The sequence below is a fragment of the Hydra vulgaris genome, chromosome 11, assembly GCF_038396675.1.
Source record: "Hydra vulgaris chromosome 11, alternate assembly HydraT2T_AEP".
Taxonomy (NCBI): Eukaryota; Metazoa; Cnidaria; class Hydrozoa; order Anthoathecata; family Hydridae; genus Hydra; species Hydra vulgaris.
The window spans coordinates 410,195-482,283 of NC_088930.1; the positions used below are offsets into that span (position 1 = coordinate 410,195).

The 72,089-nt window shown below is 27.5% G+C and overlaps 2 protein-coding genes and 1 long non-coding RNA gene across 5 annotated transcripts; 2 read left to right on the forward strand and 1 right to left on the reverse strand.

Annotated features, from left to right (window-relative positions):
* The first annotated feature begins 19,547 nt into the window (after positions 1-19,547).
* On the forward strand, positions 19,548-22,201 carry LOC136087322 (uncharacterized). 2 transcript variants are annotated; one of them, XM_065809748.1, is made up of 6 exons: positions 19,548-19,682; positions 19,866-19,985; positions 20,084-20,247; positions 20,405-20,515; positions 20,651-20,799; positions 22,060-22,201. In XM_065809748.1, the coding sequence occupies exons 1-6, from the start codon at positions 19,601-19,603 to the stop codon at positions 22,082-22,084; spliced, it is 651 nt and encodes a 216-aa protein (XP_065665820.1). In that variant the 5' UTR covers positions 19,548-19,600; the 3' UTR covers positions 22,085-22,201. The 2 variants fall into 2 exon arrangements, with proteins under 2 accessions (XP_065665820.1, XP_065665821.1); XM_065809749.1 differs by lacking the exon at positions 20,405-20,515.
* LOC136087321 (uncharacterized) lies at positions 22,060-29,047 on the forward strand. The gene is made up of 5 exons (XM_065809747.1): positions 22,060-22,387; positions 22,797-23,186; positions 23,671-23,918; positions 25,052-25,227; positions 25,508-29,047. Exons 1-5 carry the CDS (start codon positions 22,144-22,146, stop codon positions 25,947-25,949), a joined length of 1,500 nt encoding a protein of 499 aa, XP_065665819.1. The 5' UTR covers positions 22,060-22,143; the 3' UTR covers positions 25,950-29,047.
* Positions 29,048-31,742: 2,695 nt separating this feature from the next.
* LOC136087323 (uncharacterized) lies at positions 31,743-37,356 on the reverse strand. 2 transcript variants are annotated; one of them, XR_010641719.1, is made up of 5 exons: positions 37,155-37,356; positions 37,031-37,081; positions 33,084-33,652; positions 32,370-32,537; positions 31,743-32,142 (listed from the first exon to the last, which is right to left on the reverse strand). It is a non-coding gene; the product is annotated as an uncharacterized LOC136087323 (long non-coding RNA). The 2 variants fall into 2 exon arrangements; XR_010641718.1 differs by lacking the exon at positions 37,031-37,081 and having other exon boundaries at positions 31,746-32,142; positions 37,155-37,354.
* Positions 37,357-72,089: the final 34,733 nt, after the last annotated feature.

The following is a 72,089-nucleotide window of genomic DNA, read 5'->3' on the forward strand; positions in this document are numbered from 1 at the left end:
TGCAAAACTACAAAATTTTGAATAAAAATAGATTTTTTATATAGGTTTAATGACCATGTTTCCTCATGACTGGGGGTTTGGACAGGGGTCAACAATGTCATTTTTTATGTTAGATGACATGGATTCGCTAAATTTATTTTTTTACAACTCAATCCTTGTTTCAGGCATTAACCAGTTTTGCAGTCTATGATTTTTGAACATTATACTACCATCAAGAAATGAAAAAATAAAAAAGAAGAGTTTAAGAGGAGATTTGATCACATTTTTAACTTTTTAAAGGATAATAGAGGATTTTAATGGAGGACTTTAGAGGAGCTGTGGCCACCCTGTATCAAATCAAATGTATTCTGAAATAGATTTTACATTTCGTGGAATTTTTATATATAGTACAAGTACTAATTTTAAGTAAACAACATAATAAAAAACCTAATTATAAGTTAACACCATATAAAAAAAAACAAAAACAAAAAAAACAACAAGAACATAAAACAGTACAATACTTGAACGAAAAACTTTATGGAATAATAATTAAGTAAGAAATTTGATAAATTTAGGATAAAATTTAATTTACTTTTATAAATCTATATAGAATAAAAAATGTTGGGAGAGATTTCAACTGAATATTCTATGTATTCGATATAAAGATTTAAAGATTTGGAAAAAGGTTTAAATGCACTTAAAGCTATATTTTTAATTGCTAATTCACTTGCTTACTTAATATATGCTGTAGTAGAGCTAAATCCAAAATTATTATTTTTAATTTGAAATTTACATAAATGTAATATGTAATTTACAAACTAATTGTTGATTTTGCAATTGCAATATGATATCGCTTTATCATAATACAATACTGCATAGAGATGAATCACCTTGGATGAGATGATACCTTATAAAGATTCATATTTTAATAGACCCTGATTTTTGACATTTAAAAAAACAAAGCATTTCTAGGAAAGAGAACAAGGACAATGTGCAAATGAATTTTTTTACTCGCAATTCTTATTACTCGAGTTTCACGCGCTGACTTCGGGTGCTTTCGGAATAGGTAGTACGTGAGGTCAGTATATTTTACCTGGAAGGCTTACTTTTTAGCGATTTCATAAAAAAAATCAAATTTTTTTTATTTTATTTTTTTTTATTTAAGTTTACAATGTTAGTCGTGTTACATAATTCATAAGCCGTTATACATAAACATAAGTCGTAATACAATTACGCAAATAATACATTCAGCGTACTAACAATATAAAGCTAGGTTTCCAAAAGAAGATCATAAGGATCTTATCATCGGAACCTTAAAAAGTAATATTTATAACGTATATATATAAAATAAAATATATACACACATACACATACATATGTATATATATATGTAAAACATATATATATATATATATATAATATATATATATATATATATATATATATATATATATATATATATATATATATATATATATATATATATATATTATATATATATACATATATATACACACACACACACACACACACACACACACACACACACCACACACACACACACATATATATATATAAATATATATATATATATACATATATATATACACACACACACATATATATATATATATATATATATATATATATATATATATATATATATATATTTATATATATATATATATATATATATATATATATATATCTATATATATATATATATATATATATATATATATATATATATATATATATATATATATATATATATATATATATATATATATATATATATATATATATATATATATATATACATATAAGATTTAACGTATTTACATTATGCAAAGACACAACACATTTTAATATATAATAAGCTGAAGATTTAACAAATACAATTTACATTTATTTTTAGTAGAATTTTAGAATGTTGTCCATAGAGAGAATTAATTTTTTTAACTGAATTTTAAAAACAGGAAGAGTAATAGAAGGATCAAAGTTTGGTAATACTATTTTATTCCAAAGATGGGGTGCACGATATGAAATACAAAATTGATTGAACTTAGTTCTACAAAAAGATTCACTTAAAAAACTAAAATTTCCTAATGTGTATTTATTTATTGGTTTTAAAAAAAAAAGGTCGTTAAAAACAAATAAAGATAAATCGTTTTTCCATCTAAAAGTAAAACATAAAACATTAAATACGTTCAGTTTATAAACATCTAAAACCTTCATATAATCAAAAAAATATTTTGAATGTGAAAAGCGATCCGCATAATTAACTACGCGGATTGCATGTTTCTGACGGCGATAAAGATGTTGTAATTTACTTTTATCCGTACTTCCCCAGGCGATGATTGCATAATTTATATAATTGTGTATAAATGAATAATAGAGTTGGGTTAGGTTTTTTTTGTTTAGATAATTTCGGGCTATGTATAAAATACCAATGTTTTTAGAAATTTTTGTGCTTATGATCAATATGTTTTCTCCAAGTAATATTCTCATCAAGATAAACACCTAAGAATTTTATAACGGTATCTCTTTTTATTATCGTTTCATCAATATAAATTTGAGGCATATTACTTGGTAAAAAACGTTTTTTTGCGCAGGAGTGAAAGATAATCCATTTTGTTTTGTTAATATTTAAAGTTAATTTATTAGCTTTGAACCAATTAGAAATGAGATTGAGTTCTTTGTTTGTAGTTAAAAAGAGTTCATAAACATCAGTATGGAATAAGAAAAGATTAGTATCATCAGCGAACATTATATTTTTCAATTTGGAAGCATTGTTTAAGTCGTTTACATAGATTAAAAATAGTAGTGGTCCGAGAATAGAACCTTGTGGAACACCACAGGTTATGCTCAGGGGTTCACTTTGCTGACCATCATTACTATACACAAGTTGTTTTCGATTTGTTAAATAGCTTTTAAACCATTTTAAAATTTTATTGTTTAAACCATAATGTTTAATTTTTTTGATTAAAATGCGGTGATTGACCGTATCAAAAGCTTTTGATAGGTCAATAAAAACACCTAGTGTATATTGAGATTTTTCAAAAGATTCAGAGATGTTATGTATAAATTGAATAATGGCATGTTCAGTTGAACTTCTTTTTCTGAAACCATACTGATTGTCATGAAATAAGTTGTTGTAATTAAAATAATTGTATACTCTGTTGAAGATAATTCTTTCTAAAATTTTAGAAAATATAGAAAGAACAGAGATAGGACGATAGTTACTGATATTGGATCTGTCGCCTTCTTTATGGATAGGAGTTACCCTGGCAAGTTATAAACGTTCAGGAAAAATACCTTGATGAATTGATGCTCTGAAAATTTTAAAAAGAACATTTTTTAATTGTTCATAGCAATCAATAACAATATTCCCGTTTATTTCATCTGCACCAGGTGCTTTATTTTTTTTTAAGGATTTGAAAGCTTTTTCAAACTCATCAAATGAGAGTTCGGCAGATAATTCTTCAGAGCAAATATCTTTATCAATAGGTACCAAAAAATCATAAAATGAGGTTTGGGTATTTGGTATTTTTCTTGACAGAGTTTATCCAATTTCAGTGAAATATTTATTGAATTCATGAGCTATTATTTGTGGTTCATACAAGCTATTGTTATCGACTTTCAGCATTTGTGGCAAATAGCTTGAGCATTTTTTTGTTTTCTAGTAATTTCTTTTAATACTTTCCAAGTGCTTTTTGAGTCATTTTTAACTTTATTAATTAATTTTGAATAGTAAGTTTTTTTTTAATTTTTTCGAAAAGATTTTTGTAATCTTTGTAAATTTTTTCACTAGCTGGTGTTTTTGTTTTCAGATAATTAATGTATAGCTTTTGTTTTGTTTTCGATGATTTTTTGAATCCTTTGGTAATCCAGGGATTATTAAAGTGTTTTGTTTTTAATGAAACTGTAACAATTGGGAAATTAGATTCGTAAATAGAGGTGAATGTTTCAAAGAACTTTTCAAAAAGGTTGTTTGCGTTTTTATTAGAGTTTAAGTGTTTCCAATGTAATAATGAGAGCTGATTTTTGAAAGACTCAATATTTGATGGTTTAAAAAAACGTTTTTTTATAACTTTATTTAATTTTTTTTGTGGTTGGTTAGTGTTTATGGTTAGAAAAATAGGAAAGTGGTCTGAAATATCTGTTTTTAAGATGCCCAATTTTATATCACTGTTGAACAAGTCTATTGAAATAATATTATCCAGCAATGTTGCTGAATTTTTTGTTACTCTAGTTGGACGATTTATTAAAGGAATTGCTCCAGATTCAAAAATTGCATCATAAAAATTTCTAACTTTGTTATCGTCATTGTAGTCAAAACAATTCATATTAAAATCACCAATTAGAAAGTTTTTTTTTTTTTCGTTGTTACCTTTCGCAATAACTGATGCAATAACTAAAAATTGCTCTACATTCGCAATAATAATTCGCAATAATAATTCGCAAATAATTCGCAATAACTAAAAATTGCTCTCTCATGTGAATACAATTAGATGAATACTTTTTTTTTGCTAAATAAGGTTGGTTGAAAGAAAAATCTCTTAGGAACGGAAAAGATACCGGATCTTTTGGAAATTCAAATTGTTGAATATATATTCTTTATAATTAGGTTTTATCATTCGGAATAGGTAGTGCGTGAGGTCAGTATATTTTATCTCGATAACTTTTTAACGATTTCATAAAAAAAATCAAATTGCACTCTCATTCATGTGAATACAATTAGATAAACTACTTTTTTTTTGCTAAATAAGGTTGGTTAAAAGAAAAATCTCTTAGGAATGGAAAAGATGCCCGATCTTTTGGAAATTCAAATTGTTGAATATATATTCTTTATAATTAGGTTTTACCATAGTTATAAGAAAGATTAATTCAAAGGCGCAGTATGAAAAAGTACTAAACTTTTATTAATTAATGATTTATTACAATGGTTTATCATTTTTGACGAACATTTCGGTGTAAAACATTGAAATTAAACTTGTTCTCAAAAAAATTTAACATCGACAGATGTCCTACTATATAGCAATAAAGTAATATATTGTTATATAGTAGGCCATGGATAGATATATTGTCAAAGACGGTTTGAGGATCCTCTAATAAAATTTATTTTGAGTATATAAATTTGTTAAAATTAACTAGCTGTCTTGAGTTTTCAATTCACTAGACTTGATAATTTTTGAAAATTTTAAAGGTGTAATTCCATATGTTTTATTTTATTTATAAATTTTTTTTTTTTAATAATTTTGTATTAATAATGTAGATACAAAAATACTTCTTGGAGTTCTTCTAGGCAAAAACCATCCTGGAAACATCAAATCATTAATTAAGCAGCCGTGGCGCAGTGGTAGCGCACTTGCCTCAGAAACAAAGCATCAGTGGTTCAAACCCACCTATGGGCAAGTTTTGCGACGTCGGTTAGGAAGGAGGCGTGAACTTCCAATTAAATGCTCACACGCGGTGCTCTGTGACAAGACCGTAAGGACTTCTTGGGGCACCTAAATAAATTAAAAAAAAAAAAAAAAATAAATAAATAAAAAAATTAATAAAAAAATCGGTAACATCTCAATGAAAGTTGCTAAAAGTATTGGAATTATATATATAGCTAGACATACGTTATATAAACAAAAACTAAAGCAACTATACTATTCGTTTGTCCACTGCCATTTAATTTATGCAAATATTATATATGGAAGCGCGCACTAAACTAAACTTAAATCAAGAGGCAATTCTACAAAAAAATGAGGGGGGGGGGGGTGAATCCTTAAAAAGTACCGACTATCTTGTCAAATACCGGACTAGCCAACTAATTTTGTCAAAAGACCGACTATAACTTAAAAATCACTTTCTTTGAGGGAGGGGGAGGGGTGGACACAAACCCTCCCCGTAAAATTGCCATTGCTTAAATCTCTTTATCAACCTTAGAAACACGCAGTTTGCTTAAATAAATTTATAAATTGTTTTCCAAATTCAAAACCACTAAGAGAAATGAAAGCCTTAAATGAAAAGGAACTAAATGTTTATTATTGTTTTATATTTAAATTTAAAAACCATTTATCTCATAATGTATTCATAAACCTTTAAATTGTAAAACCCATAAACAAATACAATCTTTGAAATGAAAAATATTTCTAAAAACCTTTCTGCCACTCTAAATTTGAAAATCTATTTATTTCTTATTATATCCATTTATTTAGCCAAAAATTTAAAATTTAAAATTTTTAGTGAATTATTTTTGCTTTAAGTAGTTCTTTTTGTTATTTTTTCGAACATTTTTCTAACTTATTTTCTTTTTACTTCATTCTAACATTCGAAAATGAATAGTAATTAAAAAGAATTAAAAAAATATTTAAAAATTGCTCCATTTTTGAAGAAAGGAAAAAGAATATCTTTTAAATTTTATTATTTTTAAAAGACTACGTGTTTGCTTGATATGATTTACTTTTTATTTTAATATTGTCATTCATTATGAAAACTCTATACTTTTCGTGACTAAATGTTTTTGCGTGTGTGGGAGACAGGTTTTTATTTGTGAGTATTATTGAAAATTTTTTGTTTGTTTATTTATTTTTATTTTTTAATGAAATATTTATATTACTTTTATTTATATGATTATTGATATTAAGATTATTATATTTATTAAATCATTGTTACTTTTTTTTGAATTAATTGTTTTAGTTACATGGTAGGTTGTTACGTTTTGTCAGTACATAACTGTTTGTAACTTTCTTGTCTGTGCATTATATTCAATTGTTGTTTTAAAATTGATATTGATTTATTATCATATAATTTTCTTATTATTTTTATAATTTATAATCATTATTATTATCAGTATTATTTGTATTATTAATGCTATTCCATGGTATTTACTTAAGATTAGTTTTTAACTATTTGTTAATGACCTCGATTGTAAGATCTTTTGTCGAAAATATATTGATATTGACTTCGCTTTTAATTGATTTTTTTTGCTTTATTTTAATAAATCTATTTGTTCGTTTTACTTTTTTATTCATTTTCTTGTTTTATGTTTTTTTCAATCTTTAAGTTCTTTTATACCTTTTAATATTTTTGTTATTTTACTTTTTCTTTAACTTATCTTTTTTATTTTATAAAATAGTTTCTTTCAGTTTTTCCTTTTCTCTTTTTTTCCTTTTCACCGTTAAACAAACGCTTTCGGCATTTGATATATCACTGCAAAGTGAATATGAAGTGTATATCATATGTAAATATCTTATTGCGGGTTTTTTTTAAAAAATTTATATAATTTTGCTTAGTTTTGATTTGTCTAGATATGGACTTTAACTTCTTTCAAACGAAAATAATAAAAAGTTATCTTTTCAACAGAAAATATTTTTTCTTGTTTTTAGTTCATATATTTTATCCAGTATATTTATATTTTAAATGCACAGTTATATATAGTTTATGTTGATTTATTTTTATTGGTTAATTTGATTTTTTTTATGATTATTATTATATTTAATATTGTCAGGGGCTTTATAATAAAATTGGATGATCTTCTGGAAGTCCTACCGATTATATTTTTAATAAAACTAACCCCCCTCCCCCTCCTCGTTGTAAAAAATAACCACAAAATTGCCTACCCCTACCCCTCTTCCGAAAACGTGACGCTATTTGTGGACAACCCCTATGAGAAGTCGTAAATTTACAGAAGGAAATTTAGCTATATGCACTATTTGAACATATAGCTAAATTCGCGTTGTAAGTGCCCGATGTTTAAACATGAATTGAAGTGATAAGAAGAAATTTCTGTAATAAAAATTAGTGCAAAAATGCATATTTTGTAGTTTTATTTCAGTTTTGAAACTTAACTTTAGTTCAGTGTAAAATAAACTATTGAATTATTATAAAATTATATAAATTGAGTAGGTAAGTTCAATAAATTTGTATGTAAATTCAATAATCAATAGATTTGCCCAAGCAAAGAAGAAGTTCATCATTTAATACACCAGTTCAAATTTATGATAATATTTTATATAATTAGTATGGATGTATGTTTAAGTTTTTTTTTGTTAAAAAACATGTTTAGATTTTTAATACAATAGTTTTATTATTTTAAGTTCTTCTTTATTTCTGACCTATATGTAAGTATGTTTGTATATGTATGTGTGTTTATGAATATATGTATATATGTGTATTTATGCATATATGAGTTTTTAACGAATATTCTTAACCTAGTATTTTTCAGAAAAAATATTTTATTGTAAACCTACTAAAGTCATGTGAGCTTTAAATGTTATTGTTGAAGGGGCTCTATGAAAAGATTGTAGTGACACCAGTCATCCGTATCTTCTTTGAGCCCCTGTCTGTTTTATATATATTCTTTGTGTAACGTAAAAGTTTCATTGTAAATTTATTATTTATTTTTATATAAACAGCGAACGAAGGTAAGTCTGTCCACACCTTGGTAAGTCTGTCCACACCGTCCATTTCTATACTTATTCTTTACTTCAATATTTGTTTCAGTATTTATTATATATACTTCAATAGAAAAACTATACATAGTTTGTACTTTTAAAATTATGAAGAACAAATTTCTATTCGACCAACTTTAAAAATTTTTAAACGCTTCTGTAGACGTTTTGAGAACCGCTATTTAATAAACGGTTTAGATAATAGTAAAGACCACCTGGACTAGTTGGCAGCAGGGCAAGTTGACGAACTGACGTTCAGAGCCTTCCATCAAAAATTGACAAAAGTTACACAGAACCTTCCTAATTGACCATTTTATCATTCACTGTAGTATAGTTAGGACTTGCGCATGCGCATGGGAGATAAAAGGATTTATGTGTTTTTTGGACAAAAGCGTAACTTTTTTTTTTTAAGGCCCCAGAAGGGCCCAAGAAATTTTTTTTATAATTAATGCATTTTAAAAACGTTTCTTAAATTCATACTCTTTAAGACTGGGCTAAATAATTTTCAGAATACCTGCTAGAAATGTGTTGATTAATCACAATCAGTAAAAAACCTGTGTAAATAAACAGTAATTTTATCATTGTAGTTTTATATTTATTCTTTATTTAGTCGTTTTATTTGAATAGTTTTTAGTAAGTGGTAGAATATAAACCTTTAAAAATCTTAAAGGTTTACATTTTCTACCACTTTCTAAAAATTATTTAAATAAAACAATAATAAGATTTTAATAAAATCTTTGTTTTGAGTTAACGATTAATTTTGAATACTTTATAACTTCTTATTTTAAAATTGTAAACTTCTATCAAATAAACTGGGGCGGAATTTTTTTTCATTAAGTTTCAATAAGGTTTTTATTAATTTTTTTTCAGACCACCAGTAGGTTATTAGATTCCTCGCCCCTTTAAATAATTTTAAAGGAAATAAAAGGTTAAGTGTAAAATCTTTTTTTCTATAAAAAAGAAAGTTGGCTCTTTAATGTGTGAAACGCGCAGACTATACTAATTACCTTATTAATTAAAAGCACAACAATTAACAGACTAGCTGACCGGATTCGTAAAAATGCAAGACTTTGATATATATATATATATAGATATATATATATATATATATATATATATATATATATATATATATATATATATATATATAGATATATATATACAGTATCGAACAAAACGAGAGCAACCAAATAATGCTAATTTAGTTTCTTTATATAAAAGTGCTGCATTTTTTTCAATTTAGAGAAACAACTATGTAACTGTTTAGAGACAAAGTTCTTCAAGTTTTATTCATCACTAAGTTCATTATTTGTACACGAAAATTAATAAGTTAATCAAAAGTATTTAAAAAGTTGATTTCCTTCTGGATAAAGAACAAGTGCAACTCGACAAAATTTTGTCCAAGCTGTATTTCGCTATCAATATTTCGTGGCGAATCCTTTGTTGTTGATCACAGCCTTGCATCTTCGAGGCATAGACTTGATCAGGTGATGAATGAAATTTTGTGGTTACGCTGCCCAGGCCTTTTGGATTTGTCCAAACAGTTTATCCTTATTACGAACACATTCACGATTAATTCTGCGGTTGACGATTTCCCACAGGTTCTCGATAGGGTTGAGATCCGGAGATTGAGGCGGCCAATCCATCACCGATAGATGGTTGTCTTGAAACCACTGCTTGACTTCTTTTGCAGTGTGTTTCGGATCGTTGTCTTGTGAAAAATCCATTTTATTGGCCTATTCCATTCAGCATGAGGCAACACAACATCTTTCAGGATATTTTTATACATGAAACGGTCTATTTTTCCATCGTTTCGATGTATTGGACCTAGAGCGTTAGCAGAAAATACTCCCAGACCATTACATTGCCTCCACCATGCTTCACGGTCTTATGGCAGTAACGTAAATCGAGGCGTCTTCCGGCCGGTCGACATACACGGCAAATGCCATCGCTCCCAATGATGTTGAACTTCCATTCATCACTGAACAGGACAGTTTGCCATTTCTGCACATTCCAGTCAATATGAGATGTAGCAAACAGGAGCCTTTTCCTCTGATTTTTTAGTGAAATCAGCAGTTACTTTGCAGGGCGTCGAGAAAACAATCCGGCTTCAACAGCACGTCGTCTGATTGTTCGGTCCGATACAGGCAGCTCTAATTGATTTTGTATCTCGACTGATGATATCCAGAAATCCTTCTTGACGGATCTGAAGATCATAGAATCCTCTCTAGAAGTGGTGGAACGCGGTCTTCCACCTTTGTTATCTGCTGCCAACTTTCCCGTAGAACAATATTTGGAACATAGTCTTGATACGGTCCATTTTTTCACGCGATATTTATCACAAGTGTGACATTCCACTTACGTAATCGCCAATAATTTTCTTTCTTAGTTCCAATCCAAGACTGTCGGAAGCCATTTTTGCACTGGAAGTCATAAAAATAATAAAAATAAATAATCACGCTTCTCAAGGCGTACCGTGTTACATTTACCTTGTGATGATACAATAATGCTCTGTGGAACACAACGTCTTGGTTGGATGTGGACTGTATTGATGTAATGAAACACTTGTTGTATTTCACTTCTTGTATTGATGTTTTTCGATAAAACATTTTGATAAAACTCACTTCGATAAACTGTCTTGATAATACTGACTGATTGACTTCCATATACTGACTGAATTACATGTCGATTTACATGTCTCTTATATAGTAAAATGAACCTGTGTGAACTTGGTCTGGAAGATTCTAGATGCTTCTTTTCAATGCTTCTGGATGCGTCTGGATGCTTGTAAATGTTTCTGGATATTTCTGGATGCTACTGGATGCTTCCAGATGCTTCTTCTGGAAACATCTGGAAGCTTCTGCATGCTTCTGGAAACTTCTGGATACTTCCTTTAATTATTAAAAAACTTCCGTGACGTTGAAACGGACCAGACTTAAGAAAATGAAACAAACCAAAAAAGTTGCACTTGTTTTGTCCGCTGCAAAATGGCACTTTGTCAACGAAATTCTGCCTGTGTGCTGTCACCTGTCAGCTGATTGCTCATGTCATGGCATGCTATGACTCTAGACGCCTGAATTTTTTGCTGTGGTAGTATAGTTCGTTTCGTTTTTAAGAACACTTTTTAGCATTGTTCGATTTTGGTTGCAAATGTTTTGTCCAAAACTGTATATATATATATATATATATATATATATATATATATATATATACATATATATATATATATATACATATTCTAGCAACTTAAAAGATAAGTTTATATTGTTATTTGCATTTTAAACCTCATTGCATAGTAAAGTAGTCCAAATTTTCCTAGATTGGATCTATAAAGTTTTTCTTATTTAATAAATTTAATAAATATGAACTCACAGAACTAATGGTAAATATTCTGTCGTTTGTTATGATAAACTAGTTGTTAAAAATTTTAAAAATTCAAATGAGAGTGCCTAAAGTTTATTTTTCTTTTGTATTGTTGTATTTTACATAAAATATCCAGTAATTGTTGCTAAAATGGCGGAAGTAAACAATAATATTGTTTTTGACATAACAAAAAGGAAATAACACTAAACATAATTAATGACGCTTATAAAAACATTACTTTTTTGACAAAAATTTATTAAAAAAGGCTTACTACGATGTTCACAATGTTAAACATGATCTTAATTTTTCATCATATTATTTTTTATTAATTTAAGCATTAGAAGGATAAATAAAAACTCTGAAAATTTAAAATTGATGTTATCATGGCCGACAACACGGGTGTCGAAGTGGAAGGGCACAATCGTCTATTTCTAAAAATAGTCCTCTCTTTCTAGAATTTTCTCTAAGATAAAAAAAAGGTCCTTTGGTTAAAAAGTGGGGGCCCGTACCCCCTCGGCTTTGTCGGCCCTGTTTAAGTAATATAAATAACAAGTTTAGAATTATCTGTTGGACAGAAACTTGTGGTCATCGAGACACCAAAGAACGCAACCGAAAGAAAAAGGTATGTGCCAACCATCAACCGAAAGAAAAAGGTTTGGGCGTATCTATCTTTGTCCAAAACCCATTGAATTTTAAGCATTTTGATAACCTCAGAGTAAATGACGTTGCTTGTGAGTCATTTACTATTGAAATAATTAATAAAAAAAACAAAATACATTTATAACAGTTATAATTGTAACATTTATATCAATTGCCAAATGGTAATTACAACTAATTTGAAAACCACTTAAACTACTTGCTACCAAAGCTCGTAAAAAAACACGTTTACTTATTGGGTGATTTTAATTTTAATTTTTTGAATATCAAAACAGATAAACACGTTGTGCGTTTTATAAATACACTTTTGCAATAACAACGTTTTCCCCATGATTAACAAGCCAACGCGCGTGACAAAAACAACTGCATCCATTATCGATATTATTACTAATAGTTATACAAGGGCTAAATTGGTATTATTACAACAGATATCACTGAACATTTTTCATTTTCTGATAACAAATTCTGCAACCCCTGAGAAAAAAATGAAAATGAAAACTGTTTATGTAAGAAAAAATATAATGAATCACTCGCCAAGATTCGCGATCTCTTACAAGAAGTAAGCTGGGAACTATTGACTGATTGCAATGACGTAAATAATGGCTCTGATTTTTTTATTCGTATGATTTCTAAGCAATACGAAAAAGCTTTTCCAAAATATAAATGAATTATTAATTATAAAAATTTGTCCGTGGATGACGAAAGGACCCTTTAAGTCGTCAAAAATGAAACAAAAACTTTACCAAAATTTAAAAAAAAAAAAAAGAACTACAAAAACGAAATAAAATACAAAAAATATAAAAATTATTTTAAATGTTAAAGAAGTAATCCAAAAAAATTACTGCTCTTCATTGCGAAATAAAACATTTGGAAATACAAAAAAAATAAAAATAAAAAATGAAATGTCATTAAATAAATAACAGGAGTGGGATGTGTGAAAATTGATATTTTGCCAAATAAATTGCAAAGAGATGATAAAAAAGAAGATGCTTTTGAAAGTAATGTTATTTCAGAAATGTTTAATGACTTTTTTATAAATATAGGGAAAAAACTAGCCGGTGCAATTCCTGAGTGAAAAAAATAATTTAAAAATAATTTAAACAAATAAAGTTAGTCTAAAATAAAGTTTCAAAGATTCTTGGGATTATGTACAAGACAAAACATCTTTTTTCTCTATAAATAGTCATAATAACTGTTTTAAAATTGCCTGGGCAAACAATCGTTTAACTTTCATAAAAAATATTTATACAAAACAAAAGAAAGCAAGTCGATTAGTTTTTGGCGCAGATAGGTACGAAAGTGCTGAGCCGTTATTCAAAGAAATAAATGCTCTAAACGTATATGAACTGAACATCTACCATAACTTGTTATTAATGATTAAACTTTTTGTTATTATTGATTAACATTTTTTCAAAAAAATTTCGCTCAAATTAATAATAAATATGAAACAAGACACTCAAAAAGTAACTACTACATTTCACAAATATTGTTAAAAAAAACTGACTTATCAATTACTTGTGGGGACCACGCTAGTGGAACTCGGTTCTTGACGAAAATATGGAAAAAATAAAATCTATTGATATATTAAAAAAAAACTATACAAAAATACTTCCTAAATTTGAGCAGCCGTGGTGCAGAGGTAGCGCACTTGCCTCAGAAACAAAGTATCCGCGGTTCAAACCCCGCCTCTGAGCAAGTTTTTCAACATCGGTTAGGAAGGAGGCATGAATTTCTTATTAAATGCTCATCCGCGGTGTTCTGTGTCCATAATGACATCTTGGGGCACCGAAATAACAATTTAACAAACGAAAAAAAAAAGTAATAATAATAAATAAAATTAAACAAAACAAAAACTTGTAAACTTTTTTTAAACTTTTTAGATTAACTCTTTTGTAAATAGTAGAACTTGTAAAATTATATTTTTCTCTATTTCACGATGGGGCTTGATGATAAGACATTTTGTCTTCTACTTGTCCCAGTCAGATTGTAATTATATATATTTATTTGATATTAAGGATAACTTTGCAAAACGTGTGCAAATTGACAGAATAAAACTACTGTCACTAAAAAAAAAAAAGAGTAACAAAATCAAAGGGTTTGATTTTATTACTGATTTTTTCTACAACGTTGTTGAATAGTTAATAGTGGTTAGTCATTCAAGTTAACGAGAATGCATAAAAAACTCAAAGAGTAGCTAAGGCTGCATTCTTAACTCCCAATGAAAATGATGAAGTGGCTCTATGAAAAAAATACATTGTCTCTCACGAAGTTATGACATGTCATACTCTCAAATAGTCAAATAAATTATAGTACAGAACTAAAGCAACAAAACAGCGATAGATGGGTAAAAATTACGCAACAAAGGAGTTATTAGCTATTTGAAAGATTTGGAGTTCGTAATCCAATGTTGCGTGCAGGTTTGTTTCAGGAATGGTAATTGATAAACACCTAAACAAAAAGGCTAAATGATGCAAACTGGTGTTATCAGAATCAGAAAAAGCTTCGTTTTGATGATTTACAGCATCATGTTGAGAACATTGCGTATTGCAAAGACATGATTCCATGAAAAAGTATATTATTACCGTAATATTGTTCCAATAAATACGTCCAAAAAGTGCATTATTTTTTGAAGGTTGTACTAGCCACCATATTATTAAATGGAAGGCCTGACTTGTTTATCACTATGACAACAAATACTGAATGAAGAGAATTTGCAGGTAAGAATTTGTGATATACCCAGATTGGTTGCAACAGTATTATTGAGATGGATATTCTGTAGATTATTTTAAGTAGATTAATAATGAACCTATATGTGTTTTCTATAAAATTGTAAAGTAGCGTTTTATGACTAGTTTGTAATAAAGAACCTAAAAAAAAAGAAGAAGTTAAAGGTTTTATTAAAATGTATAAACATTACTAATAACATAAGATAGTTGATATCGTATATATATATATACTTTAAAAAAAATATTATCATAAAGTAAATATAATGAAAATAAGAAATTCATAAAAAAAGTTTTTTATTTAATTTGTCAATATTTTTAAATCATGTTGTGGAGGATCTTTTTCTGTATAAGATGATATAAAATTTAAATACAAAATAAATAATATTTTTTATGAATGTTTGAATTTTTGGTCACGTAATAATTTTTTATTTTGAAAACGGGGATAAAACTCTCGGCCTACCTAATCAAGTTGGAATTCCTTCGCCAATTCTTTTAAACTCGAATCAGTTGATTGCTATTAGTACCTAGGAATTCCAAAATAAACAAAAATCTTAAAAGGAATGATCAAAAGGAATGGATAAAAGTTCATAATACTATTAATTCATTACACTACTTACTAAAGCGCCCTAAAAAGGTTGGTCCCACTCAACTAAACCTATCTCACATACTGTACAGCATCTCTATACTCTCGCTTGCAATATTGTAGCAAAAAAAGAGCTTCACTACTCAGCAAATAATCACTTAAAGTTATTGAGATCGATGCAATAAACTTACATCAGTTCAATATCTGTCCCAATATCAAAGATCTTAATTGTAAAACAAATATAAAATTACTTAACAAATTCCTATCTAACCCAACACAGGTAACAACTTTTTGAGTAAAATTCATTGAATAGCATATTTATGAGTAAAATTCATTGAAGCTAAAAGTATTTTTAAAGATTAATTTTTTTTAAATAATAGAACAAAAACAATAAATATAATAAATAATAGAATAAAAGGTTACTATCACTTTAAATAGCTGATTTTTCTTTTTTAATATTTGAAAATTTTTTTTTTTTTAAAAGTTAGTACTATGAAAACTTTAATACGATAAAAATATTTCGTTATTTTGTTACGTTGAGGATAATTGTGAGTTATAATCATGTAAAATCAGACTTGTATCAAACTTTTAAAGAAAATGAAAGATTTTACTCGTTTAAAAATAAAGTTGTGGTTGGTATAAATAAACCTTTTAAAGAAGAAGAGCACGTAGATTTCAAAACATGTCTAAGCATTTGTATGTTAGATAAAAAAAATTGCAAGTCTTTAATGATTTTTAAGAAAAATATTACCCAAGACTATTCTTGCCAATTTTTTTAATACGGAAATATTTCGTCAGTTAAAGATTCAACAAACGCAATTTCGTACTTAGTAAGAAAAGGAGGGGTTAGTAGGGTAGGGTGGGGCAAGATGCCCCCCTCAACAAACTTTAGCGTATATAACAAACACTTTTACATTTTCTTGTAATTTTTCTTTTTAATATCAAAGTTTACTTATAAGAGAAGACATTGGTAAGATAAAATAACTACTTTTTTACTGGTGATAAACTTTAAAATTAAAAAAACTAATAATTGTGCAAGGAGACATCTTGCCCCAGCCGTGGGGCAAGATGCTCCTAAGAGTGCATCTTGCCCCAAACCTTTAAAACAGTTGCTAAAAATAACTATCAGTTAAAATAAAAGCTATCATTAGTTCTTTATAAAAACTCTTTACATTTTATTAAAATAAATGAAATATAAACACTGCAATTATTCTATGCAATTGTCTTGAAGATAAATAATTTTTTTAAATTTATATCACTAACATAAATGTTCAAATAACATATACATTATGAGTCACAATAGTAGCATAAGTTTGAATCATCTGGACCACATGAAAAGTAGTACCAAGATGTACATTAACTACATTGTGTCCAATCATCAAATGGTGGCACATTGTATGGACAAGAGCATATGGTGCATAGAGTTGTATCAGTGATAAAACTTTCAGAGGCAGAAACCATATCTTTCTTCCTTTTCATTTGTTTCTTTATGCCATTAGGTCTTTCTGCTTTCTGCTTTTCAGGCTTTTTCACCTTTTTTGTCTTCAAATTTATTGATTTCATTTTTTGCCTGATCACCTTATCAAGTGCAGCTTTTTCTTTACGCAATATGACTGCTTGTTGCTTTTTTTTTACATTGTTTTCATGCTCTTCTAGTCGCTTCTTGAAAGGTGAAGAAGTAAGGTTTTCAGCTGACTCTGTCTTTCTCTTTCGTTGTCTTAAAACAGGAATTTTGGGACGCGGAGAAATCTTTTCCAAAATATTTATAGGAGAATTAAGGCCAAGATACTCATCAACAATTGGCAAAACTGCATCATCAACAGCCTTCAATTTTGCAGCAGTAGTTGTTGTGCTCATGACATTTGCCAACTGTATAGGTGCAACAAGAGGCAAATTAGGCAATTCACTAGAATGCTGACAGATTTTCAATGGCTCAGCTTCATTAGTGAGCAAAGCTGCTTCAAAGGCTTCATCATTAAAAATAAGGTCATTTATTGGGTATAAACCAGAGCATCTAAAACCATTGATTGCTTTGTCAATGTTTGCAGTAAAGTTGTAGGCAGTTGCAAAAATACCTGCCATGTCAAAAACTGAAATTCTACGCCCCTGATGTGATAACATCCAGTTGCTTGCTGCTGTATTGTAGCCAACTTTCAATGGTTTAAAAAATGTACGATCTAAAGGTTGCATCTTGTGTGTACAATGAGGTGGAAGAGTTATGAGATGGATCCCATTGTCACGACAAAAGTTAATGGCCTCAAGTGTTTTGTGACTATGATGAACATCAATTACAATTAATTGCTCATTAGTTTTAGATGCATGAGTCACAGCAACAAAATGTGTTAACCATTCAATGAATAAAGATGAATCAGTCCATCCACTGGAGCTAACTCTAATAATTGAGCCTGAAGGTGCACCAACAGCCAGCCTATCAGTCATTCGCTTACGGGGAAATATAAATAAGGGTGGGACATAAGTGCCACTTGCACTCATTGCACACACAACTGTCACAGTAGCACCTCTTTCTCCACTAGTTATTTTCGAAACTTGTCGTTTGCCTTTCGTTGCAATTATTTTTCCTGGCTTATGGACATTTGTGATTCCAGTTTCATCCATATTCCAGAGCTGTTTGGCTGAAAACTTATGTTCCTCAAATAATGACTTGTATACTGAAAAAAACTGATTTACTTTTTATTGAAGCCAATGGCTCTGCTTATACTGGTGGCTTGTGGAGTTTGAATAGAAAGTTGTGGATTGCGAGACATGAATCCTCGCAGCCAATCCACTCCTGCCATTTTTGACTCTTTATTAAAAGGATAATCGATTCCCATTTGTTTAGCAAAATCATATGCTAGGCGACGCACATCGATTGTTGTCAAGCCAAATAATGCTGTTTCCATAATCCGAACTTGTGTAACAATCTTTAATTCAAATTCTTTACTAAAAACAGGAAAGTTTCCACCCAGAGACAAACCACCAGCTACTTTTACTTTTCCATCTCGATGTTGTAATGTTTTTTTATTAATACTAAATTCTGATGCAACATTCTTTAGACTGCAGCCCATCTTTATTACATCTAATGCTGACTTTATTCTATCATTTGTTGCACCTCTCCGTGTTTTTCGGACATAATTTCTCACCATTATTTGTAATATTTAAATATGTATCTAAAGAAATAATAAAACCTTAAAATTTTGATTATATAAACATACAAATACATACACAGTATTATATAATTATTCAATTCATTATTATTTTATACATTACATAACATCTATAAATTAACTCTCTTTGAGTTAAATAAGAACTTACTAAAGTTACATGTACATACAAAATTACTCAAGATTATTAACAATAACACGATGTTGCAATTATTAATATGATGTTGCATGCTAAACACAGCTCCTTTTATTAAAAATTGTATTATGCGCATGTAGTAATATATGAAGTTATATTAATACAACTTCATTCAGCTGAATGCGATGCATATTTGTAAAAGTTTTACAAATATGCATCGCATTTTATAACATTTACTTAATATATAAAATTACTTTAAAAAGCTATTTATAAATATATATAATAGTTATCAACATATAAACCAACATATAAACATTGCCAATAACTAAATTAGTAAACGTTTTGATGTTCTAAACGGTTAGTACATGTTTCCATAGCGTAAAATTAGGTCCCGTAAACTGTTCCGCAATTGTCCCGCAAAGTGTCCAGGACAGATTTAACATAATTAAATTATGCATTTATAATTTAATTTATGATATAATCAATACTCATAACACGTTGTCTTGTTTCATTGATTTAACGTAAAGGATTAAATATTAAAGCTCAAAATGGAAAATAATTTATTATCTTATGACAAGTTATCCGAAGTAAATAATTTAAACTTACTAGAAAAAACAACATTAAGTAGAGGTAAGATTTGCAAGATATTTTAATTAAATATTAAAATCATGATAATATGTTATGTAAGGTTATTTGTACAACTTGTTTAAATATTTAAACAAATATTTACAAATCATTTACCAACGCACTTTTTGAAGTATAAGTTTGTTTATTACTGTCACAAGTTAATTTTTATCACTAATATTTTTCAAGAGGGATGTTGGGTAACTGCAGAAACATATGATGAAGTGCTTCTTTTGATACAAAGATATGAAACTGAGACAGTATCAAAATTTTCGTGTTATACTGCTGCTAAAAACTTTGGAAATATCGGTAAGACAATTTTAAAGAGTTGTAGCATTCAGTCTCTTAATTTTCCTGAATAATGAGCTATTATTATTACAAACAGTATTTTGTTACAACTTTTAAAGATTCTTCTGCAAAACACCACAAAATTAGATGGGAAGATGATGCAATATCATTTAATGGTACTCCTTTCATGGTTTTAGGCAGTAAAGTGCTTGATTGCATGCATGGTAAAGATAGGAAAATATCTTTTAAGGAAAAATATAAAATGCACTCAAATGAAAAAAAGGTGATTTTGTTTTTGTTATATCAATTTCTTACATAGATTGGGTGTAACAAATTAAAGAGTGTGTAAATTCACATACAAAAAATGAAACAAGTATCTATTTAATATACTATTTATGTATTTAAATATATAGTGTTTTATTTTGTAATAATTTTAATAGAAATCAGATCACAGTTTTTCCAAAAACTATGTAATGGTTCAGGACACCAAGAAATTTAATTGCAGTTCACAAATTAAAATTAAAGAAATTTATCAGTTTCCAAGTTTTAGTGTAACTTTGTATTTCTTTGTTGTTACTTTTTTTCATATACGAGCTATTAAATAGTCAAAGAATAAAAAATATATTTTGTTATAATAAAATGTAAATAATATAACTTTGTTATTTTTAAAATTAACTTTGCTTTAGAATACTGAGGATACTCAATGGAAAAGAGCGCAATCCTCTAAATGTATAAAAGACGCTATAAAAAGATGCGGGAATATGGAAATAGGGAAAAGAATGTTTTCCATTTTCTTTCCTTTAAATGTTTTCATAACGGTCACTTTACTGGAGATGTAAGCTTTAGCTTGATTTTAAGTTTATTACTTTCTAAAACAGTTTAAAGTTTAGTTCAAATAGCTATACATAAAGTTATTATGATTAAATTTGCTTTTTACATGTTTTAAATGTACTCTAATAATATACAGTTTATGTGTTCTTAGTGAAGCTTTTCATATGTCAAGACCTTTTGATATATGTCTCCCTGCCTCCATCTAATGCATAGTAGAATCTTTCTCTAATGACATTTAAAAGATATGTTTTCAGACTTAAGATGAAATATTAGAAGTTTGTTAATTAAAGATCAAAAGACCTTGCTAATAATAGAAAATACTGATTGGACAGTAGTTAGATTGGTCAGAGTTTTCTCCAGAGTTTTTAAAGATTGGAACCACGGATGCTATTTTCTAGCAGGCAGGAAAATCAGGTTCAGTTAAGTACTTGTTTAATGGAGAGAGTTCTGGAGAACACTTTAAGCAGCAAATAACTTTTGTAATGGATGCAGGAGTAATTATGTCTACTAATGGATTCACCTGTTTCTCTGGAATGACAGTGTGATCATTAGACTCAAGAGATGTATTAGACGAAAAGTATTTTTGCAAATAGTTCTGCCTTATCTTTGATAGAGGTAATTAAAACAGTATCACACCTGATTTGCCTTTATTGATGACACTGTTAAAGATTTTCTAAAAGTCACTTCTGAGATAAAATATAAGGTTAAGTAATCTGGGTCTAATGGAGCTTAGTGTCAGGCTTTTTGCGTTGATTATTTAAAATATGAGGTTTTTATTTCATTTTTTCAAATGATAGGTGCCCAAAGAAGTCCTAATCTTCTTATCTTAAAGCATCACGCAATATCATTTAACAAGCAGTTATTGCTTCCTTTCTTACTGATGTTTGCAAAATTTGCCTAGAGATGGCTTTGAACCACGGATCTCTAGCTTCTTTGGCAAGCGTGGTACCTCTGTTTCAGGGCTGCCAAATTGGCATGTACTAGAACATTTAGATTAGCTAGATAGCAACAATCTGGAAAATAGTATAGTATATGACAAATAATGTGTTATACAATTAATAATAAGGGTTTCGTACCTTATGTTAAATAGAGTCAATTGAGTTATAATTATTTTTGAGTTTGATAAGTTTATGATGATGGCTTTCATCATCATCAATGCGGTAGAATCTAAATTTAATTCTCTTCATAATTATAAATTTATAATAAATGATATAAACATTTCTTTTATGTTTATTTTTTTTATGTTTTAATTTTATGTATTCAGGTTGCTGGTATATCCCAGCCAATAGATAAAAGATTAAAAAATGAAATATTTGCATCTGCTGGCGTTATTAAAAGTATAGATGAAATGCGAATAAGATTGGAAGTTACTGTGACCAAAGAGATATTCCAAAATAGTGTTTGTCCAACCAGATCAAATAAAAGGTTTTCTCCATCAAATAAAATTATTTGGAATTATATGCTTGATGCAATACAAAAGAAAAGGCATTCAAGTATTGACCAAGAGTGTCTTATAAAAAAAATAGAACAGTGGAAAATTCAAAATCCTAGACAAAGATTTTTTCTTCGTCCTAAAGGAATGATATTAAAAAGTATGTCATAATTTTATATTATATGTATTAAAAATAATTGCTCAATTTCTTTACCTACACAGATATATTAATATAATCAAACAATTTTATATTTAAAAAATCAACATTTTTAGTTACCAATCATACCAAAATTTAATTCAGTTCTCAAATTAAATTATATTAGCAGTTTGAGGGAAAAAAAATAAGCCATTTTTTCAATGACAAATATTTAATGAAAAATTAAAATGTTATTGAAAGCCATGTTGTTTATTTTTTACTATTGCACTGTGATCTTGAACAGGGATGGATATATATACTCCTCTATTATGATATGGGGCCCTAGGCTGCAGCCTAGTTAGCCTATTGATAAAGCTGGCCCTAATCTAAAACACCTAAAATATAGCTAATTACTATTTATTTATATATATAGATGAAAAGAAAGAAAATGACATAGAAACTGTCAAAAATTGTGATAGTGATGATGCAAATGAGGTTTTTGTAGAGGCCTCATCTGATAGCTTTCTGTTTGTTTATCAAAGTGAAGAAATGCAAAGGTTATTGAAAAAGTACGGCAACGAAATTACCCTTTTGGATGCTACTTATAAAACCACAAAATATTCTTTGCCTCTATTTTTCCTTGTTGTAAAAACAAATGTGGACTACCAAACAGTGGGTACCTTTGTTTGTGAAGGAGAGTCATCACTAAATATTCAAAATGCTCTTGGTAAACTAAAAGAGTGGAATCCCAATTGGAATCCTGCCTACTTTATGGTTGACTGTTGTGCAGAAGAAATTAATGCTATTGAATTTTTACATCCAGGTTAGCTATGATTTTTACTACAACTGATTATATTGTAATGGGTTTATATTTAAATATTTTCTCTTCATTATTATTGCTAATGTCATCATTAGAGTGGGTCATACCTTTCAAATTTTGAATATGAGAGCACACATAATTTTTATTTATTTATTAGGTTTTAGAAAAGACATGAATAATTTTTAACAACATTTGAAAAATGACAGTTTTACTAAAAATATTTTTATATCTTTATATCACTGTTTTATATATATTATTTGTATATTAAATTTTTATTTTTATTGTGTATTGATAATTAAACTAGAGTGTGATATAAAAAAGGGTTAAGTGCTACTTTGATTAGTTTTTAGTAAAACTGGCATTTTTCAAATGCCCTTTGAAATTATTCACATCTCTTCTAGTATCCTAGTACATAAAAAATATCAAAAATTTAAAAAGTATGGCCTATCCTTGTCAGTATCTTTGAATATAAATTTGAATTTTTTAGAGTGCCAAGTTCTCATATGTGACTTTCATCGGGAACAGGCTTGGGAGCGATGGTTTAACAAAGTTAACAATGGTGGCAGTGAAATTAAAGTAGCAATGCTGTGCAAGTTAAGAAAGATTGCTAGGGCTCGATCTTATGAAGATTTAAATACAGCATTGGTAAATTTAAGAGCTAGTAATCATTATCAAAATCCAATTCACAAAAATATGGTTAATTGGCTAGAAAAACAGTGTTTGCCACAAATTGAGGTTTTAATTTTTTTGCATTAAATTATTATCAGTTTAGCTATTCTTAAAGTATGTAAGTTTTTTTAACGTATGTAATTATAACATACCTAAACATTAGGTTACATTGAATAAAGATGGCATCTTGATATGTAATAGTTAGAGTTGCAAGAAAGCGCGTTTTTTTCCCCTTGTGTTTTGGGTGGGAAAAACTTAAAACAGGTTTTTTGGTATACTTTATTGATTATAAATTTACTTAATAATAAAATAATTTACTAAAAGGTGCTGTTTGTTGAAAAAACAACTTTGTGCTGCTACAACTTTGTGCTACAACAAGGTGCTGTTTGTTGAAAAAACAACTTTTTAATATATATATATATATATATATATATATATATATATATGTATGTGTATATATATATATATATATATATATATATATATATATATATATATATATATATATATATATATATATATATATATATATATATATATATATATATATATATATATATATATATATATAGATGGAAACAAAATTCAATAGTTTTAACATTTATATAATATATTACAATCACATTGAGTTTGAGTCTTTTTGATATAATTTATTATAGAATATTTGATTATTTTTATATGATTATAAGTTATAGTAAAAAATTATGTTATTTAGTAAGTTATAGTAAAAGTAGCAGCTAGTCTAAAAATTTTTATTTTAAATAACTTTTTAAATAAATAAATTACTCTGATACTTAAAATTTTTGGTACACACTTTTCTTTATACTGTCTTATCTGACATTAAATTTCCTTAACCAGCATATTGGTTGAGAAAAATAAAAGTAAATATTTTGAAGCTAAGATCTCGATTAGTTTTAATACCAGCACATGAATATTACTAAATGAAAATTATTACATCGTGATTTCTACTTTTTTTTTCCCCTATAATTTCACCTTTTTTTTTTTCTTTTTTTTTCATTTCGCCAAACATTTCACCCTACTAACTTTACATATATGTCATATATTTGTTGTAAAGATTAATTGTAAGTAATAATAGAAGCTGGGGGTTGAAAGGGAAAGTAAGATTTTTTTATAAATATATAAATGTATAACAATCTATAAACTATAAAACATTTACTTGGATTTACATGTGTTATTAGAGATGGGCATATTTTTATCGTAAAGATAGATTAATGGTAAGTATTAATACAAACAATGGGGTTGAACGGCAAAATGAAATGTTTAAACATACCTACTTAAAAAAGTACCAAAATTCATCCTTATCTTCAATGCTAACAGTACTTATCGAAGGATATTTTCCAGATTTATACAATAGGTACTTTTTGAATATTCTTTTTATTTTATCCTTTTATTCTTTTAATACATGACTTTTGAATCAATAAATTTTATTAATATTTCATTGTTTACTATTTTATTGGTACCATTTTTACTTATATATTTTATAATTCATGGAATAATTAGGAGGATCACTGTTTTATATACATACTTTATTTTTAATATATAATAATAATATTTAATCCATCTGTTGATATAGGAGTTGATTTTGTGACTGTAATGACTAAAAAAGTTGTATTAGCAGAAATTTATCTATCTAGATACTGTGAAACTAATACAAGATCTAGTGGAAACTATCGTCAGTATAGTTCTTACCTGCCATCTTTTTTGCATAATAGACCACGGCAATTTGTAAAGCATTGCTTGCAAAAAATCTCTCTAGCACAACATATTGACTTGTCTGGAGTTTCAATTAGAGAACCTGGTAAGTTTACATGTGCGTCTTTTACAAACTCAGGCGAGTTTTATCATTTATTTTTTGGTGATTCTGTTTCTATGCCCAATTGCACTTGTGAAGATTGGAAAACAACTGGTTATCTTTGCAAGCATTTCTTTGCCATTTTTAATAAATATCCATCGTGGAATTGGTATACTTTATCAAAACTGTACATAAACTCACCATTTTTGAACTTGGATGATGAAATTGCATTTGCTGGAAAAACAACATCTGCCACTATAAATCAGCAACTTATAAAGAAATAGAAAATAAAGAATTGAATGATAGGGAAATAAAATTAGAGGAACTACCAAAACAAAAAACATGGTTTAACAGTAAGGCTGCAGTGTTTAGAGATCTTTCCAAACAATTAAGTAATGACTCATTTCTTATTGATAATGAGGAGGTATTGGAAAAAAGTATAAGCATTTTAAAGACAATCAAAAACCTATTTGACAAATGTATTCCAAATGAACAAGGTATTCACTTACAACCAGTTCTTAAGAAAAATAAGCGTAAGCTTCAAAGTATAAATATTCCCATACGTAAAAAACGTAAAATCTTTTCAGGGCGGCATGGGGTAGGTGCAGAAAATCTAAGATCGTTAAGAAATTTTGCATTAAATACCGATAAAAAACAACAATTACCCTTTGAAACAGTACAAGAAAAAACATGTGAAAGTGTTGATACAGAGAAAGAAGAATATAGTGTTTCTTGGAGTACATTTACCAACAATAACAACCTGTTAAATTTGCCACATGAGTTAAACATGGAAACAGTGAAAGAAGAATGTAGCGTTGAATGGATTACACTTGATAACTACAACCGCTCAAATTTGCCACAAGCTGAAATTAATGTTATTGAAAACAACGAAATGCTAACAGACTTAAGTATAAATGCTCCAAAATCAATTTAATTTTAAATTAGGATTTCAGGATACAATCTTAGGGGAAAAATATTTGTTTAAAGAGGAGAAGGGTAATTTTATTCAAGTTTTATATACTGGTCAACATCATTGGATCACTGTTTCAAATGTGAATTGTCCAGTGGACACCATCTGCTACTATGATAGCCTCTTTCATGGACAAGTAAAAGATCATGTAAAACAACAAATATGCAATATTTATAAAACAAAAGGCAAAGTATTAACGATTCACGTACGCAAATGTCAGCAACAAACTAATGGGGTAGATTGTGGTGTTTTTGCAATAGCCAATGCATTCAACATCCTAAGTAAAATTGACATTGGAACATTGTCCTTAGACAGCAAAAAGATTAGGAACCACTTTCTTAAATCTATAAAAAACAAAACTTTTGCTGCTTTTCCACTTAGCCCATCAGTAGTACCTTTTAATAAAGAAAAAATAATTACTTTAGAAATTTCCGTGCCGATCGCATTGGTTATGGTATCATGCAAAGAACCCGGCTCTTTACATGGTGCAGTGTGATGTGTGTACTGAATGGTTTCATAGAAAGTGTGAAAATATTTCTGATGAAATATTCAAAACAATTAATGCTGAAAAGTCTTGGGTTTGTTTTGCTTGCAAGTAATTGGTTGTGTTCTGCATTTTTAGTTGCTCAAAAACATAAGAAAAAGGCTTTATTTTTTTTCATAAGGTGTGTAAGCAATGTATTAAAAAAGAAAATCCAGAGAATAAAGTTTTGAATATTTTGCACCATTTTGTCAAACCTTGTAATCTGTAAAAGTTACAAGGTTTGGCGAAAAGGTCAAAATATAGATGATATAGAACCACCATAGATGATCTTAAAGTCATGATAACTAAAAATTAGACAAAGTCTTTTGTGTGTATTAGCTGTTGTTTTTTGAAACTTTAACCCTTGAAACTGGAACTCTTGAAGTAATAGTTTATAATAATTTTTGCAAAAGAAAACTTATTTTTCTTAAAGAGTTTTGACTTCTAACACCAAGAGATACATTTAATAAATTACAGGCAAGTTAGACACTAAATACATCTATTTTTTTAAAAAATACAAAAAACATTCAACATGTTGGCAAGTAATCACTTTTCAAATTTTAAGTCTATAAAATAGTAAAAAAGTAAATTGAAAGCAAAGAATAGAGTTATAAAACAAGAAAATAGAAGATTTAAAAAACTTACAGAGATGAAAAGAATGCAGGAGGTTAAACAAACTTACAGAGATGAGAAGAAGACAGGTTTCAAATCTAACAGAGATAAGAACATTTAAAAATTTACAAACATAAGAAGACAGAAGGTTTCAAAACTTATAGTGATAAGAAGACGATTTTAAAACATACAGAGATTAGAAGAATAAGGTTTTGAAATTTACAAAGACAAGAAGACAACAGAAGGTTTTTAAAATTTACAGATAACAGATTACTGATAAATAGATTAGAGATTTTTGTAAGTTTTAAAAACTTGCAGATGACGAGAGGTTTAAAAACTTACAGATATAAGACAAAGAGAGAAAGTTTAAAAAACTATCATATATAATACACAGATGAAAAGAAGGCAGCAGGTTTAAGAAACTTACAGAGATGCGAAGAAGACAGAAGCTTTAAAAAACTAACAGAAATGAAAGGAAGGCAGAAGGTTTAAAAAACTTACAGAGATGCAAAGAAGACAGATTTCAAAATCTTACAGAGATAAGAATGAGGCACAAGCTTGGCAGTTAGCTATGATTTTAAAAGGTATATCATTTGCTTTTAAAAACCTTTTTAAAAAGTTAATCTATTTAACACTATATATTTTTTTTATTAATCAATCTTTGATTGTCATATTTTTGTTATACGGTTATATAAATAAGTTGAATTTAATAAAAAGGCAGCGTATAAACTTTTTAATAATATACATGTCAATACCTCATGAAGCTGATCACAATAGGTTAGCGAAATATCGCTAATATAAGATAGATCAAAGTATATTATTAAAAAGTTTATTAAATTCAACTTATATATATCTATATATATCTATATATCTATATATATCTAACTTTTTATTATCGATCTTTCAACATCGAAATGTGCTTCAACGAGAACAAATCTGTCAAAAATCAAAAACAAGAGTTAAAAATTTTCGCTGTGTAAAATGTTAAAGTATTTACAAATAAAGTTCAGCGTCAATAAAAAGTTTTTCGTATATTCAATGGTTCTTACAAAGAGAAGTTAAAGCAGATGAATAATGACAAGCTAAAAGCTGATGTTTGTTGTCCTATTTATAAAAAATTTAGTTAAGTTTTTACAAGACGTTTTTAAAAAAGTGTTAAGTTTTTTATAAGTTTTGTATTTTAATTTTTTATTGTTGGATTTTTATTATGGAATTCATTTTTTATTACAACTGTATTTTATCTATTTATGTGCGTTTAAGCCTGATAAAAATTGAAACTCTTGAGGGATTACTTTCTACTGAGTAACTTCTTGAGGGACACTTTCTACTGAGTAACTAAGTTGTTTTATCGCTTGCAATTTTTTTACATGAAAATTTTACTTGAAATGATTTTTGTTTTAAGAATTTTCTTTTTTAATTTACTTCTAGTATTTTTGAGGTCCACAATATATCTAATAAAAATTGTTCAATAAGATTTTCAGTTCTCAGACATAATTTCAATCATTAATCAAAATAACAATATTACAATAAAAAGAAATTAATTATAAACATAACTAATATTAATATACTAGAAGAAAGAAACCGTAAAACGGGTTATTAGTTAAAACATTAAGGAAAAACCGGATAAGACTGCTAGATTAAAGAGGCTCTAGCGCCAGACACTGCACTTTTAGAGGCCCAAAAATGCAAAGAGAACATTTTTTTAATTTTTAGGCATATAGAGAAGCCTCCAAAAAAAAAAGCCTGAGCCCCAAATAGTATTAATCCACCACTGGATAACACGTAGGTAAGGTTATAAACACCCGACCAAAAAGAAGACGGGTCAGGTACTTAAAACTGGATTATCAAACACATTTACTTAAAAATAGGCAACTAAAAAGCAGGTAATGTGTTAACATATTGATAACATAAACATCACAAATGCGTAACATAAACATAAAAACATAACTTTATGTAACACATAACATTATTATAAACTTTAATATATAACACAGTTTATACAATTGTTAACAAAATATACAAGAACATTGCGCAAAATATTATTAAAAAACATAATTTGTTTCCAGAATAAGACTAGACAACAGCTAAGAAGCTAAGCAACTTTTTAATAACTTCGGACTAAATTGTTTTTGTTTCCGAAATTTTTTTCTGACTGTTACAACTAAAGTTGAAACTTCAAAATCGGTTTAATTTCATTACTACTTTTTTATTATTATTGTGGATCATTTCTAGTTCGTCTGGAGGATCCACCAACTCTGTCTTTTCTAAATACCCAGTGGAAGCAATGCCAAACTTTTTTTTTCTTTCTAAGTTTTCGACATCTTTTTTAAAATAGAATTTCTTCGAATCATCTTTGATATCGTAAAAGATTTAAGCATCCAACATCTAACAAGTCAACTTTAGTAAAGTTCAATCGAATTTCATTTTGACCATTGCGTACGGTGACTTGTTTCCAAAACACTTTTGGATGCGGCAAATGAATCTGTTAAGAAGATGGATTTAGACTAACTTGCGAAGGACGAAAAAATTAAATTAGATGGCCAACAATAAATTTAAATCAACTGAAACCACTTGTCATTTAAAAACAGTGGAAGAGTTTCTAATCGAATCTAGTAGCACTGAACGCTTTATCGAATACATTAAAAGTTTCGAAAATGGCAATTTTCCTTATTACCAAAGACTGCAGCTTCACCGGGACCTTTTTATTGATAAAGCGAAAATTAAAGAGAAAAAAAAGGTCATTTGTAGTCTGGCTAGACTAGAAACATTTCTTCAATCAACAATGAGACAGAAGGTGGTTTCTCTAATTTTGATTAAATTCTAAAGTTTGATATAAAATGCCAAATTTCCTATGTTTGACTTTGCAACATATATGTATTCGCCTTTTTCAAACCGCGTCAGAGATCTGGTAACTAATATTTACTTGAGGGGACATTTTTTTCAAGCGCAGTTTATGTTCAATTTTTGAACATAAACTGCGCTTGAAAAAAATGTCCCCTCAAGTAAATATTAGTTACCAGATCTCTGACGCGGTTTGAAAAAGGCTAATTAAAGTAATGATTTTGATTGATCAACTCACTTTTAATTGATGGAAATTTCAAGAAAAATACCTGAACTATTTCGTGCGGAATCAGACCAAGAACCTCAGAGGTTATAATTAAGAACAAACTTTAAAGTTAGGCTCTATAAAGAACCTGAAATAGTTCTTAATAAGTTAGTACCAAAAGAACACTAATAAAGATTCTTTAATGAACCTCCAAGACTTTAATATTCTCAGCTAGAACCTTAGAATAGTAAAGCTTACAGTTCAGCTAGAAGCTTACTGATCTTTGAACTATTTAGATTCTTGACTTTTTTTTTCCCATTCATGCAGATATTACCATAGAAGTTGAATTCTATTAGAATCTATTTTAATAATTAACTACTTACTGCTAAAATCGATAGTATTAAACAGAAAGCCGCAAAATTGAGAATGTAGAGGGTTTGTCGTGTGAAAAAGAATAGGCCTTATTTAATGTTTAAAATATCCAAGAAATATCGAATATTTTTTAACTGCTAAAAGATGACGCAACATGAAAATCACAAGAGATATTAAACTAACTTTAAAATATCCCTTGTGAAAAATCAGAAACAACTTTTTCACAAAGAGAATATCTTATGATTGAAGAATCTTTCCACAAGATGCAATATATTCATATTCAAACTCCATCTATCAAAAACAAGACAAAAATATTCAAAAAATTGTAAATATTATTTTAAAAACAAGATGTACCAATAAAAATGCAAATAAAAATAATAATTTATAAAATTTATTGAAGATATTTCTATCAATGATATCGAAGAATTGATATTTGCAATACTGATATAAAAAATTTAAAAAAACTATTTAAAACAAAACTATATTAAAAAAATCTTTACCTTCTCTAATCTTTAAAACTATTTAAATTACTAAGAATAACCCCTTAACAAGTATTGTTTATTTCGAATTTCATTTAGTAAATATTTATTTATATCAAAAGTTCTTATAAGCTAATAAAAATTTAAAAATTCTGGTTATATCAAATTAGTAACTACATTGCCTACGCCTAATAATAAAAACCAAAACAAAACTATATAATAGTTACATATTTTATACAGCAGAAAAAGAAAAATATTTTAAAAACAATTAATAAAAAAACTTGATTCGCAGCCCCATGTAATTTCATCATTTTCAGGTATAAAAATTAAAACAAAATTTTGTCCTGGTGCACAACCTGTAACACAAAATATTTTTCATAATTCCATTCTTTGTTGCTTAAAATAAGTAACATAATAAATTTCGTTAAAGTATAGCCACAACGGAACTGCACAAGAGTTGCGGATGAAGAATCATCTATAATTAAACAATGAAATGATTATATAACCAGGGCTTCAGAGCCTCAATGTGACAATAATAATTAAAACATTGTAAAAATTTGAACTTGCTGTGAAGCTTTTAGTATTAATAAACTAAGGCCAATATTCAACTGAAGTCTGCTTTGATAAAACAAAATTGGAGCCTAGGATAAGTGATGTATAATAGAATACAAATTATTAAGAAAACATTAGTTACATACTTACCAATGTTGCAGAGGAAAGATGAGTATAACATGAATATTTAAATATCTTTTATATCAGATGAATCTTTTGATAGTGTAGATCACCTATATTTCTGACAGTCAATCACCATATTAAAGTCTGCTTGAAGTTTGTTGAAAGTTACAGTTTCATTACCCTCTGAGACTTTTTCTAAAATAAATATAATATTTACACTTTTATTTTTAACAACCATTATATCTTATTATTATATAATACCAGGTATGCAAAGTCCCAAAAAGGGCTCCAACTTTGAAAGTTACAAAACCAAAACCTATTCTTGGTTTTTGGTGTCCACAAGCTTCAAATATGTTGAGAAGCTAATAGACTACTATGGTAAAATTTAGGGTACATTTAGGGTACAGGAACTAACATTTTTAGGCCCCCATTTACCATTTTTAGGTCCTTATTTAAAATAATGGCAAAGGATTCTAGGACTCCTGGCTAGAAAATATAAGGTTCCCATTTATGAAATCTCATGAAATTTTTCCTCAAAGTTGTCTGCAAGGATCTTAACAATATTAGAACTTCTTGTCATCAGAGATCAAGAAAAAGTAGTGGTTCTGTGACTTTTAAAATTGGAGTCCTTTATGAGTCATCCCTGCAGACTATTTTTCTAGAACAATGAGTATTATAATAATATTCATTGTTCAAGAAAAATAGTTCAAAAAAATTAATTTAGCATGCTAAAAGACGTACCACAAGCTAGGTAATTTTCAAAACAATCTTCTTTGTTCTTACATCCCATTCCTGGTTCCCCTAATTTGCTTTTACAAATGCCAACAATTTCCACTATTTTATATAACAAATTTGTATGGCAACATATTCTGCCTTCCAATTCATGCATTCTGACTTTTAACCAATGTATCAAAAAACCACCTGTAGAGAATCTTCAAAGAGCAAGGGTTCTTATAAGGAGCTTTAAAGTTTGGCTCTTAGAAGAACGTAAAATAGTTCCTAAGAATCCTTTAAAGGTTCTTTAAGCTAGTGCTTTAGGAGTACCAATAGAGATTCTTTATTGAGCCTCCAAGACAGTAATATTTATCAGAGATTACTTTATAAAACTCACCAATTTTGCATAGGAGAGCTATGCCTACTTTATTATCTTTTATATCATCTGTGCAGATGGCTTGATGATGAATTTTTAGTCTAGATCAACTATGTTGCTGACAATTAACGGCTATATTAAAGTCTGCACAATGTTTGCTGAATTCATTTTTAATACCGTGGTAATGTTTAGCTACAGTTATGTCATCCTCAGAGACTTTCTAAAAATAATACACCATTAAATTTTACTTTTTAATAACCATCATATGTTGTTATTATGTAATAACACACACACACACACATATATATAAATATATATCAGGGCGTTAGCTAGCCCAATGGTGCCGCATCAGGCCTTGTTACGAGATTTCACTGCATAACGAAAACGCATTTCAAAGTGACTCAGATAACTCATCAAAGATATTTTGTATTGTTAGAAGTTATATTGCTAAGTACCACATTGTAAATAAAGTTATCTACTTTACGCGTTAAAAATCATGGAGACAGTTTTAGCAAAAGTTACAAATAAAATCTAAGTTCCTATTTGAAAAATCATTTTTATCACTTTTTTTCAAATAAGAACTAAATTTTATTAAAAAAAAAAATATTTTTTTCATAAAACGTAACATAATATTTGTTTATTTTCTTATAGTTTTACAGTTGGTTTTTTGTTTGTTTTAATAACTGTTAATAAATTTTTTCTTATTTATTTTATGAACTTTAATAATGTTTTTAAACAATAAAGAGTTTTATCAGTTACCGATAACATATTCGTGATTATAATTTATATTCATAAATTAAACGAACATCATTAAAACTTTATGTTATATTGAATTGAATTGACAATAAACAAAATATCTTATTAATAAATTATTTACATCAAAAAAAGTTTATAAACTAATGAAACTAAAACTTAAAATTAAATATAATGAAAAGTTTAAACTTAAAACACTTTATTTTCTTTAACTAATTTGTTTCTAAAAATCTATTAGTTTACAATTGCGGTTAAATGCTTTTACAGCAGAGTTCCTAATGGGTAAAGAATTCCCAAAATTCAATCTTTCCAAAAAAATCGTAATAAAAATAGTAATAGGGCAATTTTAATAAAAATTCTCAATTACTATTTTAATACATTGATTTTAAAAATTTTGTACAACAATAAAAATAAGTATTCCCAATATTGCAAAAATGTGGTACAAAATATATTCCTAGCTAACACCCTGCATATATATATATATATATATATATATATATATATATATATATATATATATATATATATATATATATATATATATATATATATATATATATATATATATATATATTATAGCAGAAGATAAATAGTTGAAAATATCAATTGTTTTTTAGGATTTTCAATAAAAAATCTATGAATTATTGTGTCCATATTGTTGGGGAGTATTCGGATGCAGTTAACCAATTTTACTAAATCTTCTTTATTTCAGGCTTATTTTAGTATAAAAATTCAGCAAGATATATATTTGCTGTTCAAAACTACTTTTTTTTTTTTTAAACGAACCCCTTCCCTAAAAAATTTCACAATACTTAATTGATTGCAAAAAAGAAAGAGAAAATATGTCACACATATTTCTCAAAATATGACTTATTTTCTCAAAATACAACATATTTTCTCAAAATATATCCCATATTTTATGTCGACAGAAAATAATTCAGACAAAAAATTATGTATAAATATGTTGAGAGAGAATGTTTGACATTTTATTTCAGCAGAAAATAATCCAGACGAAAAATTATGTAAAAAAATGTTGATAGAAAATATGTGACATTTTATTTCACCAGAAAAAATTCAAACATAACATTATGTCAAAAATATGTCAATAGAAAATATGTTTGACATATTTTATGTAGGCAGAAAATATATTTAGAATTATGTTGACATATCTGCCAGACATATTATGCTGTAACAACACTGCTTAGGATGATAAATTGTAAATTAAGGTAAAACAGATTAAAATTTAGATCATAAACACTAAATATATTTTTTGATTTTTATTTAACTTATTTCAAATTTTAAATTTACCAGCTTAATCAACGTCATCACTGCCATCTGGCGCTTATAGTGAAAACCAAGACCGCCACTGTAAGTTATTTACTACGTTTATATTTTTGTTTTTCATTTTCATTTTAAGAACCCTTGAGTCTTTTTATAAAATATAGGCTTGTCAAGGAGTGATTTCTTGGTTTAGCACCTAAGCCAACCTGGGTCTAAATCAAAAGGGGCCTCCTGTATATGGGCAGTTTATCATTTTAAATATAAACTTCCTGGCAGAGGAATCAGGGATGTAATTATCAATAACTATACATATACTTAATAATAAGCATATGTTGATTCACTTATTAGTGAATCTGTATACACCTATTAATAGGTATATGTAAATATGTATGTATATATTTATGAAGTTGTATATATGTATATGTGTATATATGTGTATATATGTGTATATATGTATATATATATATATATATATATATATATATATATATATATATATATATATATATATATATATATATATATGTATATATATATATGCGTATATATATATATATGCATATATATATATATGCATATATATATATGCATATATATATATATATATATATATATATATATATATATATATATATATATATATATATATATAATATATATATATATATATATATATATGTATGTATATTTGTGAAGTTGATATTTGTATATAGTCTTTTTGTATATAGTTTAGAGTTTGTTTTTTGTATGTAAAATTTGTTTTTTATTTTAATATTCTTTTTTTTCATAAAAATCATATTTGAGCTCTCCACCACTCACACATAGGCCAAGTGTGAGTGGTGGAAAGCTGCCAAGTATTACACTCTTGTGCTTTCTTAACATGTTTATCATGGAAATCTTTCTATTGATGCTAAATTGCATGCATTTAAATATGAAGATAATGATCTTTAATTTGAATAATGATCTTAAAAGATTTTCTAGCCTATCAACCTATGTGTCCTAATGAATCCAAATCATATTTGATGGTAATGCTAGAACATATATAAAAATACGAATAAAAAATTTAAATTATTGTAATATAATATTATAATATAACTATATATAATATAATATATAAATATAATATAATAAAAATATATTTTCTTTAAAAAAATCTACATTTTTCAACATATTAAAGGGTTTTGTAAACATCCCTATATGCAAAGGGTGTAGAAAGGGCGCACCTTTCTACACCCTTTACATATATACATTGCTCTTTGTGAGACCTTTCTTTTAATACCAAGTTGTATATATTTCGATAAAAATTTACAAAGTTATGACATTTTAAGTAAAAAAAAAACTCAAAATTTGATTACAGTTTCTTCAATAAAATTTCGATGCTCAAAATAATGGTATACCTTATAGTAGAATTGCTCAATTTTTACAATTTTTTCACCATTAAAATACTTAATTGAAGACCTTTCTATATATAACAATCTAAGGTTTGATCAATTTAAAATCTCACGCACTAACTATCAAAACAATTCGTTTTTTAAATACCAATAAAATTGAATAATGAATTTACCAATAAATTTGAATAATGAAAACTCTGCAGATATTTTATGGATGATACACACTAAAAATTCGGTTTAGTAATAAATCTTATGCCATCCTATGGTAAATAAACAAAAAATAATAAACAAAAATACTTTTTTACAAGATGGTTTACTCATTTTATTCCTCCACATTCTTGATAAATTTCTTAAAATCGCAAATTCCATTTTAGCATCATAATCTATATGTAAATTGTATAAATATTATCAAATTCATGTTTCCCAAACTTTCAACACTAAATTTGTAATAAATTTGGTATGGCTATAATTAAATATTCGCATAATAAAAATAATTTAACAATGCTTTTCGCATCTAAAATATTTAAATATTCATTAGAAAAAAAACATTACGTCACCTAATTTTACGCTATGGAAACATGTTTCGACCGTTCTAAACACACTTTAAAAATGGTAGAAATTCCGTAAAACCACAACGCAAGAAGCCCTTTGAGGGCATCTTACCCCACGTAACCGAGGACATCTTGCCTCATCTGTAGTGAGTACAAGTTTAATACAAATAAAATTAATTTTACTGCTAAGTTATAAAATTTCTTGACTACATACTATTGTGGGATAAATTCTCTATAAAACAACACATTTCTTACCTTAATCGCATAAGTATTGCAAATCCAATAAACATTCAAAATTAGAAGCAACTTACTAACCTAATACTCCAAAAAGTAAAAAACCGATTTAAACCTCACCTATACCTCAGCAATATTAAAAACATTTTTTATTCCACGATTTTGTTTTAACTTTATGAATAGTATTATAGAGGGATAAAACATTACCGTTCTATGATGCTCTCACATAAGCAAAAAGACTTCTTGCCCCACGGGTCATCTTGCCCCACCCAACCCTATGTTTTTTTTCCTTCCTTTTTTTTTTTTTGTAAGGCTTTTTATAATAAATTCATTTATAAATTGCAAATAACAAATGTGAATATTTTAAAATTAATTCATGGAAGCGTAAAAAAAAGAAAATAGTTATATAAAATAAACAAAATTTTTTATTTTAAATTGTTTTAAATAAAAAATTATAGAGTAATTTTCTACTAAATAATACAAGTAATTTATGCATTTAAAACAAGTTAGCACTTTAATCTAAATCAAAATTAAATTAAAATGAGCAATGCTGAGGTTGTTTCAATGGTAATGGTGAGAGAACTACTGAACTTACAAAAAGAGACGATATTGTCGTTCTTTACAGAAACAGTTAAAATGATTAATATAAAGTTTGATTCAGTTCAAAAAAGCATTCAAGAAGTAAGGAAAGATCTTGACGATATCAAAGCTGGCTTGACATTCGTTAGAGATGACTGCGACGATAAGGTTAAAAGTGTATATGAAAAAATTAGTAAAGTTAAAGAAGAGTTATCCAGCGTAAAGATAATACAGGGAAAAATTTCGACAGACAACAACGACCTAAAGCTAAAATCTGTTGATGCAGAGGATCGAAATCGAAGGAACAATTTGCGTATTGATGTTTTGCCTTAGAGTAGAGACGAAAAAGATTGGGAAAAAACCAAAGAAAAAGTAAGGAAATTATTTGCTGAAAATCTTAATATCAAAAGAGAAATCAAAATAGAACGAGCGCATAGAGTGGGAGTTTCAAACGAGAATCGCGAACGAACAATTGTTATGAAACTGCATGACTACGAGGACAAAAAAACGATCACTGATAACGCATCAAAGCTAAAAGGTACCAATATTTTTATTAATGAAGATTATTGTAGTACAACTAGAAAAGTTCGAAAAGAGTTATTTGCTAAGGCAAAAGTTCATAGACAAAATGGTTATTATGCTAAAGTTGTGTATAATAAACTAATTGTCCATGAATTTCAACAAAAAAACTCTGAAAGAACAGAAAATTTAATATTTCAAGGTGAATAGTTTATTTATTAATATATTAATAGTTAAATTCATTCATATTTACTATATTTAAAAATGGATTCGAATAATGTTTCTGAACAAGGTTTTGAAAATATAAATTTTGACCCTTTTGAAGACAATTTATTAAATAACACAAATATTTTTCAAGAAATTCAAAGGAATTTAATGAAAACACCGTATTTTGATCCTTATGAATTTAAGGGGGAAAAAGAAATAAATTCATTTTCTATATTACATGTAAATATTAGGAGCATAAATCAAAACTTTGACAAGTTTAAGGAATTTTTAAATATTATAAATTACACGTTTGATGTCATATCCCTTACAGAGACTTGGCATGAAAATACACTTGATTCTAATTCTAATTACAAATTACCTAATTATAAGCTAATTAGTCAACCGCGAGGAAGTAATAAAAACGGAGGAGGCGTTGGTATATATGTTTTAGAGTTATATTCATACAAAATAAAAAATAAATTATGCTCATCAAATCTTAATTATGAAAGTCTATTCATTGAAATAATTAGTGACAAAAACAAAAACATTGTAATTGGGTGCGTATACCGACCGCCGAGTGGTAAAATTGAATGTTTTGAAGAATTTATTAAAAATACGGTCCTAAATACAAATAAAGAAAAAAAAAGTTTGTATATTGCTGGTGACATAAATTTAAACGCTCTGACTTATAAAAAATTTCCAAAAACAAAATCTTTTTTTGATATGCTTTTCAAATATAATATTTTACCAGTTATAAATAAACCAACTAGGGCAACAAAAAGCTCTGCAACTGCAATCGATAATATTTTTATTAATAATTATATAGAAACGTCATTTGAGACAGGTATTTTTAAAACTGACATTAGTGATCACTTCCCAATATACATTAAAATAAATCTTTTAAATGTCACATCCAAAGGGGATTCTAAAATTATAACTCTAAATAAACGCAACCTATCAACAATTAATAAGAATAATCTTTCTAATAAACTAAAGCAAGAGACGTGGAATCAGGTTTTTAAATGTGATAATACAGATGAAGCTTTTAATATTTTTCTACAAATATTTCTTGATATATATAACAAAACCTGCCCATATGAATTAAAAATAATTAAAAAAAAAACAATACTAAATCCTTGGATGAATAAAACTCTCATAAAATGTTCAAAAAATAAACAAAAACTTTACAATAAATTTTTGAAAGAAAGAAGTGAAGATAATGAAAAGATATACAAAAAGTATAAACGGTTTTACGAAAATCTTCTCATGAAAGCTAAAAAAAACTATTATAGTGAAGAACTTACAAAAAACAAATTCGATGTAAAAAAAACATGGGATGTAATTAATAATATAATGGGAAGAAACAAAATAACTACGGCTTTACTGCCTCAAAGAATAAATACCAATAAAACTGTTATTTATTGTCCTTTAAAAATCTCGAATGAGTTAAATAAATACTTTACAAATATTGGCCCGAACCTTGCTAAAAAAATTATAACCACACCCAACTCATTTCAATTATATCTTAAATCGTTAAATGACGTAATACTTCACGATAGCGACTTTTCTCTTAAAGAATATGAAACAGCCTTTTCTTTTCTTAAAAAAAATAAATCACCTGGCTTTGATGACGTTTCTAGTAATATAGTTATTTTAAACAAAAATTACATTTCCAGACCTTTGATTCATATTATAAAACTTTCAATTAATGAAGGTATTTTCCCTGAAGCACTAAAGTTGGCAAAAGTATGCCCAATTTACAAAAACAATGATCAGTCAGAAATCTCTAATTATAGACCTGTATCAGTACTTTCTGTATTTTCCAAATTATTTGAACGTGTAATCTATAATAGAATTTATAACCATTTTAATGAAAATAATTTATTTTACACAAATCAGTTTGGTTTTCGAAAAACCCATTCAACTGAACACGCAATAATTGAAATAGTAGACCAAATTACTAAAGGATTCGAAAACAATAACTTTACTCTAGGATTATTTATTGACCTATCAAAAGCATTTGATACGGTTGATCACCTCATTCTTTTAGAAAAAATTAAACACTATGGAGTAATAAATAAAATCTATGATTGGTTAAAAAGCTATCTCACTGAAAGAAAACAATATGTTATTAATAAGGAATCAGGTGAACTAAAAATTATGTGTGGAGTTCCGCAAGGGTCAATTCTTGGTCCCTTGCTGTTCTTGATCTATGTAAACGATTTGCATAATGCTTCAGCAAAACTTAACGCGATAATGTTTGCTGACGACACAAATCTTTTCTTATCGAACAGTGACATTAGGCAACTTTACTCTGACATGAACTATGAATTAAGGAATGTCAATGAATGGTTTAAGGCTAATAAACTGTCACTCAATGTAGATAAAACAAAGTATACTCTATTCCATAAAAAATCACAACAGGAAAACCTTCCCTTAAAATTACCAAATTTAATTTTAGATGATAAACTAATCGAAAAAAATGAGTCAATAAAATTCTTAGGAATTCTTATTGATGAAAATTTATCATGGCTTCCTCACATAAATTATATCCAATCAAAAATTAGTAAAACAATTGGTTTGATGTACCGTATTCGCCCATATGTAACATCAGAAAGTCTGAAACTAGTATATTTTGGCCTAATACATTGTTTTATTTACTATTCCAATATTACATGGGCTAGTACTCAACCAACAAAACTTAAAAAAATATTTTCTCTACAAAAACATGCATGCAGACTTATATATAACAAAAAAAAATATGAACATGCAAAACCACTCATGAAAGACATGCAAAATGATGAGTATATATGAAGTTAATATTTACCAACACTTAATTTTTATGTATAAATATAATAACAGCCTGATTCCAAAAACCTTTAATAATAAATTTACAAAAAATGTTAACAATAATTACTCTCTTAGAATAAATCAATGGAATACTTATAAATTGCCTAGAATTAGGAGCAAGTATTCTGAATATGGAATAGCATACCGTGGACCGAAACTATGGAACACATTTCAAAAAACTAAACATTTAAATACGGTAAAATCACTAAACTCCTTTAAGTTTCTAATAAAAAATGAAATTTTTAAACATTATAAATAATTTTTTAATTTTTCTAAATGAACATCGAATTCCATTATTCTTAGTTTTTTCTATTTTTATTTTTTTTGTTTGATTGTCTCTTATTTTTATCTTTAAAATAATTTGTCAGTATTTTAAATGACTATCGTTAAAATTATATTGATACTATTTACTTTCTTTCTTTAAATGTAAATATTTATGAAAGTTCTTATCTTTTTATTATATTGGAACTGTACATAGTATTTTTAACAATCTTATTCTATTTTAAACTTGTAAAGCCCACATAGGGGCTCTATGAAAAGATTGTGGTGACTTTAGTCATCCATATCTTCTTTGAGCCCCTGCCTGTTTTTTATAAATCAACTTTTTTTGTATGTAAATGTTTCTTTGTAACTATATTTTCTTATTATATAAACAGCAAATATATATTTAAAAAAAAAAAAAAAAAAAAAAAAAAAAATCTTAAAATATCAAATTTTTATAAATAAGTTGCTTTTTTGTAATTCTCTTTATCAATCTATTAAGTTTTTTGATTATTTTAAATTATTGTATTTTTTATTAAACAATCTTGAGAAGATAAATAAAAAAAAAACCATTGAAGAAAATTAGCTCAGAAAAATAAAAACCCCTAAAGACCCTTAAAGTACGAGCAATTTAGAACTGAATTTTAAAAATTACTTCCGAAAAATCAAAATTGTAAATAAATTTTTCTAATTTTAGGCGATTGATTAGGAGAGAACGAGTAAGGGTCGTAAGGGGTTTTACGCGGTAAAATACTTCAATATAAGATATCAAAATACTTCACACGGTAAAACCAAATTTCTTTAAAAAAATTTGTAATAATAATTGTAACGATTTTGTGTTAAATTAAGTTGTTTTACACAAGGACTATTATTGTGACAGGACGCGCAAAATCGATTTTCTGATAAAGCTAGCGAAGACCATTCAATACTTCTTACTAAAAGCTTATAAGATTATGTTTAACCAAAACAATGTTTTGTAAAACCAGTATTATTAAAATAATTTTACAGTGAATATAAATTAGTATTATTAAAAACTTAATAACTAAGTAAAAATTATTAACAAAGAGAAAACCTTTTTAAAAAAGAATAAAAAGTCAGTATAATAAAACTGTTAAAAGTTGCAAAAAATAAACAAATCGGCTCTAGAAGATTTTATAATTATGAAAAATATTTTTAAATTTATTATATATATATATATATATATATATAGATATATAATATATATATATATATGTATATATATATACATATATATATATATATATATATATATATATATATATATATATATATATATATATATATATATATATATATATATATATATATATATATATATATATATATATATATATATATATATAGAAAGTCAGTATAATAAACTCCAAAAGCAAATTAACGACATGTTAATAAAGTCTATTTTTACATAAATATTACTCGGCAACGGGTGCCTTTTTAATTGATGGCTAATAAAGACATGAATATTTTACTTGGTCTTTTTCCAAATTCTCATTTCCATACAGAAGAACATTTGCCAAACGCCTAAAAAGATTTTTTAATGACACATCAAAATCAGTATTTGTTTTCATTTTAGACAGAATGTTTATAAGTCTTTTTCTACAACATGCTCTGTGTTTTTTTTTCTCAAAGCATAACTTATTCTAAATAGCTGATAAGTGCAATCATGAGGAGCTGTCAAATACCCTCACAAACCTCTTCAATGAAAATTCTCAGTATAGGTTTATCCTTATTATAAACTAGTTTAGCCTCACATTTTTTCTCCAACCACCCTACCACATAGGCAACAGAGCTCTCTTCAATTTCTGAAAGACTCGCATCATAAACTTAGGTTTTAATTAAGGTCACATCTTCAAAACTGATTGGATCTTCACATGTGTGATCTTTTTTATTGGGTTGTCTTATTTCGACTAATTCTAGAAACGTTGCAGAAAATTGAGTTAAACGCTTTTTACAAGCAGAAAAAACGTTCTCAGCTGCCATAAAAGCATTTACCCCTGTTGATTGTCTGTAAATAGAAAATTATCCTTCAGTTCTGTTATTTTGTAGCTTACGAAGCAAGATGTAATCAAGACCGAATGAAAACAAATGCTTGCAGACAATTATCAACCCTTCAGTGGTTTGCACAAGGGCTTTTTTGGTATCATGGGTAACACATTGAGTTCTTTTGGGTCCATGCCCTAATATCATAGAATTAAATTGTTCTAAAAATAATTGCAGATTCTTTAAATTTTTATCTTGCACAGATCGGTTGTGGTTACTTAGTCTAGTATTCTGCTTCTTTGCAAAAACATTAACAATATTCCACCAATCTAAATCCTGCTGAATAAAAGAGGATGTTTCATGAGTCTTTTTTAGTTTCAGAGCACCTAGTACTTTCTTATTAAATATTGTTAAAAAATGTTGCTTGACACTTCTCAGAAATTCATTTGTTACGTAAACATTAAAGAAGATGAACTGTATTACACAAAAGAAGCCATCTAATGGATAAATAGCTGTATTTTTTTTTGAAAATTTTGCGATATTGCTGATTGATTTTGATAATGGTACCATTTTTTTTAACTTTAACAGCAGCTTTTTTTACAACATTGATTTGATACATTGATTTTTGTTTGTGAACAGGTTTAATGGATTACCTTAACTAATACTTGTATTAAAATCAAATACAGGGACAGTTTAATCTACCCATTTAAAAAACTTATAATGTGTTAAAATTTGTAAAGTGAAATTCCGTAAATAAAAAGTTTCAACTTTTATAAATTTCTTTTATTAATTAAAAATCACTAAATAAATTGTAACTTTTGAGGATTATGATTGTAACCATTTGTTTTTAAATTATGCTCGAGCTATTTCTTTAACCCTTTGATTATATCAATTTTTTCAAGTACTTTATTTCTTCATAATAAATTCTATAAGTCAAGTAGCCCAGTGAAAGGTTTTTTGAGTTATGCAGTTCATATCTAGTGCGCACTTTATATTTAACGAAAAATAACAATTGCCGATACGATTGAATGATAATGAAGATAATAAAAAACTAGCTGTCCACAACCATAAAACCGATCAGAATATGTCTGTTCCACAACTATCATTTTTATATTTATGCCTAATATGGTCTCTACATTTCAATAATTTTAGGTAAACGGTAGAAAATAATTGGTTTAAAAATCTTTGCGTGAAATTTCATTACCAATTTTTCATTTTTAACGATAGTCACCAACGGGAAGGTAAGCCAAACTGTCTATTAACACAAATCACAAAAATAATATCACAACAATAATATACAAATAGGACATATTTGTAAGTACATGGCTTGGCTGGCAAGTCTAACAACCTTACTTTACAGGTTCCTAAGTAGGAATTCCCCCTCCTTCCCCGAAGCTTTTGTATGCGAGTTAGTTTATTACCATACAACGTGTACATTAGTACATTATCATACAACGTGTTTACAATCTACTAACAACCAATTTTCAAAACTAAAAATCTAAAGACTACAAATAAAGAATATAAGAAAGTATTACATTATTTGTGTAACATTTTCCGTCTACCATACTTTGAATGTTTATCAATTTTGAAAAACCAACAATTAAACCTTTCTTTTGTTTTGGGAATTTCACAAATAAAATATTATTTTTTGTACTTCAAACTGGTTTAAAAAGGTTTTGCTTTTATTTTTTAATTTCTGTCCATTATTATTGTTTATTGTTTACATTCTATCATTAATTGGTCTTTTTTAATTATCCTTTAATAAGGTACAAATATTTGTAATATCAAATCATTTCTGCATTTCAAAAAATTGACAAGCAAATGTTTTTTTTTAATTTCTTGACTAAGATTTAACTAATTTATTTCGGAAAACATCTTCATTACATTATTCTTCACTAATTTTTTTTTTTTTTTTATATTTTCATGTGAAGAAAAATTTTAGGAAAATTTTAGGAGAATTGACTGTAATTTATATTGAACTGTTATTAATGTATAAAGAATATATATTTTTAATTCTTAATGCAGAAAAAATCTTTTCAAATTATATATAATTGTTATCATTTCTACAATGCTATCTAAAATATATTCAACATTTGCACAATAAACGTAAAACTATATTTTAATAAACTAATATTTTAGGTTTGATACATACTTATAAAAACTATAACAAAATTAATGCTAATTATTCTATGTAGCATCAGGGTTAGGATTAGCTTAGTCTAAGTCTTAGAATATATATATATATATATATATATATATATATATATATATATATATATATATATATATATATATATATATATATATATATATATATATATATATATATACATATTTTTAAGTGCTTATATATATATATATATATATATATATATATATATATATGTGTATTTATATATATAAGCACTTAAAAACTATCGAAAGTACAAACTGTCACCATATGGCACTTATTGCAAATTTGCGGTTTTATGCAATAAACACTCTCAAAAATGCATTTTCCATATCTCCCAAAAAAGTTTTAGTTTGACGCAAAATTTTTTTCTTATTATTATTCAAATAAAAACCTAAAGCTAGGTAAAGTTTTATTTATAATGCGCAAGCATAAAGCCATTAAAATTCAGTCAGAAACGTGAAGGTGACGACAAATTTGCTATAACACAAGTTGCTATAACAAAACAAAGTTGCTATAACACAAGTGTCGCCTTATAGCTCGTTTTTTTAGCACGTTTTGTCGCCATTGAGTATATACAGTGATATATAATATGTATATATATATATATATATATATATATATATATATATATATATATATATATATATATATATATATATATATATATATATATTTATATATATATATATATATATATATATATATATACATATATATATATATATATATTTAGGACTTGCAAAGTTAACGCGTTTTTAACGCAAGTTAACAAAATTAACGCAGATCAAATTTTCTAACTCATAAATTTTTTTTGGCTTTAGATTAGAATATAATATATCATAGATTATAATTCATTATTAAATCATTAGAATATAATAGATCATAAATTATTAGCAGCCGTGGCGCAGTGGTTAGAGTCTGGCTCAGAACCCAGAGGTCCCGGGTTTAACCCCGACTCTAGCCCAATATACGACATTGGTTAGGAAGGAGGAGTGAACTTCTAGTTAAATGCTCTCCCGCGGTGCTCTGTGATAAGACTGTAAGGACTTCTTCGAGCACCTAAAAAATGAAAAAAAGTAGATAAATAAAAAAATATTTTAAATAACTTTTGAGCAATAATGAAATTTCTGTACCACTTTCTAATTTCTAATCAATGTTTACTCACGTGATGACGCCATTTTGTCAATTAATTTATAAAATTTCCAAAATTTTGATATCTTATGCTAAAGAAATTTATTTATTAATAATTTAAATTATGGGTTCAAACAGCAATCAATCTATCCTCAACGGAGCCTTTATTTTTAAAGACAAGTTAAAAGAATTGGTTATCTGTAAATACTGTTTCAAGGAATTTGCATTTCACCGGTCTAACAACGTTCGGCATCATCTGAACAGTAAATACGTGTTCATCTCAACTGCTAGTAAAAATCAAAGCAAGATTGCGAGTTCGCCAAAACAACTTATAATTGGCGACATTAAGTTACAAAATGGCTCAAATAAACGAATTTCTGCAGATAAATCAAAGGAAATTACGGAAGCCATTGTTTGCTGGATTGACCACTCAACATTCTTACAGATTCAGGTTTGACAGATGTTATTTGAACAGCAACGTCCGACTACAGCTACAATCTTCCATGTCAAAACACAATTAAAAAAAAATGCAAACACTCTATAAAGATGAGAAGAAAAAGTAAAGAAACCTCGTAAATATGGCTATAGTATAGCAAGTATCTTATCATTGGTCTTCAATGGGTAATGTCAGTTACCTTGGTTTAACATGCTATGTAATAAACAACAACTAAATGTTGAACTTATCTGCCTTAGGTGTTCATTAAACATTGGACCAACACACCAGTGACAATGTTTCAACCCACATCAGAAATATTGCCGATGAATGGAGATTATTTAAAAAAATATTTTTTATTGGTACTGATAACAGTAGAAACATTGTAAAGGCTGTATCAAGTTTTCCCTTAAAACATCTTACATGTTTCGCACATACCGTTTAGCTAATTATAAAATCTGCCATTGAGGAGACTGCATTTGACAAAACACTAGCTAAATGTCACAGAATTGTTGGACATTTTAAACATAGTCCAGAAAATAATATGGAATTACATGAAAATCAGATTGACCTCGACCTGCGACAAGAAATTCTAGTTCAGCATGTTGTAACAAGGTGGAATAGCATGTATGATATGCTGAGACGTATGTTGAAACATAGAAAAGTCATCACAGTAACACTTGATGAGCAAAACCATCAGTGGGAAAAAATGGAAAAAAATTGCTGATGTTTTACAACCATGCAAAGTGGCTTCAGAATTGTTAGGTGGTAACAAATACGTATCTAGTTCGGTGGTTTTACCAATTATATGCCACTAATATTGTGAAATGGTTATTCAAGATGACGATCCTCGTTACATCGCGCTATTTAAAGAAAAATTTGTAAACGAAATGGAGCGCAGATTTAATGATTTTTCGAATGATAGTTGGTTGCAAATCTCATCAGCAATAGATTCAATTTTAAAAATTTTTCGTTTATAGCTTCAAATGAAAGATCAAATGTCTGACAGAGATTATCAAAGCTTCTTGAATTTGTTCCAGAGCTCAGACCAATATCAATAGAACAAGAAGCAAAAGTGGTAAACATTTTGTATTAATAAATTTAATATTGTTTTTTTATTAATTATTCAAATAACAAAATAATGGATTCAAAATTGCATTTATTAAAATAATCTTTTTTTATAGATAAAATTCTATAAATACTATAATAATAATTGAAATAGTTAGATAATGTCTATATGCTTTATTAATGGTAATATTTCAATAATTTTTTTGCAACAGGCATCAGCATAAAATCTTAAAATGGCGTTCAATCTACAAGATCTGGATGAAGCTGATTCCCCAAGTGAAATTGAAGTGAGTCGATATTGAAAAGAGCCCTGCGCCAAAATCTTATTATATTCGCTATACTTTGTTTTTGAAAAAAGTTACATCATTAAGATATATTAATTAACACCATTAAGATATATTAATTAACACCATTAAGAATATATTCATAATTCAATATATTCAGTTGTTGAAGTTGATTGAAAGTTGTTTGTTTTCCGGTTGTTGTTTTCTGGTTGTAAAGTTGTTCAATAAATTCAGCTGTTGAAAGTTTTCGTTTTCTGATTTCTGTTGTTTTCTGGCAAATTTTTTTTTTTTGTTTTTTTTTTTTGGTAAATTTAAACAGAATTGTTTCCGATTTGAATTTAATAAAAGAAAAAGAACTTGATCATAATAAAGTAAAAGAAGAATTAATGGAAATTACATTGAAAAATATAAAGTAATTAATTACAAACAAACTTGAAGAACAAAAAAAGAGTATTTTAAAAGACGGAGCGCCTGTTAAAAGATCAAGAAAAAAACTTTTTCTGGTGTAATTAGTGCAAATTTAAAAATACTCACTAATCGATTAGATAATATTGAAAAAGAAGTAGACACTAACAAATCGAAAGTCTTGAGCATAGAAAACGACCATCGCGATTTTAAAGAAAGTCTTAACTTTCAAGAAATAAGCATCACGGAAAAAATAAATCAGATCACGAAGCGTTATGAAAAAGAAATAAACGATTTAAATAAAAAGATATTAGATCTGGAGAAACGGTCTTGAAGGAATAATTTAAGAATAGACGGGATATATGAAAAACCAAATGAAAATTGGGCTGAGTGCGAAAATGTAGTAAAGGATATGTTCAAAAAGCAACTAAAAATTAAAAATGATAGAGTTATAAAAAGAGCTCATAGAATAGGCCCACCTAAAGAAGATAAGAAACCAAGAACTATTGTCCTAAAGTTGTTAAATTTTCAAGACAAAACAAAAGTACTCAATGCTACAAAAAACTTGCGAGGAACAGGGATTTATGTTGATGAGGATTTCGCTAAAGAAACGATCGAAAGCCGAAAAAAGTTGTGGGATCAAGTCAAAAAGCTGCGACTCGAAGGTAAGTATGCAGTTATAAAATATGATAAAATATTTTCTAGAGAATTTCGGAAGTAAATGTGTTCGTTCTTAAAAAAAACTCCTTTTTAATTAATTGTTATAACTAATCATGGCTTTAATAAGTGACTTTGAAACTCTTGCCTTGAATTTTTTTGAAACGAAATTTTTTTCATTACACGAAAACTCCGACCCAGATATTAATTATTTTTCATGATACAAAAATCGAATGTTCTTACTATTATTCAAATGAGTTAAAGGGAATTCTATTTAAGAATGTTAACAAGGAAAGCAACGCTCAAATTAGAATTCTACACGTAAATATCAGAAGCATTAATTGTAATTTTGAAAAGTTCCAAAATTTACTTGAGGAAACTAAATACTTTTTTAATATTATTTGCTTAACTGAAACTTGGGCTACCTCTAACGACACTAATAAATATTATAATTTTTATCTTTCTCATTTTGAAATGATTTCTCTTGAAAGGCAAATAAATAAGCGTGGTAGTGGAGTTCTAATTTACGTTCATGAAAATATTAGGCATTGCTGTAGAAATGATCTTTGCGTTTCTGACGGCGATGGAGAAATATTAACAATTGAGATTATTAATGAACGAAAAAAAAACATTTTAATTAGCTGTTGTTATCGACCACCAGACGGCGTGAGCGAGAACTTCAGCATGTTTTTACAGCAAAAAGTTATGGCAAAAGGTAACAAACAAAAAAAAAACTTTCTAGTTGGTGATTTTAATATGAATTGTTTTGACTACAATGACGATAACAAAGTTAGAAATTTTTATGATGCAATTTTTGAATCTGGAGCAATCCCTTTAATAAATCGTCCAACTAGAATAACAAAAAATTCAGCAACATTGCTGGATAATATTATTTCCACAGACTTGTTCAACAGTGATATAAAATTGGGCATCTTAAAAACAGATATTTCAGACCACTTTCCTATTTTTCTAACCATAAACACTGACCAACCACAACGAAAATTAAATAAAGTTATAAAAAAACGTTTTTTTAAACCATCAAATATTGAGTCTTTCAAAAATCAGCTCTCATTATTACATTGGAGACACTTAAATTTTAATGAAAACGCAAACAACCTTTATGAAAAGATCTTTGAAACATTCACCTCAATTTACGAATCTAATTTCCCAATTGTTACAATTACATTAAAAAAAAAACACTTTAATAATCTTTGGATTACCAAAGGATTCAAAAACAAATAAAAGCTTTACATAAAATATCTTAAAACAAAAACACCAGCTAGCGAAAAAATTTACAAAGATTACAAAAATCTTTTTGAAAAAATTCGAAAAAATTAAAAAAAAACTTACTATTCAAAATTAATTAATAAAGTTAAAAATGACTCAAAAAGCACTTGGAAAGTATTAAAAGAAATTACTGGAAAACAAAAAAACATTCTCAAGCTCTTTGCCACAAATGCTGAAAATCGATAACAATAGCTTGTATGAACCACAAATAGTAGCTCATGAATTCAATAAATATTTCACTGAAATTGGATAAACTCTGTCAAGAAAAATACCAAATACCCAAACCTCATTTTATGATTTTTTGGTACCTAATGACAAAGATATTTGCTCTAAAGAATTATCTGCCGAACTATCATTTGATGAGTTTGAAAAAGCTTTCAAATCCTTAAAAAAAAATAAAGCACCTGGTGCAGATGAAATAAACGGGAATATTGTTATTGATTGTTACGAACAATTAAAAAATGTTCTTTTTAAAATTTTCAGAGCATCAATTCATCAAGGTATTTTTCCTGAACGTTTAAAACTTGCCAGAGTTACCCCTATCCATAAAGAAGGCGACAGATCCAATATCAGTAACTATCGTCCTATCTCTGTTCCTTCTATATTTTCTAAAATTTTAGAAAGAATTATCTTCAACAGAGTATACAATTATTTTAATTACAACAACTTATTTCATGACAATCAGTATGGTTTCAGAAAAAGAAGTTCAACTGAACATGCCATTATTCAATTTATACATAACATCTCTGAATCTTTTGAAAAATCTCAATATACACTAGGTGTTTTTATTGACCTATCAAAAGCTTTTGATACGGTCAATCACCGCATTTTAATCAAAAAAATTAAACATTATGGTTTAAACAAAAAAATCTTAAAATGGTTTAAAAGCTATTTAACAAATCGAAAACAACTTGTGTATAGTAATGATGGTCAGCAAAGTGAACCCCTGAGCATAACCTGTGGTGTTCCACAAGGTTCTATTCTCGGACCACTACTATTTTTAATCTCTGTAAACGACTTAAACAATGCTTCCAAACTGAAAAGTATAATGTTCGCTGATGATACTAATCTTTTCTTATTCCATACTGATATTTATGAACTCTTTTCAACTATAAACAAAGAACTCAATCTTATTTCTAATTGGTTCAAAGCTAATAAATTAACTTTAAATATTAACAAAACAAAATGGATTATCTTTCACTCCTGCGCAAAAAAACGTTTTTTACCAAGTTATATGCCTCAAATTTATATTGATGAAACGATAATAAAAAGAGATACTGTTATAAAATTCTTAGGTGTTTATCTTGATGAGAATATTACTTGGAGAAAACATATTGATCATGTAAGCACAAAAATTTCCAAAAATATTGGCATTTTATACAAAGCCCGAAATTATCTAAACAAAAAAAACTTAACCCTACTCTATTATTCATTTATACACAATTATATAAATTATGCAATCATCGCCTGAGGAAGTACGGATAAAAGTAAATTACAACATCTTTATCGCCGTCAGAAACATATCCAATCCGCGTAGAACTAAGTACAATCAATTTTGTATTTCATATCGTGCACCCCATCTTTGGAATAAAATAGTATTACCAAACTTTGATCCTTCTATTACTCTTCCTGTTTTTAAAATTAAGTTAAAAAAATTAATTCTCTCTATGGACAACATTCTAAAATTTTACTAAAAATGTAAGTAAAATGTATTTGTTAAATCTTCAGCTTATTATATATTAAAATGTGTTGTATCTTTGCATAATGTAAATACGTTAAATCTTTTATATATATATATTTGTTTTACATATATATTTTTTTATTTTATATACACTTTATAAATATTACTTTTTAAAGTTCCGACGATAAGATCCTTATGATCTTCTTTTGGAAACCTAGCTTTATATTGTTAGTACGCAGAATTGTATTATTTGCGCAATTGTATTACGACTTATGTTTATGTAATTTTTTTTTTCTCCTTATAATTCACCTCCCCAAGGCCGAGAGGGCCACTACAGATGAGGAGGCTACTTGTGGTTATAACCCTCTCTCAACTCTTTAACTCCGAAACACGAACCTTGACGAACAAGGCCGCTGCGCGGAGAAACAAGTTGACGGCTGATGAATTATGTAACACTACTAACATTGTAAACATAACATCTTAACTATAAAATAACTAGTATAATAGTCCAAATATTGACATTGCTAGGGGTAAACAAATTTTTGTCCTAACTATTCCTGAGAAATGAAAGGAAAAGTTTTTTTGCCATTTAGAGATATACTTTTCATACTTTGACGAGGCTTTACAAAAATAAATTTCCTTAGTTTTTTATTTATTTAGAGTCTTCAACTATAATGTTTACGTCATATTCAACATCAGTGCGTGATAATACAGATGTTTTATTTTCATCATCTTCATCTGAGTCTGATATCACAGAATCAGAACACGGAGCAAGTTATTGTTCTAATGTTTCTTAGATGTTATACAACTTTTTATTCTTTTTAGTAATTCTTACATAGTATAAAGATTATAAAGAAGAAAAATACAACTAAAGCGTAATAATTTTATTAGTAGTGAATAAAATAATTTTATAAGTAATAAAACAGAAAATATGTTTAAATTGATGTCTTGTATTACTTATCGCTAAAAGCTAAAGGTCATACTTCCACAACTCAAAAAAAATTTGTAAATATGATTTTTTTAAAAAATCTTTAGTTAACGATAAGTTGTTGTTTAAAGTAACCTTAACTATCGTGTACTTCAAATAAACATAAATATTTTCATGTATTCAAATAAGCTATTCTAAAATCATTTTTTTATACACCTATCATTACTCAATTAATAAAATCACATATACATTACCAAGTTATTAAAAATTCAATGAACTTTATTTGAGAGGAATGTGAAATGTTAAAAATTTGTTACTAAGATAAAAATATTTTAACTCGCCAACCTCATCTCTTTAGTAGCTTTTGAACATAACTTTTACTATGCAGAGATTAGGGTCGCGTATAGGACTTGGGGGCCCCAAGCATCCTTTAAATTTTGGCCTAAATTAAAAGATACTTGGAACTCCTTACACCCACTTCACCACACTCACAGTTATTATTTCACAGATATTATTACAAAAAAGAGGATTTTATAAAAGTTTCTTGAATTGTGAAATAAGCAGTGGTTCCACGAAATGTGGCCTTCACTCCTAAATCCGAAATTGTTGATTCTGTGATATGTTTATCACTTTAAATCGCTCCCTAGCAATATTTTTCCTTTTCATTTTTTGGTGGATTTAGAACTGATTTTTTCAGTGTATGCAACTAATTTTGCTTCTTCAAAAATTGCATGTCGTTCCTCCAGAACAGATTTCAGTTAACTGACCAATGTTTTAATGTTTTTCACCTCAATATCAATTGTTGCTTTTCTTGCCTAAATGACTTGGTTGCAGCAATCAATCAAAGTGAGAATTTTTATCCAAATTCAAGGTATGAAAACACATTTAAATTTTTAATGAAAATTTAAATTTAAATGAAAGCACATTTAGCACCTCTAATCTCATTTTTGTTATAGGCGTGAGGTTCAAGCTCTAAATTACTTCCAAAGATTTATTAATTTGGCTGATTAGAAAATGAGTAAATGTTGTCAAGTCTTTCAAACTCAAAGCCCCCAAATGAATAATAGGAGCTAGGTGCAAAATCTTCCAATTGAGATAATAGCATTGCTAAATTGTTTTGCTACAATGAATTTTGATGAGATCACTCAATTTCCTCTAGTAATTTTTGTTTACTCAATTCCAGAAAAGAATAAAAGATCAACCCTCAAACAGAGAACACAGGAAACAAAGAAAAGAGCTGGATTAAGGGCTTCGTATCAAATAATCTTATGAACCTTCTTTTTCTATTCGGCAATGCAATGAAAAGTAATTCTTTTGGGAAAGCATCTTGAACAAATTTATTAGGGGAATTTGACATGTCGTTTTTGATAACTTCTTACTTTTTCTCTTTGTTAAAGAACCAATGGCCAGAGTACTGAGTTATTTTTCAATGCTTGATTTAAAAAATTTCTTTGGCTTTAAATTCATCATTGAACTATTCATCAGTTTTATTTTCAAAGGAAGAAAGAGATCTACAATATCCTCAAGACATTCATCGTTATCATGTAACGACAATTCTACTTTTCTATTTCTTGGTATAATTTTTTCAGTCTTTAAAAGGTCAAGAAATTCTCAAGAATGACTGGAGTTATCACTTGTGGTCCACTTTTTGGTGCAATAAAATAAGGTGTCTTTTATATAAAACGCTTTTTTTTTATAATATAAATTTATTCAAGTCGTTAACCATAATAAAATACAAACAGCATGGGCAAGAAGAAGACACAATTGGTCTTATCACCAACCCCTTAGTCTATACCGTAAGTATAAAACGACAAAAATTAAAAAACGTAATACTATATAATATAAAACGTTTTTCTAAAGACTTAATAAATCAAAAACCATCGGTCCTAAAGTCTTACTATAACTTTTTTTTTTTGTATTTGATAAGAAAAATTAAAAAAAAAAGAAAAAAAAAGGGAATTAGTTCAAAGAAATTACTAAAAAGCATTCAAATACGCATAATCCTGAAGGTTTCCTTTTACTTCAGCATATACCTTGAAATATGTGAATAATTCTTATAAAACATAATTATATATATATATATATATATATATATATATATATATATATATATATATATATATATATATATATATATATATCTTTTTATAAAAAAAAAAAAAAAAAAAAAAGAATTGAAACAGTAACAAGTGGCACAATCCTTTTTTAGGATCGTCAAGCCGATAATGACAAACGTTTAATTGTTGGATAAGTTTAACTGAAGCAATCATTAAAACTTCAGAAAAAGCTGGACGCTACGTCGTTCATCAATAGATTTTGCTTCAATTTGTTGTTAAACTCATTAAGTGTAGCAATTGTTTTAAGTTCATTAGTTAATATTTTATTTCATAACTTTGACCCTCTAATAGAAATTGAAAATTCAGTGGCCGCAAAATAATTTTTGGATTAAATATCACTATTATTTGAAAATCTGGTAAGATTTCTATTCTGATTTATTTTGAATAGTGGGTAAAATATATTGGTGGTATATTTTTATTATATTTGTAAATAAAATGTAAAAACTTGATAGACATTTTAGTGAAAAACATTCATTGTATTTGAATTAACAAATAATGCTTAGGAGAGTGTATTACGGCCCACATTGAATATGACTCTGATTGCATGATTTTGTTTGTTAAATAGTTTTTTTATTTTATTTTAGTTTGCACTGCAGCAAGCAATGTTTCCATAATTAAGATGGCAATGAATGAACGAGAAATATAAAAGCTTTAAGCAAGTTGGATCTAAAAAAGGCTTTGCTCTGCAAAGCAGGCCTATGTTCCTCAAGATTTTATTTTCGAGATATTATATGTGCTCTCTTCACGTCATATTTTTATCAAGAAGCAGGCCGAGAATTTTAAAATGGTTTCTCTTTTTAGGACCTGATACAAAGATTTGGAAGTTTCAAGGGAATTTTATCCCAGTCATAAAAACAACGGAAAAAAGTATACTTTGTTTTGGTTACATTTAGAGATAATTTGTTTGCATTAAACCATTCAATAAGATTTAATTGCTCCTTGTTTATTGACTTAAGCATAATATTTATATCATTATGCGCATACAATAGATTTGTGTCGTCTGCAAATAATATTGTATCTAGTTCACCAAGCTTCGCTTAAATCATTAATAAAATTGAGAAATAGGAGTGGTCCGAATATAGATCCCTGAGGAATCCCACATATTATGTAGATATTGGTCGTTTTATCTTCGTTATAAAAAATGTATTGTTTTCTATTTGACAAATAGCTTTTAAACCACGCAGTATTTATATGTTTAATACCATAGTTTTCAAATTTTTTTTATAAACTCTAATGATTGACAGTGTCGAAAGCCTTGCTGAGATCAATAAATACAGCTAATGTATATTTACTTTCATTAAATGATTTAAAGATGATCATGAACAAAATGAACAATAGTCTGATCAGTAGAGTGGCTCTTTTAAAACCCAAATTGCTTACTATAGAGAATGTTTCAGAATGCATGTTGAAATGAACGCTTCGGAATACATGTTTGACGAAACTTGCATTTTGAGTTTTTGCACTGATAACATTCGCAATTTTGACTTGCTAAAGCTTCGCTCAAAACTTTACGGCACTTTTACGCCTAATTTGCGTTAAAAAAAATTGAAAAAATAAAATCCAAGGTTTGAGTTGCTGTTTTTAAATAATTTATCTGCTGCTCATTATCAAAGTAAAGGTTACGTTGTTTCATAGTTTGTTTTGCTGCTTTTATGCTACCAGCAGCTTTCAATATTTTGAGTATTTCATATTTATTAGGACACTCCCCTCCGTATATATTTTTGTTTATTTGTGGCAACGTGTTGGATGCGAAACATTTGGTAAAAAGCTGGGGCAATTTGGCCAATTGCAATTTTTTTCAACTTCTTTTAAAACATTCTTATAAATAGCCGCAGTTTTATTGAAGGTTGGTTGCAGGCGAGTTGACTGTGGAGTTAACTCTGGATATGTTGCTATACAACATAGGCTGATATTAAATGTAGATTCAAATGGCAGTGGCTGAGATGGTGTGGCTAGTGGTTCTAGTGGTGGTGGTGGCACTAACATTGATTCTGGTGGTTGGGATGAATAAACCTCAGTTTGAAATGAAAGTGTTTTGAGTTACTATTTGCGTGCGTTTAAAAACTTCACCAGAGCTAAAAAGTTTTGGAAACAATTTACTAAAACTTTCTTTTGACAAAATGCTGATTTTTATCTCTGCATAAAACTCTTGAAGTAATTTCCGCCGAGTTTCTTTTAACATGGAAATAAATACCAACATCAAGTGGCTGCAGAATATGTGACGAATGAGCTGGTAAACAAATTAACAAGATATTGTCTTTAATACAAATAAGTACAACCCGATAGGTAACATGAATCAAGTGTCCATCCAAGTCTAAAATATGAGTACCTATAACTGTATAAACAAAGTTCAATTTTAGATAAATAAATTATTTAAACTTATTTTTAACAAATCAATTTTTATAATAATCGATTTATAATAATCGATTTAAAAATTAAACGATGATATCATAAAAATTCATTGGTCATTTCAGACATATTTATTTAAATTAAAACCCTACATACCAATCTAATAACTGTGTATTTCATTCAAACCCATAGTTCACACTTTTTATTTTTAACTTATAACTTTTTACCGGGAATAGCAAATTTAGTTTAAAAAAAAGATTCTTGACCGGCAAATTTTACTTTCAGGAGTTTCATGCGCATGAAAAAAAAATTGTTACGCGACCAAAAACTTAACCACTCAAATAAAAAAATTATTTATTTTGTATTAAAATTTTGTATCATCTTATTCAAAAAAGGTTCTCCTCAATACGATCAAAAATATTTGCAAAATGTTTATTTAATAAATAAGTAGGAGCAAAAGCTCCTTAAAGCAAAAACATCTTATGAGCTTAACCTTGACAGAATATAATGAAAATGTTGTAAATACAATAATGATGTAATTTAGAAAAACCACTGCGAAGTTTAGTTTGATTCCATGGAGACGAACTACTTTATTTGTTCTTTAGCTGGAAAAACATGAGGTCACAATGAGTTTTAAGAGAACTAAATAAGCAACTGCAAAACAGGTAACTGTCACAAGTTACCTGAGGCACTTTATTTACCAATTGAAAATAACCTTTCCTTTTAGAAAATAATGTTTATTACAGATACAGATTACACTACTTAATGGAAACAAGTATTGCATTATCTATTGAAAACTGCTCATTTCATCTATATTTGAAAAACTTGTCAATTCCCAATGGCTTACCTAGCAAATTGAACACTTTACTTATAAGTAGCAACTAAAACTTCTACTAAAAAAGTTCTATTTATTAAAAAAAATCAAATTCTATTTTTTATTCCTAAAGTATATGCATCTATTTGTTGTAACATTTGTTGAAGCACTGAATTCCTAAGATTTCTCACAATAGGTCTGACTAAAAACAATGGTCAAAGAGGGTAATCACTTGTTTTAGCAACGTTTTTGAAGAATCTGAGGCAGATGCTTTCAAGACGTTTTTAGGTTTGATTTGAACATGGGCGCTTTAGACGTTTCCCTAAAATAACTATTAGGAAATCACCTTATTCAGCTTTTATAGAGAACCTATTAACTTAGATCTTCTGAGCCACAAGCTGAAAAAAGAGAAATTCAATTATATAAACTAGTTATTCAGTTTTCTCTAGTATTCTGCGGATTATTTTTAAGAGAAGGTTTTAATAAAGCAAAAATCTCGAAAGCATATCACAAAGTCTGATAAAAAAAAATATTTGATAAAAAATAATGTGCAAACACGATGAAAATCAAAAAATTTTAAATGTTGGGAACAGTTTATGTTTAAAATTATGTCAATTATTTAAACATAAATTAAACACCAATAATTTAAATAATTATTTAAATTATTGGGGTATAAATGTATGAAGTAATAAACCATTTATCTTGTTATTTTCCCTGTTGCTAAAGCATGATGAATGAAAAATAAGAAAAATTTATAAATGCAATAAGAATTATTTTTTATTGGGTAATATTTTTTATGCAGAATGTTTCTTATTTTATTTTAATAAAACATTATTGTAACTAATTGCATTATTTCACAGTGTTTGTGCTTTAAGATTAAAAATAAAATCACACACAACCAAATTTGTACTTTCGAAAAGGTTTTTATAATTTTTTCAAACTTTGGAGCTCTTTGCGTTATCTGAAAATGTTGTTTGCGTCATCTGAAAATGTTGTTTGCGTCATCTGAAAATGTTGTTTGCGTTTTCTAAAAATGTTGTTTGCGTCATCTGAAAATGTCGTAGTAGAGGAAAGTATTTTTGAGCTCTTTGTTAAAAGAAAAAACTTGACAACTAATGAAATTGCTATTTAGCCGTTACTCTCAACTAGCCGCACACTACCCTACTTAAAATAATTTGAACATTATTTTTTTCTGCATTAAGTTTATAATTAAAGAAACTTTTTATATTTTTCTTTAAAAGACTTTGTTTTATTATTCGTTAAAATATATTTTTAGGAAGTCTTGGGGATTTTAATAAGAAGCAAATAAACATTGCTTCGAAATTTCAACAATGTAAGTCAGGTGGTATTTGGTTGACTTTGTGCACGGAAAAATGAAAGCTGCCAACTTATCCAACTGAAGACTATGGTTTTGGAAACATAGATGATGTCAAAACTATAACTTTTTTGTTGATTACAAAAAAAAAATCTACGCAATATCGAAAAGAATTGTAGCACATCTCTTTTTTAAACGTTTGAAAAGAATTTTCAAAATAGCATTTATTAAAACGTTTGCACATAATACTTCGACTTGCGCCTGTTTGTAATATTTTTTGTAATTAACGCATATTTATCTTCATACCTTCATTGTTTTAAAACTTGAAATAATAAATTAAAACAATAATTACTTTTTACTTTTATGACTATTTATTATAATGCTTATTTTATTACTTCTGTTTTTTTGATTTTTAACTTTTTTAATAATTAAAAGATCTTCTACTTCTATTTTTATAAATTTAACATTGCCTATTTTATAGACGAACCCTTTGTTTATTAATGAAATTTAGAGTTGCGTAATTTATGGAAGATTCCTTTCCCACACGCTTTGCAGTTCTTCTTAGGAATCGTCCACAAATTACTTAACGCTAAATTTATTCAAAAACAGATGAAGGAGACTTTTAAGCACTTTTACGCGGTGATTTTCATTAAACTTTATCCGTTGTTTTGATTTTTCAGTTAACTTAAGGCTCTGCGAGGAAAAACTTTTGCTCTTTTTTGTTTTGATTATTAGTGAAATTTACCGTTGCGTAAATTATGTGAGATTCCTTACAAGCTAGAACGTTTCTCAAAACATCTTTTACTAATTTATTCAGGTCTTTTATTGATCCACTATTGTATTCATATTCATTTTTCTAAATGAAATTTTTTTAAAATACTTAACATAGTTTATTTTGGTGTAACTTAAGCAAATGAAGGAGACAAAAATGCAAAAATAGCATAAAGACAAGCTGCAGACTACATTTTGCAAATATTGGTAAGAGCCTATTAATAAAACTATACCTCGTAAAACGCTCTGTGTATTTACTATATACAGATTCAAAACTTTTTTTCATTGCCTTTTTGATTTAATTTAAACTGTAGCTTACTGGAATATAACCTGACAAATATTTTTATAATTACCTGACATATATTTAAATATAAATGCAATAAACTAAGATAAAATAAAAAAATAAAAAATAAATTAACATATAATTAAGCATAAACTTAAATATAAATAAACTATAAAATTTACAAATTTTAGACATAAATTTCATTTTAAAACTTTTCACTCTTAACAAGAATCCAAATAAAGTTTGAATTTAAATTAAATTATATAAACTATTATATAACAGTGTTAAGGAAAGAAACGGTTGACAAAAGACTTGAAAAGTTGTAGGTTAATTCTGTCAGGAAAATATAAAAGCTAGACGAATAAGTATTTTTAGAGCATGAATAGACTTATGCAGTAAGAGGAACAAACTTTGCTGAAAATCAAAGAATAGGATTTAGTGAGAAGGTTGCAATTGATTAATAAAGGAACGTCGAAAATATTGCAATTGTTAGTTACACTAAATTCACAGTAAGTTTGCAGAGATTTGTGAAAGTTAAAATTTAAGAGCAACTACAAGCTGTAACAGAGATCAGATTCATAAATGGTTACTTGTTCTAAGCGATCAAAGAGAGAAAACTTTCTGTCTTCTTTCTTAGATCGTATAAGACAAGAGTATAAAGTTTAGTCATCAGCAAATAGAGCAACTTTAAATATTTTGTTTTCAGGAAGATTATTAATATAGAAACAAAATTGAACCAAGGATAGAACCTTAATGAAACTGAGAAGTTAATTTTTAATGAAGAACCAATATAAATGATTAAATAATAAGTACACTATATATATATATATATATATATATATATATATATATATATATATATATATATATATATATATATATATATATATATATATATATATATATATATATATATATATATATATATATATATATATATATATATATATATATATATATATATATATATATATATAAAATATATATATATATATATATATATATTTAGATATTTAAATGATATCTTAACTCTATCATAAATTAATATACAAAAAAAAGTACATCATTTACGTATATTTAATATTTATTTAACTTATCGAAAAAAAATTCTTTAAATCTATATTTTGAATAATGTAATTGGAGTCATTTTCGAAGTAAAAGTTGTTCCCAAAAATTTGCCACTTACTAGGTTGATGCCGTCGCTACAACCCTGCATAATTTTCTGCAGCAACTAGGTTATCAGATACAGTGTACACTTAATAATTAATTGATCTTCATAAAGCTTAAAATTGTTTTTCAAAAAGTCATGTTTGCTGATGAGACTAAAATTTTTTTTTATCTGATAATAAAGTGTCAATAATATTTCAAAACATGAATAAAGTTAATAGTTTCTGATTGGTTTAAAATAACTATACTTGCACTGAATGTTGAAAAAACAAACTGATTATTATTTCATACAACTTCTAAAACAAAAGAGCTACCTTATAATTTGCTTTTACTTTTTAGTGATAAAATTGAAATAACAAGAGAAATTCAAATAAGTACAAACTTTATGGGCGTTTATGTTGATGAAATGATGAAATATCTCGATGAAAATCTTTGTAGGAAATACTAGTGACTAATAGGAAAAAAAAAGGTTTTTGTTTACTGCTATTAGCCGACCGCGTAATAAAGTTCCAAATTTGCCGAATACAAGCCCGCATTTGTTAACTATGCTTGTATTAAATTTTTCTTTGAGAGGGTTACACAGACCCCTACCTTAGGAACGGCCCTGTAAGTAAGTTCATTGCAGATTTTGATTCTAGACGTTAGATAGCAGTAGTTTGATTTTTTTTTTTTAAATACAACTGAAAAAAATAAGTTTTTTAAGTAAGTTTGACAATAGTTTGCTTTGAATTTTCTTCTTTGATTTTTATTTTAAGTAAAAAGTTTGCAGCTACCAAGACATCAGTTCTTGAACAAAAAGTTTAATCTTCTATAAAAGTAAAGAGTAAAACGTAAAGCATTCAATAAAGACAGGTTTTAAAAAAATAAACAGTGCCTCTTTTTTAAAGTGGTAAACGTGATGTAAATTTTTGAAAAATATTGTTAAATAAATCATTTTCATTACGTCCTTCTTTTAATACTTTCTACAGGGTGTATACTTAATTTCTGACCCCCTATATCTCGGTTTAAGAATACGGTATTTCAACACATACCATTTTATTACTGTCATATCAATTTAATTAGACAAAGAATATATGTTAATAGTCAGTAATCAGTATTTTGTCCATTTCTTACTATGCATTGGGTAATTCTCCTTGGCAGGCTTTCTACTAGGCGAAAACACTCTTCTTGCGTAATGGCAGCCCACTCCTGTTCAACACGTCTGATCAACTGTTCACGATTACGAGGTCGAGGATTGTGTAAAACACTGTCCTGGAGTCTTGACCAAATATGTTCGATGACATTTAAGTCGGGCGAGTTGCCAGGCCAGTCGGTCCACACTGCTGGAAAGTCTCTGTTGATCACATTCATTGTTGCTCTTGCCGTGTGGCAAGTTGCTCCATCTTGCATCAGAATAACTTTATTTCTCACAAGAAAGATGGTCTTATCATCAGCTGCACGTTTGTACACAGGTAGAATAATATCACGGTAATATTTTCCATCAACAGTTTTATTTTGCTCAACAACAACCAGATCAGTTTTGCCATATCGAGAAATGCCGCCGGCTATCATAATCTTGAGACCGAATTTCGGACGTCGAACATAAGGTATTGACTCTGGTGTTGCTGTACGGACTCTTTGATTTTGACGGTTTGGAGCCTGATATAATTCAATTGGACTCTCATCAGTCCACAATACGTGAGCTCGTTTCACTTTACCATCCGGTGAGTCATCTGCGAATCCCTCTTCTTGCAAACGAGTACAAAAATTTACGCGATCAGTGATGTTTTTCTGCGACAACATGGGTTTCACTTTCTGTGTATAGGCATGCTTTCCCCATGTGGTCTTGCGCAAGTATGTACTGATAGCACTGTGTGAAATTGTTTTTCCTCTTTCTTTGTAACTGTCTGAAAAATTCAGTTTCTTAGCTACAGTTCTCGTTCCAACTCCGACTTTGTCTTTGACCCACTTTCTGACCTTGTCCTTGGTTCTTGGTGAAAACTTTGTTGGCTTGTTTTCTTGCCCACTTCCTTACAGTATTTCGAGAAACTTTACACTGTCTAGTGATTTCTTTAATGCTTAATCCTTGACTACATAAAACTTGAATTCGGTGACAAAGTAACTGTTTATCAGAACTTATTTTCAGAGTAAATTGCTAAAAAACACATGTTATATAATACATGTTAGTAACATATACATATAATACATATAAATACACACAGAGTAATTAATGTAAATCATAAACAGACACCAAGTATCACTGATATAAATAAGGCAAATAAAAATAATGCTGATTATTTCTTGTAGCCAAAATGCTAAAAAAGTGTAAACTTAATTTCTGACCCCGGTTTCGAAGAGTAGCAATACGTCATAAACAGTGAAGAAAAAATGTGTTATTAATTGGCAAACTAAGATCACATATTAAGGAGTAATAAGGACGATTTACTTAAAAATTGTGCTAAAACTATAGTCATAATGCCAAAGGCCGTGGAAGACAAGGAGAATGAAAATATCATTTTTATGTATGTTGACAAAATGGCTCCCATAAACATTTTCTGAGGTCATATCTTATCTGAAGTGAGCGTTTTACGTGCAGAAAGTATAGTTACACCAAAATACATACTATAGTATTTTTCGGGCTAAAGTAGCATTTAAGAGAGCAACTCAAAATCTTGTGTTTGTAACATGTGGGGGGTCAGAAATTAAGTATACACCCTGTAGTAGCATTCAACTTATTTTACCATATACGTCTAACAATACAGGAAGTCGACTTCCAGTTATTTTTTTTTTTTTATATGTTTATCCAAGCATCTGTGTTTTGGTCAACGTTGTTATAACTAATGTACTCAATAGGATCACTAAGGTATGTGCTATCAATGTTAATTTTTAATTATGTACAATTTCACAGTGTATGGTTTTAAATACCATTTCAAATAAGCAGTGAAGAAAGAGAATTGTTTTCATTGCTTATTTATATATTTTTATTATTTATATTTGTTCTAGAAAAAGTAAAATCTTTAGTATATTTTATATATAGAAATCAACTTTTTTCTTTTGGAAGTAAATATTTAATTAATATCTATATCACTTTTTTGGAATAGTACAAATTTTTTTTTCCTGTTAATATTACTATTTATTGTAGTTTACGTTTTCGGATAGAAGAAACAGGTTAGAATTTTAATTTTGTTTAATCATAATCATAAATCACCAAGCAGCCACTCTCACCAACAAGACATTCACCATAGAGCTTTTGTTAAATGCAATTATTAAATAAAATATAGCAGATTGAGTTGTTTCTTCATAAGGTTTTTCAGATCATTTACATTTCTAGTTCTATTTTATTGAATAGAACTAGAAATGTAAGTTGGTTGCACAAAAAATATGGAAAGAATTATAAAAGGTCACAATAATGCTTTGTTAAACAAAAAAGAAATCCTAAATGAAAAAACTATAGAAAATTGTAATTGTAAACGAAAAAACAATTGTCCAATGAGTGGAAGTTGTTTATTAAAAAATGTGGTATACAAATGTGCTGTTTCCTCTAAAGATTTACCTAATAAACAATATATTGACATAACAGAGGGTGAATGGAAAAAACGTTTTGCCAATCATAAGCAATCTTTCAAGAATAAAAAGTATTCAAAAGACACCATGCTGTCAAAATATATATAGGAATTAAAAGAAAAAAATATTGATGATTTTATACTCAATTGGTCTATCCTTAAAACAGCGCCTGCATATAACAATATTTCCAAAAAATGCATACTGTGCCTACAAGAAATAATTGAAATAATTACACATGCAAATCAAGAATGCTTATTAAACAAAAGATCGGAATTAATTTCTAAATGTAGGCACGAAAATAAGTTTCTCCTAAAAAACTATAAAAATAAATGATTTCAAATAATATTTACATTAACTACCCTTTTTAAAAAAAACATTAAAAAAAAAGCATAAGTAATCATTTCTAAAGAATTCTTTTTATAATAGTGTCAGCAAATGTGTGAAAATTTGCAGTAGTTAAGACATTTGCGAACTCCTGCAATTTAATTGTTGTATAAATTGAAGTTTTATTAATTTGATTATTCATTTCTGATGAATCTTTGTTTATAAAACACAGTGTAAAATTAAAAAATTTTTTTTTTTAGTTATTTTATACAAATAATATATATATATATATATATATATATATATATATATATATATATATATATACATATATATATATATATATATATATATATATATATATATATATATATATATATATATATATATATATATATATATATATATATATATATATATATATATATATATAATATATATATATATAATAATCTAATTAATTAATTAAATTGCTGAGATGAGCAAATGCTCACTAAGTGTAATCCACTTAAGCAGCAAGTTTAAAAACTACAATTTGAAAATTAAATTCACATAACAAATTTTTTTTTTTAACATTATATTTTGTCGTCTAATAAATATAACAGTTTCCTTAAATTTACAATTAAGTTAATGGAGTAAACGGAACAAGAAGAAGGCATTGATTTGCCCTATCGCCAAACACCGTGTTACAATTTATAATTTTTACAAAGTTGTTTCAAGAATATATAGTACAAAAGAAAAATTTTATGAATGTTTACAAAAAATATATAAAAAATAAAGTAAGATATCGTTTAATATATAATATCATAAATAGATTGAGTAAAAGTAAGAGTAAGTATATAAAACTTTATATATATTTAAGTAAAATATATAAAAGATAAATTAATATATCGTTTTATACATAATATCATAACTAGATTGGGTAGAAGTAAAAGTGAATATATAATAACTTATATATATATATATATATATATATATATATATATATATATATATATATATATATATATATATACACACACACACAAAATATGAAAAGCGAGAAAATGTGATTTTTGATAATGTTTATTGTCAGAAAATTTTAACCTTTTTTAATGATTAAAAAGGAATAATTATCATGTTTTTCAGTTTTTAAATTATATATCAGATCTATTTTTAAAAGAAAGAATTATAATAATATAAATCAAAAATCTGTGTTTAATAAAAACTGTTTTGAATTAGTTTTAAACTGATGTTGAGATTTTTTTTTTCCGGAGACAATGTTTGGGAATCTTTTCCACAGACTTTCCACAGTGGTTCGCGATTCTGAATTGAATTAGAAATTTAGAATAAGATTTTGGTATTACAAAGTTGTTTGCGGAAAATCTTGTAGCATATTTATGGTGTATTTCTTTAAAATAAGTTTCAAATATTTTGGGGGCCAGTCCATATTTTGTTTTATACATGAACTGAAGAACACGGTGGATGTTAAGTTTGAAAACATTCAGGCCACCGATTATACATAAAAGAGGTTCACAAGGAATCGCTCTACTATCTCCAAATATGATTCTAACAGCATGTTCTTGCTTGCTGTTTTTTTAGTTTAGTGTGATTAGTACTTGCCCACATGATGTTGCCGTAAGTTAAGTGACTATGTATAAATGAAAAATATAAACTTTTTAAGGATTTATAAATAAAAAGAGGCCTAATTCTATAGATCATATCCATATTTTTTGAGATTCTTTTTTCTATAGAATTTATATGAACTTTCCAAGATTTTTATCAAAGTTCACACCTAAAAAATTTACAGATATTTGCCTTTTGATGTTAGTCATATTCATCAAAAGATTGGGAAGAATAATTGGTATTTCTTTTGTTTTGCTTGGTATATGGAAAAGAGAAAATTTAGTTTTTTGAACATTTAAAGACAATTTGTTGCATATAAACCATTTATTTACTTTATTTATTTATTCATTTACTACTGTAAAAATTGTTTCAATAATTTTGTGAGAATAAAAAAGATTCGAGTCATCTAAGAATAAAATAAAATTTAATAGCTTTGATGTTGAAGACAAATCATTTATGTATAGTAATAAAAGTAAGGGTCCAAGTATAGAACCCTGTGGGACTCCACAATTTACGGTTTTTTTAGTCGTTTCTAAATTTTCAAATTGTACATATTGTTTTCTGTTTGAAAATTAATTTTCAAACCAGAGTAAGTTTGTCTCCTCTATTCCGTAATATATCAGTTTTTTTATTAGTAATGGAATGACTCAACGTGTCAAAAGCTTTCGGCAGATCAATGAAAACTCCTAACAGTCTTCTGTAAAAGCATTAGATAAGTTATAACTAATTATACTATTGCGTGATCTGTTGAATATTGTTTTTTGAAACAAAATTGCTTACTGTATAATATGTTGTTTTCAGTTAAATGATTATACAGCCTATTGTACACTATACGTTCAAGCAATTTCCAGAAATAAGATTGACAGATTTAGGCCTGTAATTAGAGGGTTCTGACTCATCTCCAGACTTAAATACTGGAGTTTCTCATGCAATTTTTAAACTATCCGGAACTTTACCTAATTTAAATGACTGATTGAAGATATGAAACAAAGATGGTTCAATTATATCATAGACTAATTTTAATATATTAACGCTAACTTTATCCGATCCTGCACTTTTGTTACTTTTTAAGCTTAGTAATGCAGTCCGCAACTCACTTGTAGCTTTGACTCATTCATTTTTTTATTAGAATTTGTTAGAATAAAATGTTGAAGAAGTTAAAGGAATGTGCTAAATTAGAGCTAACATTAATAAAGAAACTGTTAAATTATTTAGCTATTAGTTCTTTATGATAAATTGATTCACCGTCAATTAAAAGTTTGTTTGGCTGGGCGTTATTTTTATGTTTGTTTTGTCCAATTATTTTTTTAAAAGCATTCCAAGTTTGTTGAGTATTTCAATTTGCACTTTCTAGCAATTTTGAGTAATATAACTTTTTAGAGTATTATTTGATTTTTTCAAATATATTTCTATAGTTTTTACATTTTGCTTCGTTTGAATACGTTTTTTTCAAAGAAATTTTTAATAACGTTTTTATTTTTTCCTTGACGCTTTTAGTAAACCTTTTGTTGTCCAAGGCGATAGAAGTGGTTTTGAGTTTATAAAAAACTTTTTTTACAGGAAACGCTTTATTGTATTGTTAACAAAGTGGCGCTTGGAAAATTTCATAACCATTGTTAGCATCGCGTTATTGGAGAACAAGCTCCCAATAAGTTAATTGGGAGTTAAGGTTTTGGTTGGGAATTAAGGTTGCGAAGTTGTCGGTTTGGGAATTAGAGTTTGGGAATTAAGGTTGCTTTTTGGGAATTAAGGTTGCGAAGTTGTTGTATGGAGTTTTCATTGATCTGTCGCTTGTAAATATCGTGTTCTGTGGAAATATTATCAGGGGTAATGCTTTTTGTTATAAGACATGTGGGAAAATGGTCTGTCATCACAAACTTTATTATACTGGTACTAAAGCAGCTATTAGAAAAATTATTAGTAATTATGTTATTTAGTAGGGTAGAGGAATTTTTTGTGGTTCTTGTTGGCTTAGTTGTTGTAGGAATGAGCTTATTTTGTAAAAGAGTTTTTACAAAATAAGCTCATAACACTGTTTTTTAACGCATTATTCATAGGTATATTTTTCAGGTCACCGGCTAAGTAAACATGCTTATGGTTTTTATTAACTTTTGTTAAAAAAGTACGTAAGGAAACTTTAAAATTTAACAATAACATTAACAATTATATTTTTAGAATTTTGGTTAATTTTTTCAATGCACAAAGACTCGCAATCTTTTTTACTCACACTGAGGTCATTACGAGGTATAAAATTAATTGAGTTATGAATATAAATGCATACACCTCCACCGGTACGGAAGTTTTGTGGTTGATGAATTGACGCGTAATTTGTCAATTCAAATTCATAATTTGAAAATTATGCTCGTCATATATACACCATGTCTCAGTAAGACAGATTATTTTAAAATTGTGATTTAATTTATGCATAAGAAGTTTAAAATCATCAAAATTTTTGTTTAGGCTTCGAATATTAATGTTTAAGATTGAAAATGTGTTTTTAGTTTGTTGAAAAAAAATAGAAATTAAATTCAGAAATTTAATAGTATTTGCTTTTTAACGATTTTAGGTTAAACTAATTAGTGACATCATTATCACAAAGTGTGACATTTTCATCACAAAGCTTAATTAATAAATTATCATCAATTTTAAAATATAAAATTAAGATTAGGAAAAAATTAGTTAAAAACTAAAAAATAAATGAATACTTATATAGATTCAGTGGAAACAGTATCTCGTTTCTTCGCGATTGGACTAATCGCGAATGACTTATTTGTGGTATGAGATGACCGCAAATTTGTCGGATTTCTTCTTTTTTCATTCGTTTTCTTAAATTTTTCCTTATTTCTGTAGTCTCAGCACTAAAATCTTTATTTATGAAGATGTTTTTTCCTTTGAGTTTAAACGATTTTTTAAGTATTTTAGTTTTTTTTTTATAACTTAACAACTTTAGGACTATCGGTCTGTGTATATTGACTTCTATCGGTCCAGATCGATGTGCTCTTTTGATTTTTATATTTTTAATGTCAAGGCATTCCTCAAACAATTTATGCACCTTACATTCAGATTCTACCCATGATTCATATTCGCTTTCTTTTATCCCGTCAATTCTCAAGTCGTTCCTACGTGAACAATCTTCCATCACCCTTAGTTTGTTCCCGATTTTTAATATTTCACTTTTATCTTTAAGTTCCATGTTAATTTTTTTCGTTTTCTGCTTCACTGTTTCAAACTTTGACGAAATTATTTCATCTTGCGCAGAAATAAATTTCTTAATATCATTGAATTTGGTTTCTAAAAATACTTCCTTTAGACGTGTTGTGTTCAAATCATTTGCAATATCGTTAGTTTTTGTCATATTTTAAATTGTATCTTTTTCAAGTTTATCTAGTCTCTCCGTTAAATTTACATGTTTGCAAAAGTAATAATAGCAAAGTTTTTTCTTGGTCTTTTAAAAGTTGCTCTGTTTTCTCCAAAATAATTTTACTTCGATTTTTTAGCATGCGCTTCCATTTTCTCAATATTTTTAATTGATAATAATTTATCCATTATCTTATTTTAGTATTTAAAGTGTTTATATAATTCTTTAAAGTATACATTTTTTACTTTTACTTTTTTTTATTTTTTCAACTTCATAACAACCGCGCTGCAGAAACACATCCGCTCACTTCCGTGTTCAATACGTAATGTTCATCAAG

Bases quoted from the DNA above. Each gene is read 5' to 3' on its own strand.
- LOC136087322 (XM_065809748.1), top strand. From the start codon at position 19,601: ATGGAAAATAATTTATTATCTTATGACAAGTTATCCGAAGTAAATAAT. The intron at 19,986-20,083 runs GTAAGACAATTT...CAACTTTTAAAG, and splicing joins TAAAAACTTTGGAAATATCG to ATTCTTCTGCAAAACACCAC. The intron at 20,800-22,059 runs GTAAGCTTTAGC...TTATGTATTCAG, and splicing joins ACGGTCACTTTACTGGAGAT to GTTGCTGGTATATCCCAGCC.
- LOC136087321 (XM_065809747.1), top strand. From the start codon at position 22,144: ATGCGAATAAGATTGGAAGTTACTGTGACCAAAGAGATATTCCAAAAT. The intron at 22,388-22,796 runs GTATGTCATAAT...TTATATATATAG, and splicing joins TAAAGGAATGATATTAAAAA to ATGAAAAGAAAGAAAATGAC. The intron at 23,187-23,670 runs GTTAGCTATGAT...TGAATTTTTTAG, and splicing joins TATTGAATTTTTACATCCAG to AGTGCCAAGTTCTCATATGT.